At 33.1% G+C, this 72,089-nt stretch overlaps 3 protein-coding genes across 3 annotated transcripts; 2 read left to right on the forward strand and 1 right to left on the reverse strand.

The window, feature by feature from the left end:
- The first annotated feature begins 757 nt into the window (after positions 1 to 757).
- LOC123662735 (RNA polymerase II-associated factor 1 homolog) lies at positions 758 to 7,888 on the forward strand. The gene is made up of 10 exons (XM_045597535.1): positions 758 to 825; positions 904 to 1,279; positions 1,473 to 1,762; positions 2,356 to 2,554; positions 3,988 to 4,170; positions 4,942 to 5,012; positions 5,535 to 5,783; positions 6,390 to 6,537; positions 7,157 to 7,348; positions 7,774 to 7,888. Exons 1-10 carry the CDS (start codon positions 758 to 760, stop codon positions 7,828 to 7,830), a joined length of 1,833 nt encoding a protein of 610 aa, XP_045453491.1. The 3' UTR covers positions 7,831 to 7,888.
- Positions 7,889 to 12,438: 4,550 nt separating this feature from the next.
- Positions 12,439 to 19,595, reverse strand: LOC123662888 (T-complex protein 11-like protein 1). Its single transcript, XM_045597668.1, has 9 exons — positions 19,154 to 19,595; positions 18,580 to 18,774; positions 18,191 to 18,311; positions 17,549 to 17,755; positions 16,178 to 16,328; positions 15,141 to 15,304; positions 14,828 to 15,003; positions 13,745 to 13,911; positions 12,439 to 12,718 (listed from the first exon to the last, which is right to left on the reverse strand). The coding sequence occupies exons 1-9, from the start codon at positions 19,249 to 19,251 to the stop codon at positions 12,522 to 12,524; spliced, it is 1,476 nt and encodes a 491-aa protein (XP_045453624.1). The 5' UTR covers positions 19,252 to 19,595; the 3' UTR covers positions 12,439 to 12,521.
- Positions 19,596 to 24,296: 4,701 nt separating this feature from the next.
- LOC123662737 (alpha-(1,3)-fucosyltransferase C-like) lies at positions 24,297 to 31,698 on the forward strand. The gene is made up of 3 exons (XM_045597537.1): positions 24,297 to 24,724; positions 25,561 to 25,995; positions 31,402 to 31,698. The coding sequence occupies exons 1-3, from the start codon at positions 24,297 to 24,299 to the stop codon at positions 31,691 to 31,693; spliced, it is 1,155 nt and encodes a 384-aa protein (XP_045453493.1). The 3' UTR covers positions 31,694 to 31,698.
- Positions 31,699 to 72,089: the final 40,391 nt, after the last annotated feature.

Consider the following 72,089-nt stretch of genomic DNA (forward strand, 5'->3'; position numbering starts at 1 on the left):
AACATAGAAGCAGAAAATATTATACAATACTATGCCGCTTGAGATTTGGACATTGCAGATTTAATGCACATTTGAATCGTATGCGTATCATCTTCAGTCTTTAGATCACATATTTTTTGAATGCTCCGCTTTTAATTTGGAACGCCTTTTATTTATAGCCAACTTGTTATTAACTTCTGGATCAAAACATGTCCCGCGCAATACACAAGATTTATTGACTAATCTGGATAACTATACTAGTATATTTGAATTTATTTGCAATACTATCAATGATATTTGAAACAGGATCAGGACCTTCATTCATCGGATGTGAAATTTTATTTTGATATTTCAGGCTTCGACCTGACTATTATAGACTTGGTTTCGACCTCGCCTATCATTTATAGACAAAGAAGAGTAGACGAAAATATGAAATTATAGACTTGGCTTCGACATTCCTTTACCAGTCATCGAATTAGAAGAAAAATAAAGTTACTTCAGACTTGGCTCCGGCCTTTTGATATATCAGAACGAAACTTACAAATTCAAACTAGGCTGTATGGATTATAGTCCTTTGCCTTTCCCTATTGGGGATAAATTTTAAAACAACAAAATTTTTAACTGTCAAAACATTTTAACGTTGCTGTTTAGCACAGAGTACATTATATTACAGCTGTTTAGTTTTGAGCTTAATCTTATAGTATATTGGAAACTTAATTGTTGTGTAAATCTAGTAAGAAATGTGGTTCATATAAAGTGTAGCTATTTTAAATTCAAAATGCCACCAACTGTTCAAACTAATGAGCCGGAGCGCGAAAAGCGTCCTCAAAGAACTGGCGAGAGGAGGTTAGTTGTTTTTGTTATATTATTTTATTAATATTTAAGTAGAAATTAATTTTTTATTTAATATTTGGTTTATCTTAGGTCAGAGCTAGTGACGCGAGTGAAATATTGTAATACACTCCCAGATATACCCTTCGACCTTAAGTTTATTACATATCCTTTTTCATCGACGCGGTTCATTCAATACAATCCGACGTCGCTAGAGAAAAATTACAGATATGAAGTATTGACAGAACACGATCTTGGCGTTCATATTGACTTAATTAATCGAGACATCTACCAAGGTGATGGTAACACACAGTTGGATCCAGCAGATGAGAAATTGCTTGAAGATGATGTTCTTACGCCACAGGATTCGAAGCGATCTCGGCACCACGCTAAGAGCGTGTCTTGGTTGCGTAGGTCTGAATATATATCGACAGAACAAACTAGGTTCCAGCCGCAATCTATGGAGAAGGTATTATTTAATCACTAGCTATTGTATAGCAGATTTTCATTTTTGTATCACTAGTTAAAGTTTGGGGTTAATTTTCAAAAAAATTCAACTAGAAATTTAATTAAAAAAAAAAATCATCCCATGTATACAATAACTATTGAGTATTGGAAACTACGCAGTAAATCTAAATCTGATTGATATAATTAATTTCCAGGTTGAAGCTAAAGTCGGTTACAATGTCAAGAAAATATTTAGTGAAGAAACATTGTACATGGACAGAGACAGTCAAATTAAAGCCATTGAAAAGACATTTGAAGACAATAAGAAGCCTATTGAGAAACATTACAGTAAACCAGGAGTTACGCCGGTGGAGGTCATGCCTGTGTTCCCCGACTTTGAAATGTGGAAGTACCCATGTGCTCAGGTCATTTTTGACTCGGATCCAGCCCCAGCTGATAAGAATATTGCTGGACAGATTGAAGCCATGTCTCAAGCTATGATCAGGTGAGTTGTTCGTCTATACTAATATTACAAAGGAAGAAATACTTGTCTTGATAAATTTTGCTACTAACCAACTCAGATCTAAAACAATGTTTAAAGCGACATAATCTGAAAATAACATTTGAAAAGCTATAAAATTTGAGATTAAAACTGTAATTCTGGAAATATACTGATTTTAATACCACAAGTAGACAAAAATGAACTTAAAATTGTATTTACTTTCTCATATTTTACATAACTCCTTTATTTCAAGTTGAATCTTCTTTAATTCACATAACTTCTTCCTTCTATTATGTTTGTAAATGAGTAAAAAGCCCTTATTTAGTTAGTATATTTGTTGAAAAATTTTTTAAAGACCTGTGATTGCATTAAACTTTTAATAATTTAATCAAAAACACTTAAACAAATTGAGATTTTTTTTTTTAAGTAAGCATAAGTTAGGGCTTAAAGGAAATATGTATTCGTTTTTTTCTCTAAAATAAGTATCAGACATTTTACACAATTAGTAAAATTATTTCTTTTTGTGAAATGAATATTATATTTTATTTTTCATATCATTAGTTAAGTTCTAAAATATATTCTTTGTTTTTTTTCAGAGGTGTGATGGATGAAAGTGGTGAACAATTTGTTGCGTACTGTCTTCCCACGGAGGATACTATTCAAAAGAGAAGGCGCGACATTGCCGAGGGTATTCCATACATGGACGGTGATACATATGAATACAAAATGGCTCGAGAATACAACTGGAATGTTAAGAGTAAAGCCTCTAAAGGTTACGAAGAGAATTATTTCTTGGTAAGATCTTTGAATAGAAAGAAATTTCTTCTAATAATATGTAATTTAATGTGTCAAACATTTAAGTACTTCTATGTTACTATAATTAATCGCAGGCATCTGAATGCCTTGGTATTCGTTTGAAGTGCATTTACTACCACGAAGATATTGAGTCCTAAATTTTCTAGAACAGCTTATTATCTGTCAGTTATATACCTAGTTACTATATTCCTATACACCTGACAGTCTTACTCTATGACGCTAAGAATACCCCTAAATTTACGATTAATTTAATTCTACGTCTAAGATTTAAGTACGTAGATAGTTCAAAAAGAAATCATTTTGAAAAATGTCCAAGTCATTTCATTTGAAATAAATGATAGTTCAGAATTAAAATAACTAAAATTTAATAAATATCTACATATTGTAAGGTAATATTTATGAAAAATGAAAACATTATTTGAAATGGATACAAAATATAAATGTCTAGTTGAAATCTATCCATACATCTATACAAATAAATAAAATTGGAGTGTCTGTTTGTTGTAATATTATAATAACCGCTTTTTACTAAAGGCATATGGATGTATCACGGTACATATACCAAATAACATTTTTTACAATTTTTGTCTGTCTGTCGGTCTGTTTGTTTCTTCCGGCAAATCTCCGAAACGGCTGGACCGATTTTGACGGGACTTTCAATGGCAGATAGCTGATGTAGTAAGAAGTAACTTAGGCTACTTATAATTTAATTTTTTTTTTAATTGCGAACTAAACAATAACTATTTTGTTAAATTCCACACGGACGAAGTGGCGGGCACAGCTAGTAAAAAATAAAAATAAAGTGTTAGGAGTATGGAATCATATAAAATACAAGCATAAACGCGCAGAACACGGCAAACATCATTATGGCCAATACAAAATGGATGCCATGTGCGGTAGTCGAACCTAAACTGTGACCCTTGCGCTAACGCGTCGTCATTGACGTCGTATTTAATTTGTTTTTAAGAAATTAAGATTTATAACTTAGGTTATATTTAGAATCTATTATTTACTTTTACTTACAAATCTTCATACATGATTGATTGTGTTAAAGTAAGTACATTAGAATAGTTTGTATGTTACTCAAGTTAAAAAAAAAATGAAACTTTTGGAATCAGTTCTTATTTTGATAGTAATTATTTATCTTTAATTTATCCATAGACGTCTAATAGCAATTACTCATAATAGAGAATTTATCTAACAACCTATAATAGAGCAGTTTGGCAGATTATAAGCTTTGCCTTTTCATACATGAAGAAAGAGGCCTATGCAATGGGTTGTTACAAGCTGAATCGTAATCATAATCTTTAATTTTTACCTTAACAAGTACCAACACAGCTTGTAGCAGTGACTCAGTGTAATTAATATTTGTAATCAAGCTTTTATGAATAAAGATATTATTATAATTTCAGGTTGTACGTAATCACTGCATATATTACAACGAGTTGGAGACTCGAGTACGTTTGTCAAAGCGTCGTGCAAGGGCCGGTGTTGCCGCTCAAGCACTAACCAGACTTGTTGTGACTCACAGACCACTCAGTGCCCCCGAACATCGCATGTTACGTTTGAGAGAGAAACAACTTGAGCCACCACAGGTACGGATTTTATATTAATTTTCAGAGTTTACTCCTTCAGAATAAAGTGAAAAAAAAATGGGCAGTCAAATCTACAGAAATCTTAGTGCCCCTGAACATTACGTGTTCAACAGTTTGGGTCAAGTGAAAAGGCCAGTGAACATTTTTTAGCAGCATTGGGCACTTTTTGGTAGGGGAAGATGTCGTCCGTTCGCGTCACCGACATGCTTATAGCAGTATATCTGTAGCTATACAGCTGACATATTGTGCAACATTATACACATAATTTTAATTCAAACATTATGAAATTTCAAATTTTGATACTAAAAATTCTATTTTTATTTCTATCGACAGTCTCTATAACTGCGTCTCTATTTATTTATTAGGGTAATTGAAGGCTTAAAATGTCGTACTCCTAATATTTTGGGGAAGTACCTTATAGAAGATCACAGCTAAATGACACTGAGTAAGGTAGCCTAGCTTCGAGGGTAGTTTGGGGGTAGGGTTGGCAACGTACTTGCGATGCTTGTAGTATTGCAGGGAGTTCATAGGGTATGGTTACTGCTTTCCATCAGGTGTGCCTTAGGCTTGTTTGCCACCTTAGTCATATTAAAAAAAAACCAGCATAAACATTGTCAAATATGCTTCAATCCTTCTTCATAAATTGTTACAAAGCAATAATTTTATGTTATTACGAATACATATATATAGGTATTGTAAGACAAAAAACATTTATTGTATATATATATATCATATTTATAACATTTTTAACATAAACTGTTTTTAATTTAGGAAGAAGACGAAGAAGAGGAAGAAGAGGAGGAGGAGGAGGAGGAAGAAAAACAAGAACAGAATAAAGAGAGGTTTGTTGTTAATTTATATATATATAAAAAAAATTCTTTATGTGTGTATATTTGTTATGTTAAAGCAATTGCTTCTATTAAACGCATATAAATGTGTACATTTTTTGTACAAAATAAGTTTTTTTTTTAATTTTTCAATTTAAACAACTTCACGTAGTATAAGTAAAAATATATTTACCTATAGGTTACCTATGTACCTATTTTAACTAGGCACATTATTAAAAATGTCCACATTCATGACTGGAAATGTGGGAATACCAATATCTCAAAAACTACTGAACCGATGAATGAATCTTGGACTGTTCTGACTTGGACTGTTTAAAAATAAGCTTGCTATAAATTTTAGTTTCCGAGAAATAGCACACGTGCTCGGAAGCCTAAATATATATCATCATACTTAAATTTTTCGATAATATTGTAACATATCAATTTTTGAATTAGATTAGTGACTTGATGTTCTCACAAAAAACTAATACTTAGGTATTGTGATATGGAAATAAACGAATTAAATTATTTTTTTAGGTCTCGGTCACGTTCCAAGTCAGGATCAAAATCACCTCAAGGGTCTGAAAAGTCAAAGAGTTCCTCAAGACGTTCCAAGAGCAAGTCGAGGAGTCGGTCACAATCTCGATCTAAGTCTAGGTCCAGGTCTAAGTCTAGATCCAGGTCTAAGTCCAGATCTAGGTCTAAGTCGCGGTCACGGTCTCGGTCTCGGTCTGGGTCTAGGAAGTCTAGGTCGCGATCAGGTTCAGCTCAGTCTGGATCAGCAAGGTATGTATAAAGATTTTTTTCGAGATAAACAAACTTAACCTAAGTTACACCCACTATTTAAAGGTGTTGAGGTATTATTATATGAGATTTTTGCCTTTTCTAGGAAAACGTTAAATAAATAAAAATAATTTAACATCTTTTTTTAAACTTTGTTATGAATTCCTTACTAACCTGTGTATACTTTTTTAATTTTATCAAAGCTGGAAGTTGATTAAAGTTAATTAGAATTTTTACTTAACTGGTTTACGTACATAATAAGGATTCTTTTACCTTTGTTTAGTTTGTTGAATATGTCATATTTCTTTCGGGTTTTACTACAATTTAGTAAAGACCGAAACCGACATTTTTGATTCCAGAAACAAAATATTGACTAAGTCATTTGTCATAAAAATTAAAATAAATCAAAGATATAATATTTGAGAAGGGCTTGGTGGGGTCGTAGCTTTTGTGACGTAGTATTTGTTAGGAGGTCACTGAAAATTTGACTTAGTGTGTAAAAGGCGAAGTCCAAAATGGTAAAATTCGGCGTCCCGTATTTTATCGACGTCTACGAAATAAATGACTGGACTTTAAGGATGGTCATCTTTATTTTTTATCAATTATCAGATCCGGTTCTGGCCGGTCCCGGTCCCGGTCCCGGTCCCGATCTCGGTCTGGGTCCCGAGCTTCGTCCCGCGCCAGTTCCAAGAGTAAGGGGTCCCGCGCTAGCTCTGCTAGTGGAAGATCACGAGACAGTTCTAAGGGTTCCAATAAGGTAACGTATATTTCATATTTCATTGAGGTGGGGCACAGCAGGAATTTCCTGCTCAAAATATGGACCAGCCCGACTGGGGTAGTACCTCGACATTACAGAAGATCACAGCAAAATAATACTGTTTTCAAGCAGTATTGTGTTCCTGTTGGTGAGTAAGGTGACCAGAACTCCTGGGGGGATTGGGGATTGGGTCGGCAACGCGCTTGCGATGCTTTTGGTGTTGCAGACGTCTATAAGCTACGGTAATCGCTTACCATCAGGTGAGCCGTACGCTTGTTTGCCGACCTGGTGACATAAAATATATATATATATATATATATATATATATATATATATATATATATGCTCTGCTCAAAATCGTAGTAGCTTATCAGGGGAGGTATCTCAAACTTACAGAAGATCACACTTAAGCAACTGCTCTCAAGTAGTGCTCTTCCTGTGGTGAGTAAGGTCAGGGCTCCCGGGGAGGGCATAGCTTAGAGTCAGCAATGCCCTTGCAATGCTTCTGGTCTAGTCATAGTTCTAGTCTATAAAAGAAGATACTGATACTAAAATTAAGCGCGTGAAATTTTGTAGAACTAAATTAAATCAAATTTCTTATTTTGCGATTGTTTTATAGGGCTCCAAGCACTCATCAAAGGCCAGCTCCCGTGCTTCATCACGTAGCCGAAGGTCGTCTAGAGCATCTTCTAGAGCGTCATCTAAGGGCTCAGGGTCCAAGGCGTCTTCTAAGGCAAGTTCGAGAAGGAATTCTGCTTCTGGCAGTGGTTCGGAACGTTCTAGAAGTCGTTCGGCAAGCGGTTCCAAACAAGTGAGTAAACAATGCATATAGAGATCATAATCAGCAGAAATATGACAGTAAAAATGTATAATTTTTTAATTTTTCTCAAAACGACAACTGTTGCAAAATTGTCGAAATTTTTTTTAACTCTTAGATGTACGGTATTAAGTTTTATCGGACTGGAAACGCGTACGAATAAACAACTTGTATAAAATATTATATATGTTAATATATTTATAAATATGTTTTTCTACTTATATAATATTTTTTATGTATTAGATATGCTTTTAGTTCTCTTGGTATATTTAAAATTTTACTTTTTGATTATAAATCAAATGGTTGGTATTATTATATAATTCAATTATTACAAAACACTATAGTTTATAAAATATTAAATTAATATTTTCAGTTGTCTTATACCCAAGAAATTATAATAAAGCAATTAATGGTTTCAGGGATCCCGCAGTGGGTCTGCATCGAGCGCTTCTTCAAGACACAGCGGTTCCGATTAAATTGACTAAACAAATGTATGTACGCGTATTACTGACACTAATAAAATATTTGAATTAACTTCTTGTGTTATTTTGAAATTAAACTTGTGACCACATGCCTGTTTCACACATGAAATAGCGCCAATTAAATTTCTATTCCTACGAATGTTTAATAAATTAAAAATATGGCGAGTTATTTATTTTATCATTGACAAACGACGCTTATTCATATTATTCAACTTTTACTTTGATCTGATTGGTCAAGTACTGTGGACAAGCTGAGTGACAATGAGTCATTCTTTTTATAAAGCGAACACACTAGAAGTGTTCAAAGGCTAAATTAGCCACTATGTCGAGACGGTGTTCGAAGCTTGCTCAATTGGTCATGCGCGTGCTCATAGCAACCACTGCTATTGGATAGCGGAAACAGTAGGTAGTGATGAGGCAAACGATACGTGCTGTATTTGTCGATATAAGGCAAATCTGATATTTTTGTTTTATATATATTGGAACGAAGTTCCTTACGGCAGGCTTGACATTTGGCTGGGCGAGCGAACTGAAAAAAATGTGATACTAAAACCGTAAGAAAAATGTAGTATCAGTCACACGACTGTATAATATGACGTTTGTAAAACTAAAATATTACTAGTAAACTTTTTTTAAATTATTTATGTAATTTTATACTGTTGACAAAAATAAATAAAGCCATATATTTTTTGTTTTACTTAATAGTTTGAATTATTATTATTATTTTGTTTGATTTATTTTATTATACGGTATTTGTTATTTTCTATAATACTAAAACTTCTTTCCTAAATACTTTTATGTACATAATTAAAAACCAATCAACAAAATTAAAAAAAAATCAAGAACTAGAAAATGTATATAAAATTCAATATTTTTTTTTTCAAATTGTGTTGCTTCTATACTATCCGAAGGAACTTCGTTCCTACCTGCCGGCCTAGCATGCGCGCCACGACAAAATTTTGTCTACCCCTTTTCTCGTATTATCTCTCTATGTCTACAGTAGCTAACATGCGTGCACGCGATACTCTTCTCGTTACGTCAAGAAGAGATAATCATTAAATTTTAGTGATCTGTGATATTTATCTCTACGGAAGCTAACATGACATCGTAATTTTGTCGAATTTTGTCGTTTTAGGAAGAGAAACTTCTCGTCTTCAATATTATCGACGAGAAAGACGATAAATAAAAAATAAATAAAACCGGGTGCCTATTTTTTGTATACCATGGCGTTTCCCTATTATAATTATATAATTTCGGTATACGAAGAGCGGGAAATGCGAAAAGTCGAGTGAAGTGTGCCATATAATGACACAAAAAACGTATTTGCGCCCTGTTGCTTCTTATTCTAAATAATAATAATAATAATAATACTTTATTTCAGACCAAAGTATAAGTCCATATTGGGTTAGTACAACAAGATAAGACAACATTCAGAATAAAAAACAAAACAAAATTATATTAAAAAAATCAATAACTAAAAATAAAATTAAATAGAATAAAAGTAAAATCAATAATCAAAAAAAAATTCAAAAATTCAAAAAAATTTTAAAATTAAAAAAAAAAAAAAAAACAATGCGTGATAGAATTACAATTATCTAATGTGCGACAAGATATAAAGCACAACACGAGCATATTGTTTTACATATATAATTAAATTCATTTACTTACGCCGTTTTATTTTCCATATTAGATTTTTTAAATTAGATATACACTTTTTATCTTAGCCAAAAGGCCGAGAACATTGTTAAATAAAACATGTGTCACTCGTTTGAAATTGGTCAATAACCTTGTAAATTCAACTTTACGACATAAGATATAAGAATGATATTCAGTTGGGATTATGGTTGATAATGTTTCTCTACTCGACAAGGCGAAGTCTTCGGAAGAGAATTTTGTCTCTCGTAGTGCGCATGTTAGGGTAATCGAGAAAATACGCGATGTAGACATTAACTCTCTCTCTCGTCAAGAGATATCTCGTTGTATGCATGCTAGGCCGGCTGGTGTCCCATGACACCACATAATTTTATTTGTTTTGAATTACACACAATTATTTATTTATTTTTGAAATTAATGGATTCTTATGATTCTGAATTTTATTGTAAAATTTGTGAGTAATTTTGAGAATGAAGTTTAGGAGTAACCTGAATTAATATCAAAGAAAAAACTTGAATTAATATCAAAGAAAAAAAAATACTGCATAAAAAAAATATAATTGCATAAGTTGATAAAAAATGCTATGCAATAAGCTTTACCGCAGCAGTCCGAGTGCCACGCATTTTATATTTTTTAAGTATTTCTTGCAACAGCGAGCGCGTGTTTCTGTTCGTGCTGTTCGACGCCCAACAATTGAATTTTGCTAAGCGCAGGAGCTAAACTCGCAATTGCTAAACACCTGCACTCGCACTTATCAGTGTTAACTAGCCTTAAGTTTTCAGCTTCACTTTTTCAAGCTTTCTAAGGCGAAATATATAAATAAATCTGATTAATAAGTACCTAGTTAGCGTGAATTATATGTTATAAGATCTAATAGTAATTACTTATTCTTGTTGCAATCACTTTCGAATTACATCTTTAGCATAATAGGGTACAGAGGAATCAAATAAAAATAAAACTATTTTTTTAAATTGTTATAATTGCATATGAAATACAAAAAATTAAATCACATTATTATAAATGTTTGTTCCCTTCACAGTTTGGACATGTGTTAACATTAGCCGATATGAAAATGAGTTATCAATAACACAAATATGTAACGGAAAAAAAAATCACATATTTTTGCTAAAATGACCGTTTTTTAGTAATGTTTGTTATTAAATGCCTTGAATTTTGGAAGTTTATATTATAAATGTTAGAAATTACTATCCTAAGTTAAAAGAGTCTTGATGAAAGTTCACAGTCACGATAAAAAGTAAATGCATTGTAATTGCTGAAAAATACATTCCGTATACAAGTGGCATTTGGACAATTAAAAGGAATTTTTTACTTTTAACAATCACAGGCTGTAAAATGCCTTTTTTACATTGCATTTCGACTAGGCCGTTGGCGCAGTTTTTATTTTTATCGGTGAGACAAATCTATGGATATACTTTTGCAATGCCACAGACGGGCATCTGGAATTTGCTCTTTATTCGTGTTGGTCAAGGAAGTGGTGGCGACTGCTCTGTGTCGCTCATTGAAAACAGGCCTTGCTCGTATTGATGATGATTTAACCCCCGCTTTTAGAAAGCTAAAGTCTTCCTTCCTGTCTTCATATACTGTGACCTCATGCCTTTCCGAGGCCATTTGGCATTCGTAGTAATTTGTCCGCTTTTACCTGTGCCCTCTTTCTCCCAGATGGCGTGAAGAAAGCTGGTCTAGTTTTAGCTGTAGTGGGGTTTCCATCTCCAGCTTTCTTCGGCCAAACCGTGAGCATTCCAAAAGAATATGGATACCGTTTCCTTGCACTCTGGGTGGCAGACACATGAGGAGGTATGCCGCGATGGGATACGCGTATGCGGATATAAAATTGGGTTATTAGGTCTATACTTTTACATATACCAATTAGGTTAAAATTTATTATTCGTCATAGATATTGTCATAACTATACTTTTTAGAACTTCGTTAATATTATTATTGTTTGTTGAGTTTTATTGCAGTGGTTATTCTTTTTTTTTTTTTTTTTTTTTTTTTTGTCATTAGGTCGGCAAACAAGCGTACGGCTCACCTGATGGTAAGCGATTACCGTAGCTTATAGACGCCTGCAACACCAGAAGCATCGCAAGCGCGTTGCCGACCCAATCCCCAATCCCCCCAGGAGCTCTGGTCACCTTACTCACCAACAGGAACACAATACTGCTTGAAAACAGTATTATTTTGCTGTGATCTTCTGTAAGGTCGAGGTACTACCCCAGTCGGGCTGCTCCATATTTTGAGCAGGAAATTCCTGCTGTGCCCTACCTCAGTTAAACTGTGCCCTACCTCAGTTACTGTGCCCTACCTCAGTTGCTGTGCCCTACCTCATTTATAGTATTCTGTTCAATAAAAATAAATTGGACCGTTTCTTACAGAATATTCTATTATTTTTTTACATTTTTTATACTTTTTAACTTATTATGATACAATTTAATATATAATATATTGCTGTTTCACTAGAATAATAATAATAATATTGCAATTTGGATTATAATTTCATTATATTTTTCAAGTTTATGTTTTAAAAATATTCAGAAATATTAAATTTAAAATTTTAATGTCAATAATAATATTTCATATATATTTTTAAATCCATAATAATTTTATAAATAATACATTATTAATATATTATAAGAAGTGTAAAAAGATATTTTTACGAGACGATGTTTCGGACATTTCGAATAGATTTTTCTAATAAAAGATGTTTTGCAATTGTAAAATACGTGTTGTCTTTTTTATCACTTGGTTTTTAATTACAGGCTTGTAAAGATTGGTACTTATTTAAGTATTAAATTCTTCATATATTAGTGCATTTTATACAAAAAGTTAAAATTTTGGTTTTGTTATGTATATATTACTTTAATATAAATTGAAAAAGAGGAAATCGACTAGCATGTCGATACTATGTATATTATATTAAAAGTCAATAAATTCATTGCTGGTTATTTTTTTAAATAGGTTGTTTTAATTTGACATTGAAAGTGACATTTTGTGACATAGATTAAATAAAAAGCCTAACTTTTACTCAGTTCCTCTTCAATAATATCGAGGTAATGTTTAGTGAATACTGCCTTATTGTGCATTACGTAACGGAGCAAAGTACCGGAAACGGATGTCAGTTCTTTCGTAAATACAGAAAGACCAACTGGTATTTGACGAGATCCACCCGCGCATACTAGTATAATTTTCAGAAATTCCAGAATTCTTTGACCTGTAAATAGAAATTTTTTATTTAAATGGTGTGTAAGTATATTCGTGAAGATAAAAATTAAAATGATATCATTATAAGGGGCCATCTATAAATTTTGAGGATGATATTAACTATAAGTTATGAGGAGTGTAGAGGGTCGACGAAGTACGACACTGTGTACCAAGGGGTGAGGAGGGGTCCAAAGTTTTGTAACATCACATTCCAAAATACTATATATCTGATTCTTAGTTAAATGGAAATAAAAATAATATCGAAATTGATGTTCTAGTTCAATAAATAAAAATTTGTAGGATAGATAGGTGAAAACTGTAAAATATGTTACGTCATACAAGGTAGGGGTCTCAAGGAGTGGGTGAGGGTCTCATAAACGTGACCATCTGCGACAGGGACGGGGTAGGGGTCCGAAAATCGTGAAATTCGTGTGACGTAATTTTTGGATGACCCGTAATTAATATTAATTTTATTTTTAACTATTTTTAATTTTATTTTTGTCTGTTTGTAATATTGAAATAACCGCTTTTACTAAATGCGTATAGATGTATACACGGTTCCTATATCAAAATACCATTTTTTACAATTTTTGTCTGTCTGTCTGTTTGTTTGTTCCAGCTAATCTCTGGAATGGCTAGACCGTTTTTGACGGAACTTTGGCAGATAGCTGATGTAGTAAGGAGTAACTTCGGCTACTTTTATTTTAGAAATTTATTTATTTCTTAATTCTGCGAACTGAACACTTGTTAAATTCCACGCGGACGAAGTCGCGGCCACAGCTAGTATATATATTAATCGAATTAATCACTCACTGCGTTACTACTCGAAAATGATTGGTATGATTCTAGACGATTTTTTTTTTAATTTTCATAATTTGTAGAAGCTTATTATGAAATTAAAATTTAAAAATTGCGCAGAAAATTATAAAATTCTATAAAATGTAATAATTATTATTTACATTAAATATAACGTTCTAGCCAACTGCAAAAAAGGAACGTCTGTCGGGTGAGCTACTTATTTAATAAATATACTCACGGACAATTTGTCTGACTCTGTGGTCTGGATCTCTGAGTGATAGTATCTGTGTTCTGATGAGTTCTTTTGTATCACTTGTTAGTGGATCTTGACCAAGACTCTCTAGGAGTTGTTCTGTGACTAGAATAACTTCTTCGGCAATGGATGGCAGAATGGCTTTAAGTTCACTGTGAATTATTGTTAAATTTATTAATATTTTACTGTATTAATTATTGTTTTGATGCAGATATTTTTATTGATACATGAATTTTTTTCGTGTGTGTGTAATGATCTTCTATACGTAAATATGTAAAGCTATTTGGTTTCATTGTTATCATAGACACTTGATAGTACTTTTGATGATGATATCTTAACTATCAGTCAAAGGGCAGTGGTGCAATGTGGGACATTAAGGTTCTGCCTTTTTCTATATGAAGGAGAGTCTAGTAGTGGGATGTATAGTCTATAGTAGGCTGATTCATTTCAATTCCAAATAATTTTTGTAGTTATCGTTTTTTTTTTGTTATATGAAAGCACTACAAAACATCAAAGTACTTATAAAAATCGTAGTATTTAATATACTAGCAACACTCAAATATCTGCAACCCAACTTCTAAATATATGGAAAAGACATTTACCCAGCTGTGGTACGTTTACAGACTGTTTCATTTTAATATTTAGTATGACATTAAATAACACAATTAACTGACAGAGGTAGGGCAAAGCAGGAAAATCCTGCTCAAAATATGGAGCAGCCTGACTGGGGGCTGTAATCTTGTGTAAGGCACCTCGACCTTACAGAAGATCACAGCTAAATGCTTTCAAGCAGTCATGTGGTCCTGTCGGTAAATAAGGTGACCAGAGCTCCTGGGGAGACTAGGGGTCGGCAGCGCCGCTTTTTTTTTTAAATTTATAGACTAGCGCTTGACTGCGATCTCACCTGATGGTAAGTGAAGATGCAGCCTAAGATGGTGCGTGCTTGCGATGCTTCTGGTTTTGCAGGCGTCTATAAGCTACGGTAATCACTTACCACCAGGTGAGCTGTAAGCTTGTTGCCGACCTATTTATATATAAAAAAAAATGAACTGTCAGTCAGACACTCACATGTCATTGGTGGCTGTGTCGAGAATAATAAAAAGTTTTTCCTTTAGTTTTTGTTTGTGTTGCGCTTGCGAGTCTCCTCCACACGAAGGACTGATAAGTAGGAGCGATGCAACACAGATGAGTCGGTATACTTGTGTACCCAACTCGGTGAACCGAGGCTTGTCTAAAGATACGGTCTGAAAAGTATAAATCACAATTTACGTTACAATAATTTGACGGTATTCCATTAAAAAAATTAAGGACTAAATATAGTCAACGGATGTTAGTATCGTTTTTAAATAGGTACTTTCCGTTTTATTTAAAAATAACTTACCTCAGGATAGTTCTTAGATTCATCCCATTCTAATAATTCTAGATAGGCTTTAGCTAATGTTTGTGCAGTGACATTCCTTATTATATTTTGATCTGTAACTGGCAAACTGAGGTCTGTCTTGTCCAAGTTTCTAAGCAGCCATTCCCTAGTATATTGTAAGCCATCTAAAATTAAAAATATTATAATCGATTAGGTTTTTTAAAAAGCACTGCTTTCTTCTAAAGTTGGAAACTCCAACCAAGTTAATCACGCAAATGTCAGGCGACCGTCATGGCGGATGATTTTTTTTCTCTTTATAGTGTATTTTGTAACAAAACTTTCATGTTGTAAATATCACCATTAGGTTCCCCTATTGTGAGTAGCGCCCTGGGCACAATGCCCTTGCCTACCCCCCACTACGCCACTGTTCCTTTTAATGGGTTATATTCAATAAAAATCCTATTATTCACCAAAGTAGAAATAAAGTATCAACAACAAATGTGTATTATAAACAAAAATGTCAGCCAGTTGGTTCTCAAAAGTGATAGTTTGTAATATAAAAAATTCTTACAATCCAATGTAATCAAATAAGGGTTCGTCCATTAATCAAGAGAGGCGCGAAAAGCCCCCCCCCTGGTTGAGGGGTTCGGAAAAAGATCTAGTAATATTACAAAACTCCTTGGCTATAACGAGATATTACGTGTATTTTTTTTTCATAAAACATACAATTTCTAAGCCAAAAAACAAGTAACAAACATCCTGATACTTTAGTGTTCACCTGGAAATTTTTATCACAATTCTTAATTTTCGAAAATGAAATCAGATTATACATGTGATTATTAAAGATAGTATATTGAAAATTTCGATTCACTTTTCACAAAAAATACACGTGATTTTTGGGATCTAAAACCATACCACAGATCACAAAATGGGGTAGGGGGTTAAAATGTTGCTAAAAACATCATGTGATAGACGACCTTTAAATTAAAAATAAAAGAACAATATATAAATAAATATATTAAAATAAAAAGAATGATAAGTATATCAGAATAACTTACCCTCCGCCAGTTTCAACATTTCATCAAACTTTGCCCTCTCATATTGCACACTTTCTTGCTGCACGTGTGGTCTTATCATCGCTATCAAAGTATTGGCCAAGTCTAGCTTCAGTACTTCCAGAGTTTCGAGAATAGAACGAAATATGTCCACCTGAAATGTATAAGATTCTATATTTATACACATTATAAGTACAATTTCTTTTTATAGAAATAATATTAAATTATGTAAGATCTCATTCTTTTCAAAATTTCAAACTTTCCTAACCACTCATCTTTGTTTTATTTTGATAGAATTAATGAATAAACCTAATATTTTTGACAACATAGAATTCCATTATTCACAGAAATTTCCTTTTCCATTTCATTTATTGTAATCAACTGTTTTCGTTGTAACAATATTTAAGTAAATTTTTATATGTAATGCTTGTCCTAAATTACATAAAAAACCTATTATATACAAATTTATATAAATTTTAAACAGAATTCAAAAATGCTTCAGTCTTTTTTTGTTTTCGAGAGTAATGCTCCAAATTTTCTTATTAAGGTATTGAAAGAATTACCTTATGATTCATGCAATGAAACAATCCTTTGTTTGTAAAATGATGATTCAACCCAAAATGATTCTTAATAATATGTCAGAGACGTGAGATGAGGTAATTAATATAAAAGAACTTTGTTCTTTAAAAATTATGACTTACTTTATGTAATTATTCATTCAGAAAAGAAAAGGAACTTTATGAAAGAAAAAAAATAAAATAAACAAAGTTAAATGAAACAGAAAACATATTTTCATCTATAAAAATGAAAAAGTACATACATAACATTTTAACATTTTTGAAAACAAGCATTACATGTGATGTATACAGGTGGACAAGAGACGTTAAATTAACTACATAATTATCATCATCATTACAGCCTATACAGTCCACTGCTGGACATAGGCCTCCACAAGTTTACGTCAAAAATAACGTGAACTCATGTGTTTTGCCCATAGTCACCACGCTGGGCAGGCGGTCGCACCAAAGACGCTGCTGCCCGTCTTCGGCCTGTGTATTTCAAAGCCAGCAGTTGGATGGCTATCCCGCCATCGGTCGGCTTCTTAAGTTCCAAGATGGTTGTGGAACCTTGTTATCCCTTAGTCGCCTCTTACGACACCCACGGGAAGAGAGGGGGTGGCTAAATTCTTTAGTGCCGTAGCCACACAGCACACACATAATTATACTACATACTATTTCTAACCCATATATAAAGATCTGTCATAGTTATATGTTTATAATTTTGGAGTATGGCTTAAGATTTCTATCACATATTTTATTATATCAAGCATTCAAATGCAAAACAGAAGCATAAATCATAAACATAAACACTTACAGTATCAGTTAGTTTAGTTATATTCTGTATCATTTCATCTCTGGCAGGAGCGGCAAGCTTGGCCATTAAGTCTATAACAAAAGTAGCGTACTTCTGAAAGTCGAGACTATTGTTCTCCGCTTGTTGCTTTATGAATTCTGTATCCAATACTTCTTCTATCATATCCTTTATACGGGTGTGACGGGGAAGCAAAATAGAAAACAGGCCCTGAAAAAAATTATATGTTAGAGAAATGTGTTTATAAAGTATTTATTTACTTAAAAATAATAGTATTTGTCTTAAACAAAAAAAGCCATAATTTAGATCATCAATGGATAAAATAAGAAAGCCATCGTCACAGTTTTATTTATTTATTTATATTATGTTTATTTATAGTCACTTCAAATGAATACACATTATCCCACTTAAACCAGACTTAGGATATATGACAAGTACAAGCTTTTAAAAGTAAAAAAAAGAATCATAAGAATCGGTAAAAAGTTATGAAGTAAACAACAAAAAAAAGTTTAAATTGAGAACAGAAAAAGATTTTGTTGATAATATATATTAACCGATAAGAAATAACCCTTATGCCTATTGTGTGATGTATTTGTATACAAATAATATAAATACATATGCTGTAAAAATTCTATAAAAAATTACCTGTTTTACATCTTCTAGTAACACAAGAGCCTGCTTGTATTCTGGAGGGTCTGAGTTTAATTGTTCTCTCAAAATGTCAAAATATGCCCTGTGCATTGTTTCCTTTACTAACTTTTGATAGCTGTAAAAATAGTATGTACATTTAATATCATTTTCAGTGTGCGGTAGCATTTAAATTATTTATCTTTCTCTGTTTAATATTTCATATGACTTTAATTTTAATTATTTAAAAGAAATTATTTTCTGTTGATGACTATACGTTGGTATAAGACTGTAAATTAATATCAACAAGTTTTATTTTTATTTAAAATTAATTTTGTGCAAAACAGAATAAAGAAATTCATTATCTTTCAATGTATATGTGTACCATAAGAGCAAGATAAAACTACCTATTGTCTGGAGGTTCAAACGGTTCCAGTTTGAAGTCTTGGTCAACAGCAATTTCATGAGCCAAAGCCATGTTATGCATTCCATGCGCTGCTTTCATAATCTCCTCCAGAGTGACAAAGTTAGGTGGTGAAGCACCTGTTATAGTTGACCCTCTCACTCTGAACTGGAGTGGTTCATTTGAAAAATAGCTGCGACTAATGAGACAAAAATAATATAAATTATTATATCAGATATAATTTAATAATAATAAATAAGCACCTCACACTTAACGGCAACCACTAGGATGTATCAAGGGTCCGGAAATACACACAATACACAAGCACAAACGCCCAAAAGACTCCTAATATCTGTCTGGCCAGTACATTGTATGCCATGTGCGGGGATTGAACCCGTAACTGCCAACGCAAAAGCAAAATCCAGCATTGTGACCGTTGCGCTAATGCGTCGTCAATTTAAAACCACTGAAAATTCTTATAAGATAATCTTTACTATTACATTTCTTTGTTTTATTCCTTGTAAACAGTAAAAATATAGTTAAAATATATAGAACGAATAAATAAAGAATCTAATAACCCTGATCCAGCTGATATAGGTTGTGATGGTATTCTAATGCTTTTCTTTTCTTTGTCCTCCTGCGACTCAGACCCAGTTGGCTTCTCGCGGTCGCTCATGATGAAATCTTAATTCAGACTAAGCCAGGAACTTAAGATTAACCTTTTCAACCCATAAAAGGCGTAGTACTTCAAGACAACACGTCAAAATTTTTAGGAATGCTAGGATGACCTTGCTTCACAACATAACCTTAATTTTGAAACAAAGCATTGAGATGTATATCTTTTACGGATGATATTATTATTGTTGAATGTTTTAGACTTCATTAAACCTATATAACACAAATGTAACGGTTGTTTATTTTAGTGTTTACAGTATTTTTCGTTTAAGTTTCGCTTGAATAATTCACTTGTCAATTTTTAACTGTCAATTGTCATTCTAATTCGTGGTTGGAGAAATTAAATAGGTACGTAATGAAAACCAGTATTTTTAGCAAAATTTATTTTAATTTATTTTTAAAGTACAAGACTGAAATTAAATTAATAGACTATGCAATTTGTTTAAAAACGCCTAATAATATTTTACTATTTGTACTAAAATATCTAATTTATAATATTTTAGTATTTCTACTAAAATATCTAATTAGACAAATGAAGTGCTTTGTAATAAGAACTTTAAAAACTTTTTAGAGCGTAAAAATCCAAGTGAAATTTACTTTTATTTAGTTTGCGCTACATGTATTTTAGTTTTGTTTTTGACGTGACAATGTCTAATAAATCGATGAACGCCGGCTTCGTGCACGAAAACGGATGACTCATTGTCCCGTTACGCCCATTGTACGCTTGCGCCACATCTATATCTCTTTCACTCGATTGGCCTATGCGTCCGAGGAGATATTTCGGTTGTCACGTTAAACTATCGTCCGTAAAACAACTTTACAGACAACCAATTTTTTTAAAATTGATCTGAGTTATTAATTAACAGAATTTAATTTCTATTTCCGTAGATAAACTGAAGATTTTAAAGTCAATCAATTTGATTGTTTCTTTTTTATTCAAAAGCACCTATTCCAGAATATTAGTACTACGTAATTCAATTTGTAAAATTGTTTTTTTTTTTCATTTCATATGAAGTGATTTACAAATTCGCTTAAGAGAACTTTGGAGTGAAAAATTATATTATACTATTAAACGAGCAATTCTTGTATATATATATATTAGTACTACGTAATTCAATTTGTAAAATTGTTTTTTTCATTTCATATGAAGTGATTTACAAATTCGCTTAAGATAACTTTGGAGTGAAAAATTATCTTATCTTATACTATTAAACGAGAAATTCTTGTATATATGTATATATATAATCTGAATCTCAGAAACGGCTCCAACGATTTTCATAAAATTTAGTATATAGGAGGTTTCGGGGAAGATAAATCCATCTAGCTAGGATTCATTTTTAGAAAATGTCATTTTATCCCTGTTTTTAGGGAGTGAAAAAATATCGTTAGAATACGAAGGTAAATTTCGCATTTGTCAATTTAGTTGCAATAGCTCGGTGGGAAACCGGCCAGTCGTGATCAACCGAGAAGATCATGGTTCAAATCCCCATGTACCTGATTAATTATTTTTTCTTTTTTTTTCTAATTGCACTTGTTATTTTCTATTTAAATAGGCATTTCTTATTTCTTATTATTATGTCGGTAAAATCGAAAAATATTATTCATATTTTAACATTATTGTTTTTTAATTATTTTTGATTTTTGATTTTTTATATTTATTTATATTTTTTATTATTGTCGGTAAAAAAATATTCATATTTTATAAATATGTAATTCTTATTTAAATATGGTTTCCAAAAAACACGCTTTATTGGAGCGCCTATCAGTTTTTGAGAAGCAATTACTCTCAATCTTGTAATTATGTCGCTTCAGCCTGTAATATCCCACTACAGGGCATATGCCTCTTTCCCCATGTAGGAGAAGGATCAGAGCTTAATCCACCACGCTGTTCCAATGCGGGTTGGCGGATATATTCCCTACAATGAGTAACGATCGCTATCAGGTGTACATGATAACAACCAGAACCGACTTACAATAAATATAAAATTTAATAATTATTTACAGCACATTAACAGATAACTAAATTTTCTAGTAGAGTTCAGGTCTAACAATTCAGGTAAATATCTTTAAGTAACTTTTTAAAAGTAGTAAAAGTTTTAGCCTCCCTAATATTATTTGGCAAGGCATTCCACAGAATTATTGACTGCACTGTAAAGGAACAACTGTAGAATGCAGTATGATGAATAGGTATTTGCAGTGTAGTTACTTCATTCGAACGCAGTGCCTTGTCAGATTTACGCACTATGAAATTGTCTCTTAGATACTCTGGGGCCCGGGGATTTTTAAGTGCGTAATAAAGCAGCGACAGCATTCTAGTATTCCAGCGAAAACGGATTGGCAACCACTTGAGCTTTTTACGAAATTAGGATATGTGATCGTATTTTCTCCAATTTCCCAACTTTTATCGACCGTAGTTACGATCTAGCCAGAAGGAATATGTGGCGAACTCCTGATGATAATTAACGCCACAATATTATTTTGTCAACTTGGACCAGCTCCTTACAAATTTTACACATTGGACCACACGGTAAAATCAATGTGCCGAAAGAAATATGACAACATCAAGAAGTGAAGTGTTCAGCTGAACGGCGCTCACACACCACACTTGCTTAAGAATCTTTAAACTAACCCCGCATCTAAATTTAATTATAATTATTTCATTCTCACATTAATTGTAATTTCGCTTATTTCCTAAATTAGATTCATCTTCACATTAAATCTTGTTATTAATAATTATCTCCTACATATAGTGATCATATAAAACTAAGTACATGTTTTACGAGTACGTAAATTATATTAGAGAGTAACAGTCAAGTAAATGTGAGGTTATTAGGATAGACCGAATAATAGACATTCTAGTGACCCCATAAAAATACGAATCTGATAGCTAAATTTTGGAGCCTCTCAAGTTTTGTTCGTTGTTGTTCAGTAAGGTCAGGATAGCATGCGTCTGTATAGTTGAGGTAAGAAAGGAAAAGAGTTTCCGCGAGTGCAATTTTGGTAGAAATAGGTAGCATGATGATGTAGTAGCAGCAAGATCTTTATTGTAAGCGTCTTAACGAATGCCAAGTTGAAAATATTTTTCTACTCACTTCTTTAATTTGCGTTGTCCAGTTCATATTCTCGTCCATGTAAACGCCAAGATTTTTAACGCATTGACTATATGGTATAGTAGTGTTATTGATGAGCACCGAAGGTAAAGAAGCCCAGTCAATTCTCGAAATAAGAGCCCGACTGCCCAATACTATAACTTGTGATTTCACTGAATTTAATTTAAGACCATAACAGCGACTCCATTCAGATACAGCAGCAAGATCTTTATTAATTATAGCAATAGCCCCAGGCAAGTTTTCGAGTTCAGACTGAGTATAGATCTGCAAATCATCTGCATACAAATGGTAGAGAGAAGAAATGTTATTTGTGATATTTTTTAAAAAAGAAGGGGTGTAAGACGCCACCTTGAGGTACACCGACAGGCAAATTAGACCAAGAGGAAAGATCCATTTCCATCTTTATTCTCTGCCGGCGCTTCTGTAGATAACTACGAAACCCAATCACTGCTGGAGATATGTTAAGTGAACACATAGTACTAAGAAGTACGTCATGATCTACCGTATTAAAAGCATTACTGAAGTCAAAAAAAAAAAAAAAAAAAAAAATAAATAAAAAATAAAAAGTCTAATATTTGATGTGCTGTGTGGCTACGGCACTAAAGAATTTAGTCACCCGCTCTCTTCCCATGGGTGTCGTAAGAGGCGACTAAGGGGTAACAAGGTTCCACAACCACCTTGGAACTTAAGAAGCCGACCGATGGTGGGATAACCATCCAACTGCTGGCTTTGAAATACACAGGCCGAAGACGGGCAGCAGCGTCCTCGGCGATTAGAGAATCTCAAAATATTGATCACTGTAATTTTCGTAAAATGAAAGTATTTATGATTTTTAACCGACTTCGAAGGATATTTTCCTTCTTCGGAAGATCTCAATTCGACTTTATTTTCTATGCTAATATAGCATAGCTTTTTACTGGATGAACCAATTTTGATGATTCTTTTTTAAATCGAAAACAGGTACTTGTCATGTGGTCCTATTTAATTTTGATTGAAATCTAAATAAATAAATGTAAGAATAAAATATATATTTACAAACCGTCAACAACCGTTTTACCATTTCTCGCAATCAAATTTGCAACGAAATAAAAAAAAATACTTTTCAACATCTATCAAAAAGAGGCCCTTGTAAACGAGGGTGTCCTTTTATGAAACGACCCGAACGGACAAGTCCCTCACCCACATCATGGACACAATAGTGTTGCATGTTGGGAAAAAAAATCATGTCAAATCGTCGTGACAAATGAAATTGGATTTTTCTTTTTGAATTAAATTGATTATATACAAATGACAGATGGTATATGAATATAAATTTTTAATGTTACCATTGAATGTTAAACCTTCATCAAAGTTTGTTTTGTTATTTTTTTCTTTTTTTGGGTTTTTTTTATTGATATAGCCCACGTACAAAATACTACCTAGCTTGTATTTATAGTAGTTACTTATAAACAAATTGTACATGGTATAATTCGGTTTACAGGTATACAGCATTTGCCAGTGTTAGTATTGAGGTAGTCTCTATGAATGCATATTCTACATATAGGCAAACATCATACACATCTACAATAAATTTATGTAATGTCAATAATGTGAAAATTAATATTTTTTACACAGTTAACTTAATGCGTTAAAAAAATTAACGAGAAAAGGCTAATAAAAAGTAAAACAGAAACTTATCATACAATCTTGTTCCAAGAATGAGAGAATGTTTGAATGCAGAGTATTACTGTGAAGATGGTGTTACTGAGAAATATGAAGGAAATAAATATGAAAGTAACACAAACGATGTTTGAATACAGGGAATGTAAAAATGCTTGCTACACAAGTTTTAAATCAGTAACGTTTTGAATTTTCAGTACGTTAACGGGGAATAGATTGAAAATTCGATTTTTAAATCCATTAAAGATTCAATTTATTAATAATATTATTTATTAAAATGGTTAAATTACTAAAATTAGACAAATGCCACGTTATATTATTCGTATTGGTAACTTATTTGGCTATTTTAAAGTCCTATAACAAAGTTATAGTTATTAAAATAGATCGATTCATTCCTGACATTAAAAACATTTTGTTTTGGACGAAAATACAGGGTCTTGAGGGTGAAGGTCAAAAGTACTTTATAGAAAATAAGTGTGAATTTATTAATTGTTATTTTACTAAGAATAAAAGTTTATTTGAAGATTTGAGATACTTTGATGTGATTTTATTTAATTTACAAGATGTTAGTAGTAATATTCATGCTTTACCAGTGTTACGTAGTTCAACTCAAAAGTATATTTTTGTTGCTAATGATTCTTCTGATAACTATCCAGTATGTAATGAAATGTATGACAATTTTTTTAATTGGACATGGACGTATAGGTAAGTCATTTGCAATTTCCTACACGTTTCATTGAAAAATATAAAATCTCTATAACATCTAAAAGATGAATCGAAATCTTGCTGACGAAGTTGTTCAAGTACATGTATGAATGTAGTTGATCACAGTAATTGCTAAATAAAAAGATAGCAACTTACAACATTTAAAAGAATACTTTAAAATTGTAATAAAAAACTTTCAACTGAAGTTCGATGAGACAAGAAAACAACGCGACCTCAACACGTCTATATTTGAATTGATAAAACCGTGAAGTGATGAGTGAATGGGTGTGCATCGGTGCATCTTTTAGATTTTATAGTTGAATTTTGAATTTCGGTGCAATATTTATTAAAAGGATGTAAGAAAAAGTTATAAAATACGTACGTAATACGTCCCGTATGAAATAATTTACACTTTAAAAACTTATTTTAGAAACTGATTTAAACCTTTTTATTAAATGTATCTAATATACTTACACTTAAAAAATGTAAAACCTAAAACACATAAAAATAAGAGAAGACATAAAAATTGATAAAAAAATAAACAACAGCACGACTGATAATAACTAACTATCTAAAGTCACTTTCATGTGTAATTTTAAAACATAAACTCACACACTAATTATTAAATAAAAATTGATGATAAGTTTACAGTAATGAATAAGTCCTGGTATAAATTCAATAAGTGTCCTGACATTTTCTATTATTTAATGACGCAATATAATCTTAAGCAAGCAAGTCGAGAAAAAATAATTTTAAATAGACATATCTACTAAAAAAGAAACAATAACCACTTTTTTCCAAAAAAAAAAAATATTTTTCTTCGTATATTTTCACAGATTCGACTCCACAATTTCGTATCGTTTCATCACTGTTTACAACACAGAGTACGAAGAACTAGGCAGTCATTTCCAATGGAATAACAACATGAAACCGATTGACGCATCACTAAAATCACAATTCGTAACAAAGTCGAGAGCTGCTGTAATTTTCTTAGACAAATGCGAGAGTAGGAGCAAGAGGGAAGTTTTATTACACGAACTTCAAATGAACTTAGCTAAATATAATCTAGCTGTTGATATATTTGGTGCGTGTGGACCGAAGCAGTGCAAGAGAAAAACAATGAACCCTTGTTTCTGGAGATTAAGAAAGAATTATTACTTCTATCTCGCTTTTGAAGATTCATTTTCTTACGATTATATAACGGAAATTGTTCTGTATGGTTATAACAATAATGCAGTACCGGTTGTGTACGGTGGGGCCATGTATGATAAGTTAGTTTACATATTTATCGTTACTAATATAAGTACAGTAAATTATTCGAAAACGGGATATTTACCACGTTTATTATTTCGACATTGACTTGATCACGAGATTTTCGAATAATTTTCGTAATAGAAGTAACCATGCTAATTTAAAATTTTAGTATAGTAAATGTTACTTATTTATATAACAGAGTTATAAGACTATCGGCTACTTTTCATACTTATTTTTACAATATTGGAAGTTCTTCTGTGCTGTGTGGCTACGGCACTAAAGAATTTAGCCACCCCCTCTCTTCCCGTGGGTGTTGTAAGAGGCGACTAAGGGATAACAAGGTTCCACAACCACCTTGGAACTTAAGAAGCCGACCGGTGGCGGGATAACCATCCAACTGCTGGCTTTGAAATACACAGGCCGAAGACGGGCAGCAGCGTCTTCGGTGCGACAAAGCCAGTACTGCGGTCACCAAACCGCCTGCCCAGCGTGGTGACTATGGGCAAAACACATGAGTTCACGTTATTTTTGGCGTAAACTTGTGGAGGCCTATGTCCAGCAGTGGACTGTTTAGGCTGTAATGATGATGATGATGGAAGTTCTAATTTCGTAGTGGATAGCTCGTCTATTGAGAGTAGCAATATACTTAACGCAAAGACGAGTGAAGCCACGTAAATCGTCTTGTTTAAATAGGTTTCTTTTTTATTATTTAGACAACAGTTGAATTGAACAACAGAATAGTATTTATTACTTTCTTTTTCTTTTGTTTTATTTGTATTACGATATTAATCGACTTATCTATATAGATTTTGGCTCCTTATAACTTAATTACTATTTGTACATATTCTCGTAAATAGCGGAGAAATGCTGCCAGCATTCTTGGCACCATTCTACTCGGACATAACAGTCATTTATACAACTATCTATAAATATTTAGTTCTTAAGTTGTTAATCGCAAATATAGAAGGTTTAAAGAATTTATTTCTCATAAAAACATAACGTTCACTTATAATGAGATACAATCAATATAAATAGTAGTATGTAACAATTTTTACCTCTGGAGCGCTTAATCGAAATATTTATAATTACAATGTATAAACGTGTTCTTTTAATTTTGATTTAAAAATATTTATGTTGTCCGAACCTTTAATATGATTTGGTAAATTATTATATAGCTGCACTCCCTCAAACAATATTGTTTTCTGACCATACTTTGTACGTACACTAGGCAGCATTAATTTATCCTTGTTTCTTAAGTTGTGTTTAGTTATTTTTTTATCAATTTTGATGTTTGAGTGTATTGAATTGTTGATAATATTCTTAATTAGTATGCAGGTGTAATAGGTGTATAATTGGTTGATATTTAACAATTTTGTTTCTTGATACAATTTGTTGGTTGATGTAAAATAGGGATAGCGAAATAGCACTTTGATAACTTTATTTTGAATTCTTTGTAATGGCATTAAATTTGTCTTAGCGGCACTTCCCCACACTTCTATTAAATATTCAATGTTAGATTTAACTAAGGTATTATAAATTATCATTCGTACTTTATTAGGAATGCAGTTTGATACATTTCTCAATGCGCCCAGTATAGGTAGCAGTTTGGCTCTAACGTGTTCTATGTGTCCTTTCCAAGTCAACTTATCATCTATCCATAATCCCAGATATTTTTCTTTTGCTGAGGATTGTATGATCTTATTGTTAATTGTAAGGGGTGTGAAATTAGGTATATGTTTATTTTTTGCACAGAAAATCATATAGGACGTTTTATTTATATTTATTGTAAGCAAATTGTACTGTAACCACTCACTTAGCCTGTCAAGATCATTTTGAGCTTTACTTATTAAGTCCTGAATAGAGCTACCGTAATAAAAAAGGCATGTATCATCCGCGTACAGTGTCAGTTTTCCAATTAGATTAATGTTAATAATATTGTTAACGTAAATTAAAAACATTAATGGACCAACTATGGAGCCTTGTGGAATTCCGCACGTAACATTTTTAACAGAACTGGTAAAGCTATCTATTTTTACAACTTGCGTCCTGTTTTGTAAGTATGATTCAAAGATTTTGAAAGCCCTGCCCCTGATACCGATATTCCCTAATTTCAACAATAGTTTACCATGGCTTACCGTATCGAAAGCCTTCTTCAAGTCAATGAAGATTCCCAAAGCAAAATTTTTTTTATCGATTTGGGACCTTATTTCTGTAACTAAGTCTATGGCGGCGGTAAGAGTGCTCGATTTTGAACGAAAACCATATTGTTGACTAATGAGAAATTGTTTTTCAGACAAGTAAGTATTTAAGCGTTTGTACAGTATTCGCTCGAATATTTTGGATATCACTGGTAACACGGAAACGGGTCTATAGTTATTTGGATCACTTTTACTACCACATTTGTGAATGGGACTAATTTTTGCAATCTTTAGCGAATCGGGAAAGGTGCCGTCAGACAAACACTTGTTTATACAATCAGCTAATCTTTGAGATATTATATTTTTTATACATTTAATAGCTTTGGTACTAATTCCGTCTATCCCAGTACTTGTGTTGCTATCTAGATTATCAATTATGTTTGATACTTCCTCACTACTACACGGTGCTAACTCATTTAATGTTATATTATGCTTATACCTACGGTCATACATTAATATGTCATCACTATTAGTGTGATATTTGTTAGGTATTGCACTTGCCAATTCTACGCCGATTAAAGAAAAGAAATCATTAAAGCAATTACAAACCGCATTGCCTTCCGTAACAGGTCCAGAATCCAATACGAGTCTGAGGGGAGCACAGCTTTCTTTACTCTTATTTAATGCTAAACTATTGATGGTTTTCCACATTTTCTTCGGATTATGACTGCTGGTACTAAACAAAGAATAATAGTAATCTTTCTTGCGGGTCCTTATCAGGTTTTTCACTTTTATACGCTCGTCATCATACTGCCTTTGAAGGTTTTCATCAGTTGGATTCACTTTAGTTTCTTGCCATAATCTGTTTCGCATATCAATCGAGTCAATTATTTCTTTATTTATCCAATCTTTTTTAGGTACATTTAAAAATTTTGTCTTTTTAACTTTATTATTATGTATATGTTCTAAAATAAACTTTTCTAAGTTCTGATATTCTTTGTTTTCATTGCAATACTCTGCCTTTAAAGCATTTGCGTAGAGATTTTCGTAATTTAGGGCTTCATAGTGTATTTTCCTGGTTATTTCCGGTGCTAGGGTGCCAATTTCTAGAAAAATCTGTTTATGGTCGGACAAAGATGAATCTATTATCGACATGTTGAATGAATGATTATTAACATTTGTATAAACATGATCTAATATTGTGTTTGTTGTGCTTGTTTCGCGAGTACTGAACTTACTATCTATTTTGTTTATTATCTTAAATCCGCTTTCCTCTAATCCGTTCATGTATTCAATGACATGGTTATCTGTACTGAGTAGGTCAATGTTAAAGTCTCCAAATATTACTGCTCTTTCTCTGCGTTCTAATTGAGTCGAAAACAAATCCATAAAGTTTTTGATATTGGTGTCACCAGGTCTATAAATAATACCAACGTCTAAGGTTAATTTATTCATATGTATCCACAAGTAATGATTCCCATTTTCACATAATTCCTCTGTTGTCTCAAATGAAATGCTGTTGTGTATGTAAAGGGAAACACCACCTCCCTTACTTTTATTTCTATAGTTATATATATGTTGATAGTTTGATATGTTGTACAAGTTCGCCTCATGTTCCGAATTAATCCATGTCTCAGTAAACAACATTAAGTGAATAGTCTTAGGTATTGTTTTTATTATGCATAGTAATTCATCAAACTTTCCCGGCGTACGGATACTACGTAGGTTAGCATAAAAACATCGTAGTGAATTAGAATGACACTGTATATCTTCGTACTTTTTAAAAATGTAATGTTCTAATCTACTATATTTATTTATACATGTATTCTGTAATGGTATTTTCTCTAGTTTTTTTGGTTATTTTTATTTGCAATTATTGTGGGTATTCCTTTTTTATATTTAATTATAAGATCTTTCTCGCCACTTTGTTCACGTTGTTTTATTTCCTTTTTTAATGAATCTAAATACTGTTTCTGCATTGGGGTTTGATCGGAGTAGAAATGGGTATTACCAGACAATTTTGTTTTGTTGCGTAGTAAATATCTCACAGTATTAACATCACTAAAATACGCCTTAATGGGACGATTCTTATTAGGCTCATATTTACCAAGTCGTACTATTTTTATTGGTTTGGGACAGGATTCATATACCGATGTTAACAATTTCATAACCTCCGCATCATCATAACACTGTCTGGTCTTATAGTTTGAATCATTTTTTTCCAAAATACCCACAATTACAATATTTTTCTCGCGCTCACATCTGTCTTTTATTTCTAGGTATAGGTTTTCTTGCATAAGCGGAAGCGGTTTCAATGTTGAGCATTCAGTGTTTTGTGCCTTTTTGATTTCTATTATTTCGCTCTCGATACACTTGATTTTTTCTTGATTTTTACTATTGGTAGTTTTAATATTTTCTATTTCAGTATCTATTTGATCAAACTTATTGTTTAATTTCTCAAATGCCGATTTAATTATTTTTACCTCGTTTCTAATGCCAGATATTTCTTCTTTAATGCTGTTCATATTTTCGTTTTGTTTTTTTGTGAACTCTTCTAAGAGCTTCAGTATGTCTGAACGGAAGTCCTCGAACTCCATCTTATAGTCTTGCTCTTCAGTGCAATTATTTCGTTTTCTAATAGTTATGTTGGAGTAGTCCTCATTGCCATAGTTCGACGGGTTAGGTGTTGAACCGCTAACACTCCCGCTTCCGCTCACTAATGCAGTTCCGGGCGGTGTCCGTTGCAAACTCATCGTAAGAATTTACGTACGAGTGCAATAGAAACAAAAAATGCAATGCTTCTCTTTACTCGAGGGGGTGAGGGGAGCTGCAATCCTGCTGCTTTCGTGTGTCGTGCGCTTGCTTGAGAATCAGAAGGTTATTAGCGTAAACACTGTTTAATGTGAATTGAACACAACTACTTTGGTTTAAAGAACACTTTGAAACTATGAATTTTTGAGAAAAAAAAAAAAAAAATAAATAGATATAATTTTTGCTGCAACTTCCATACGCGTCCACTTACAACGAGCACCAGAGGCAAGTATAGCATGCATATCTAATATTGTAAAATTTCGAAATAAATCGTAATTATATTGTTATTAACGCGTTGTTTGTTGTAAGGATCTCTAAAGATTACCTTTTATGGCTTGTTATATAATTTACAATTACTACAACTATATAATTTAAAAACTTAGTAAGAATTCAATATTATTAAACCTAATGTATATATTTAAATTGGATTAGTACACACTTTTATATAAAAACTAAAATTGTTATTATTTTCAGACACCTCCCACCCGGTTCATACATCAATGCTCTGAACACAACTTCAAAAGCTCTAGCAGCAACTATGAATGATATAATTGAGGACAAGGACAAGTATTACGAGTTCTTTCGTTGGAGGAATCACTATGTCATCACCAAGGCTCCACATCTGAACGCCTGCGCATTGTGTGAAATGTTGAACAGTCCCGCTCGCCTTGTTCAGAAAGTTGTTTACACAAAGTTCAGAATGTGGTGGAATCATTTATACAAAACGCGTTGTGGAAATGATTTGAATAAATATTCGATTTTATGATCATTGGTTATGTTTTTTTTATTGTTTTATATGTACATAAATATTGTGCAGAGGACGCTACAAATTTTTTTAAAAGTTAATAAGATGGATTAATATTTAGATACGTAAGACAGACCTAGCATAAATATAAAACTATTATAATCATATATAATCTTATTAAGGTAGGAATAACAGGAAAAATCCTGCTTAAAATCTGGAGCAGTCCGTAAGGTGTGAAAGTGTGTTAACTTTACACAAGTTCACAGCTAAATAATATTTGTTTCAAGCAGTGTTGTGTTCCTGTGGTAATTAAGGTGGCCAAAGCTCCTGGGGAGGGTCGGGAGTAGGGTTAGCAACGCGGTCATTGAACTGAGGTAGCACAGTAGGAAATTTCCTACTATAAACATGGAGCTGCCCAACTGGGGTATATATACTGTTTTCAAGCAGTGTTCTGTTCCTGTTGGTGAGTAAGGTAACCAGAGCTTGGATGGAATTGGGCATAGTGTCGGCAACGCACTTGCCAATTTTCATATGTGAGCCATACGCTTGTTTGCCGACCTATTATTATAAAAAAAACATAACTTTCAATTAAATATATCCACTTAAAGGCATACCTACTCGTATACAGAATACAAAATAGAAAAATAAACATACATATTTCTTCTGTAAAACTACGCATCTGATTTCCTTCTATTGGAGACCCAATATATAAACATTTAACGAGTCTCAAATATCCGTTATCAAAATCCCGTCCAATCCACAAACAAGGATTAAAAGTTAAAATTATTTTATCAGATTAAACGTATGGTGTAACAACGCGCTCATCGGGCGCTGCGGACAATTTTGGTCCTTTGTAATTAAACTTTAAAACCTTGTTTGCTGTTAAATATTTACGGGACGGATTATCTTGTATGTTTTTCGTACTATATCGGTTTTGTATATCTTTTGATTTTTGTAGTGTTAACTATATAGAAAAATACCAGTTAGCACCAATAATATAATCAATATATTTCTGAACAGATTAGCGACACAATTCTTAAAAAGACATGTAAGATATATATTTTAAAATTCTATCTCTAGTAAGCAAAATCTGAGATAAATAAATTATTGAAACAGGCTTAAAGTGTTTTAGCAATAGCACCTCGGTAACGACTTCTTATGGACTATAATAAATATAATCTGGTAATTTGTATTACGTACTAATATATATATATATATATATATATATATATATATATATATATATATATATATATATATATATATATGTCGGAGAAACACTAGTCTTGTCGACATCGTCATTAGTGGTAGCAGGTCTAGTGGGCGTCATCATCGGGTTAAATGCCAGCACAAAACAAAGTATTCACTGTACTAAAAGTTTATTGAATATTTTTACACAACGAATAACTTATAACACTAATTAAACGATTAATTCGAGCAGCGGGTTCAAGGTACCGATCTGACTTCACTAAAGTATTAACCAACCACACCGTAACAACAACGATTTTATAATAATGATCCACCGCGATCAATCACCGTATATTTATCTACCCTCACCACTGAACGTCAAGATGGCGCCTCGACCCCGCTCGAGGCCTACCCTCTGCTCTGACATAATGTGCAATAATAAAGTCTTTATAAAAATTACTTTTAAACTAAATTAAATTTAAACAATACAAAAATCTAAGAAATTAAACAAATTATAATTATGATTTAACAAAGTATTTTCTAAGTTTATTGATATAGTCTTCATGTAACCAGCAATCAACTCCATTCTCACTACTTCCTCCGACACGGCCGTCCTGACGTTTCACACGTCCTCGTGTGATGTTGAAGGGCGAACAACATCATTATCTGTAAAGAGAGAAACAAATTTGGGTAACATGGTTCGGCCACTCCTGACCGAATAGAATATGGTCATTATCATCTTCTACTCCAATATAGACTGATAAACGTTAAATTCTCAATCTCAACGAACGTCGAAATTTGTGTAATAAATTGCCTCCACGCTGTTTACTAAACTGACTCAATATTAATGAAATAGCCACCTCGCCCCTATATAGGCCACCTCGCCTTTTATTGTCTACTTGGCCACCTCGCCACTTATAATTCATAAGGCCACCTCGCCTTTTATCGTCTGTTCGGCCACCTCGCCTTACAGACAGTTCTTTAAGTATCTAAATGGCCACCTCGCCACTATACAGGCCACCTCGCCTTTTATTGTCTGTTCGGCCACCTCGCCTTACAAACAGTTCTTTAAGTATCTAAATGGCCACCTCGCCACTATACAGGCCACCTCGCCTTTTATTGTCAGTTCGGCCACCTCGCCCTACAGACAGTTCTTTTAGTATCTAAATGGCCACCTCGCCACTATACAGGCCACCTCGCCTTTTATTGTCTGTTCGGCCACCTCGCTCTACAGACAGTCCCTCTTTAACTATCTAAATGGCCACCTCGCCACTTAGACACCTTCATCGCAGCACTGTTATAATGTTTTTCATATGGCTCACACAGCTACCACGCTGTTGAACCATTATACTTGAACGAACTATAGTTAGTTCTTCATTAGCAACTTTAGTTAGTTCTTAAGTAATATGTGGTACCATTCGTAACTTTTACTACGTCACAAACATTTACAAGAGAAAACCTTTTGAATATACTAAGTTTGTCACTCGATATAGGCACAGAAAATTCCAAAGCTAATAAATTACGTCCAATCAAATTAAATATCACTACTTAGGAAATCATCGGGTAGCTTCAGCTTGTATCATCCCACTGCTGGGCATACGGCTCAGAGCTTAATTCACCACGCTGCTCAAACGTAGGTTGGCGGATATATTCCCTACTGTCAGTAACGATCGCTACCAGGCGTACATGATAACAACCGGGACCGACGGCTTAACGTGCTCTCCGAGGCACAGTGGTGAAATCCACTAGGATTGCACAAACACCCAGACCACGGCAAACATCTGTATGGCCAATACAAATGTTTCTCATCCATGGGGATCGAACCGGCAACCGCAAGCGTGACCATTCGTAATATGACCTATGACCACTTCACTAATGCGTCGTCAGGTAATGCGGGTAGAATGTAAAATAAAATTTTGTACTTCATGGCCGCAAAGTGTAACCTGGGAGAGAACTTGCAAATCACACAACACGCTAGCTTTTCCTATATCTACCAGAGTTACAACTGAATGTTGCAATATACTAACTATTTTATGTGAAATACTCTCTTTCACAAGGGAACAAACAGCACCAGAATCAAAACAAAATGGAAACTGCTCACCAAATTGAGTGATTATGCCAGTGCCAGGGCTCACGTCGCATATATTCACTTGTTTCACCACGCTTGTTGAGGCGGCGGGTATTGCGCTGCTGCTGACCGCCGGCACCGTTTTTGAACACCGTGATGCTACGTGACCCTCAATGCCGCACTTGTAGCACGTTACTGAGGGCTTTGTTATGGCCATGGCTGTGTTAGACCGATCGAAAGTTGTTTGCTGCTTCTCATGCGTATGACTGAAACATTCGTAAGATCTGTGACCAAGTTTTCCACATTCATAACATTTTATAGAAGTAACATTTAATCTAGGACGTTTGCTGCCCTGCGCAGTAGTTGTAGAACTATTTGCAATTTCGTTATAACTGCGCTTGCGATATGAAAATGCCATAAGTTCACGTTGCATTTTAGTGCGGGTAGTTATTTCTTCGGAAAAAATATTTCGTTGCAAGCGTGGTTCAATCTGTCCCATGTGTGCAAGTATCACGGATACTACTATTTCTTCCTTGTCTAAATTACCCCATCGCGACATAATTGAAGTGAACAAACGACTTGCATATGCAGCGAGACATTCGCCGTCTAACGGTTTACCACTAAACATTTTTAAAACTGTAGCTGAGCGTGTTTCTAATATACCAAAACGAGAAAGGAATACATCTTTAAATTCTACCCACTTCATATTGACAAAAGCTATCTGAGAGAACCATGTCGCTGCTGTACCTTTCATAGCCTTACTAAGTATAATGGTTAATTTACTTCCCTGTATGTCGCGCCCTGATAAGCAGATGTCTGCAGTCGCCAGCCAAGCCTGGGCATCCGTGTCTGCGTTCTCCGGTTGGAACTCAGGCAGCGTAATTTTCTCGTCTTCAGTAGCTAATGGATTACGAAGCGCTTCCACAAGTAGTTGCATGCTATTTTGTTGTGCCTCAAATAACGCGCGCCAACCATCGCTCGCGTCAGCTGATCTGTTCACGTTTTGTGCCTGCACCGATCCCACTTCTGATGTCGGAGAAACACTAGTCTTGTCGACATCGTCATTAGTGGTAGCAGGTCTAGTGGGCGTCATCATCGGGTTAAATGCCAGCACAAAACAAAGTATTCACTGTACTAAAAGTTTATTGAATATTTTTACACAACGAATAACTTATAACACTAATTAAATGATTAATTCGAGCAGCGGGTTCAAGGTACCGATCTGACTTCACTAAAGTATTAACCAACCACACCGTAACAACAACGATTTTATAATAATGATCCACCGCGATCAATCACCGTATATTTATCTACCCTCACCACTGAACGTCAAGAAGGCGCCTCGACCCCGCTCGAGGCCTACCCTCTGCTCTGACATAATGTGCAATAATAAAGTCTTTATAAAAATTACTCTTAAACTAAATTAAATTTAAACAATACAAAAATCTAAGAAATTAAACAAATTATAATTATGATTTAACAAAGTATTTTCTAAGTTTATTGATATAGTCTTCATGTAACCAGCAATCAACTCCATTCTCACTACTTCCTCCGACATATATATATATATATTTTTTTTTTTTTTTTCTAAAATAAACCATTGACAGATTAATTCATAGAGATCAATCTGTAGTTTAAAAACGTCTGTAATTTTTTGTTTATCATTATTGAAGGACGCTTAAAGGACCGTTTGGTAACGAGCTAGGCTCTAATTAAAAGGTGAATTAACCTGCTTGGTTAAAACTTATATAAATAAGACTATTCTTTTACTAATGATACCATAAATCCCCGTAATTTATTGATTATACAGTACAAAAAAAATTGTTTCGGTAATATTGCATAGCACTAATGTTAAATGCATTTATTGCTTTTTAAAGAGCGATAGAGACAACAATAAATTTAAATAAAAATATTGGGTTAACTTTTTAAATTATAACAGAAATCTCTCACATCTACTTAATGTAGATAGCAAATATGACATCACACTTAAAAATCAACAAGTTTTATTTGAATAAAACACGACTATTCGTTCTATATTAGGAAACTTAATAAAAGCTTTATTCGTGAATGAAGAGCTTAATTACTATGCTAAGTGTGCTTTGTCCCATAAGTCTAGTTTTTGTCGGATTTCGGAGATAATCTAAATTTCTAATCACCCACGCCTTTATCGTGTAAATGCTCTGATTGTAGTTTTTGTCACCATATTATCCATTCGTAAATCAACATCTATTTTGATATTTTTACTAATTAATCTGAAATTAAATACAATTAATTTTTTAATTTATATTTTAGATTATAATACGGTAAATATAATTGAACTGATTCAGAGATAATAGTATATTTAAACCTGTAAATATAAATTAACATATATTTTTTTTAATAATAAATTGTTTTAATTAAGTACAAATCATACACTAATCATTTTATTTCTTTTGTTTTTACTCACAAAAATTAAATTTGTAAGCAGTGTAGTATCGAGTTGAGATCTAGATATAATGTAGTGTTGTAATTTAGATTATTTAAAAATGTTACTAAATTGTTACTATTTAAATATATAAGTTTAGTATATGTATTATAAAAGTACCGAAAAAAAAACCAAGCTGATACGATAAACGTTATCTTGTGTTGAGAACTATCAAACGCATCGCGTAGAAATCTTTATACTTTCTTAAATTTTTCAATTTTTTGAGCATTTTTTTTAATTTTTCATTGAATACAATCTTCTACAAAGTATCAGAAAACTTCGAAGAAAACTCTCTTGAGTTTCCACTTAGCAACACATTCAGCGATTTATTTACTTATAATGGATATTCATAATATGTACATTTCTTTTCAGCCCGTAATATCCCACTACTGGGCATAGGCCTCTCCCAATGTAAGGGAAGGATCAGAGCTTAATCCACTACGCTGCTCCAATGGGAGTTATATATACATATATCCAAGAGGGATATATTCCCTACTATGAGTAACGATCGCTATCTGGTTTACATGATAACAACCGGGACCGAAGGCTTAACGTGCTCTCCGAGGCACGGTGACAAGGACTGCACAAACACCCAGACCACGGCAAAAATCTGTATAGCCAATACATTACGTTTGTCATCGCACCCGCAACCGCCAGCACAAAAGCCACAAACCAGTGCTGTGACAGTAGCGCCAACGCGTCGTCAAAATTTACATATAATTAATTTGAAATCCCGTAGAAATAAAGTACATAAAAACATGTCTTTTCATAAAGTATGTTTTCGTATTAAAAACAAAAATAAAAAGGCGGATTTTAAATTAAAATGTACTTTTAATATTTCTCGTCAAAGAGAAAGTATCAAACTATGTAGAGGCGAGTCATCTTGTGAAAATGTTTAATGGCACCGGCTGTTTACCTTCGAATACAGTTTCGTGAAAGTTCAGTTGGAAAATTAGTTTCCTTGAGTCTTAGATAACTGTGGCTAGATAAGACATTATGCGCTGTTTATTATTTATAGTCATTTATCGTACATTTCTTGTTTTCTGCCTTTCTAAATCTTGGTCTATATAGTTTTTAACGCTGCATAAAGTGATAAATTAAAACTAGACAAGCACATATGAGTTTAAAGTTTATTTCTTTACAAATTTCTTTTGTGCTCAGCTTTTGAGGAAAACCCTATGACAAAATCTGCTTGTATTGATAAAATTTTAGGTAGAATTGATGCGATCAAGGAGTGTGGCGTTATTTACCTATAGGTATATAGGTAAAAATATTTCGTCTAAGTAATAGTATTAGTGTAGAGGTAATTACAGAGCACTGGTAAATTTATAATCTTTACAGTAACATGTCGTATCTCTCTCTATTTATTAGATGGTAACTATTTAGTTATAATGGTTATCTTCTAAAAATGGCAGTCTCATAAAAAAATCTAGGTTTAATTCACCTCAGTGAAATAAAATATAGATCTACCTACATATGTATACTTCTGTCCATGTCCCAAGTTCATAGCTTCGGTGACTTAACTCTCGCGAGAATCCTAGGCTTATGATAATCAAGTAATTTCAAGTCCAACTTTTCCTGTTAATATTAGGATACCAAGAATGTGTTGTTGTAGTTCAAACTATAGGTTATATGAAGTGGAAGAAGCATATACTAGAGTATGGGTCTCACAGTAAAAAAACCAGTGATGGAATATGTAAATGCTTATATTAGGAAACCATGTTACATGGTTTGTCTTAGTGTATTATTAACTAAAAAATAAATAAATAAATATCTTATAACATACACACACGGTCAACTGTTCCTATGATAAGCAACTTAATGCTTGTGTTACAGGTAATAGCCGACTGTTATAACTATTTTGTTGGATAAATATACATAGAAATAATACATATATAAATACAAATATTACACTCAGGCGGGAATCGAACCCGCAACCCACAGAACAGAAAGCAGGGCCACTACAAACTGCGCCAACGGGCTAGTATAAAAAAAAACATTGAAATTTGATTTTAGTATCTACAATAAGATTTGAAACGTTCGTGTAGTTAACAATCGTACCAAATCACCCAATATAAAGTACAAACAGTGAAAAATCAAATCAAATGTACTCACAAACTGAAGATGGCAGGGAAGTGAGGTAAATTTTCTCAGTTTAAAATGGAATAGTCTGGAAAAAGTAATCCACTTTGCCAACGGCAAGTACGTTTGCGTAGGTAAATTAGTTGCTAGTTCTGCCCGTGAAGTTAGATTGCCTCGACTCCCTTTAATTTTTGTCTAGGTTACAGCCTTTTATATTTTATTTATTCTATGTGAATGTTTACTAAGACATTTTTTAATACTCCTTATACGTCTACTTCTATTTCTTTTAAAATTATTTTTGCTAGTACACAGTCAGAAAGATTAAATTAGCGTAAATGTCAATTTTCGGATTTTGAACAAAGGATCTGCTCTATTTTTATTTGTATGTCTCACTATATTAAACTTTTTCTGCCTTGTTGATTACGAGAAACGATGTCCTGATAATGTAAACAACTGGTTTACAAATGGGTTATTTGAAATCATTAATTATTATGTATCGAAAAAAAAATCTATATCCACCTTAAAATGTTGTATATCCTCGGTTCTACTTCAAAATAATATATATATTCCATAGTCACCACGCTGGGCAGGGGGGTTGGTGAACACAGGGCTGGCTTTGTCGCACCGAAGACGCTACTGCTCGTCTTCGGCCTGTGCATTTCAAAGTTAGCAGTTGGATGGTTATCTCGCCATTAGCTGGCTTTTTAAGTTCCAAGGTGGTAGTGAAACTGTGTCATCCCTTAGTCGCCTCTTCGACTCCCACGGGAAGAGAGGGGGTGGCTATATTCTTTACTGCCGTAACCACACAGCATAAATAAAGATTCAAACAATCCACATTGAAATATTTAACAACCGTCAATTTTCTCAAAGACATCGAAAGATCGACTTATATAATATTCCATCTAAAGATCCTTTTACTTTACATTTCTATCTTTTATTGTATTTATATTTCAAAATGATTTTGTCTCGGATTTAATACTTTGCTGATCAGTATTCAGTGGACGACGGTGATTTTCCAATGAACAGGCGCGTGCGAATGCAAAGACGCGATGTCTTCATTGTGGCGGTGTTATTCTGATTAGGTACTGTCGTTTAGCGAAATAATTAAATAAACTTCGTAAGCTGTAACAAACTTTGATAATACTGCAAAATGCGAATCTAAATTGAATAAAATTTAATATCACTAGTTATGTTCTAGTACTCAATGTACCTTTTTAGAAACAGATAAATTTGAGGGCCCTTTATATTTTTGATTTTTGTTTGTTATAATTGATTGTTACAATTATCATACAATGTGTATACTGTAATTATGAAATCCTACAAAGTAAGAAAAAAAACATGTTTACAATTTAATCAAGAGATCCTGAAATGATTATGTCTTTAATGTTTTTCCATATATTACAGTAATATTGATTTTTAGTCTAATGTATCCTGTGTATATAAAAATAAATGTCTTGTTTCTAAGACTTCAATAAAATTTAACAAGTCATCAGGATAGTCAGTTACATCAAATAACAAAGCAAAAATGGGAGAAATTACTTTTAACAAAATCCTTAGGAAGGTGAGTCGTTTTAATTTAAATCCTTACTTAATTTAAGCATACCTTGAGTAAATAAGTACAGAAACTGCGACTTCCGTTGTAAGTTGGAAGACAATTTTAGCATTACAATTTTTATTTTCAGCCCTAACAGAATAATCCTCCCAGTATGGAGGGAAATTCTCGCTAATGAGATTCTTTGGCTCGCGGTTTGCATTTCAGATCAGATTTGCGCTCGGAACACTGTACTACTGAACTCATTCCTTAATAATGAGATTTCAGTTGGGTGCTCACCTTTGAGGAACTTCTACACAATTCTACATGATTTCTTTGTAGTTATCGCTTAACATTAACTTTGTAAGTTTTTATGTAATGGTCTCGTAATGCATGTTGCAATAGTGTTCTAATAAATGTAAAGTTTGAAGACGTGTTGACGCTGTGGTTATTTCTACTGTTTTAGGCACTAGCCATCGTGATTTCGATCTCCACATATGTTACATGTGTGTACAAGATGTTGCTTGTTGCTTGTAGTTTGGGCATTTTTAATTAATTGTATTGTACCTATGTAGTCTGGATTTCCGACACAGGATTTAAATCAAATATGGGGGTCGCCAAGTGCGAAGTATTTATTTATTTTATTAAAATTGTCGACAGCTTTAGACTTCCTTGATGCAGTCTACTAACTATGTATTAGCTATCTATCTGTTAAATTTCAAGTTCATAGCACAAAAAATGAAGCAAAACAAATTAAATACAAAATTGAATATTTATTGTGTTCTAATATTTACGCGAATTTCACTCATTATAATGTAACAATTTTTTTGGATTTTATTGCGGTTTATTAGGACTGATTATCCTCCCGTGACCATGGTTGCTGTAAGGTATCCGAAACGTCGGGCATCTAAAAATACTTAATAAACCGCGATAAACTCCGAAAAAGTTGTTTCATTATATTGAATATTTATTTATTTTATTCCTTATTATTCTGAGATAGAAATTAAAATTCCGCTAGAGACTAATAGAAAGAATTTTGTATATAACAATTATGTCTTACAAGTCAACTATCACGTCGCAACATGATGACAAAAAGGTGGCATCTCATATCGAATGAGCAAATGTATTCAAGGGGCCCATTTGAGATTCAGTCCCACGCATGTGTCATAGACAGTGGCCCTCCTGGGACGAGGTAGACGGGCAAAAACTGAATATTGGAGATATGCTCACATTATTGCTGCGCGGGCCCAAAATTTGAGACGACACGATCGTAATAACCATTATTAAGAGAACTCGTTTCATTTCTACCAAAAACGTTACAAGATGATTAAAATTGCTCCGTGCAGAGCTAATCCACTCTTCAGTAATGACTAAGATGGCGCACAGTCAAACTCCCCTTCTTTATAATTCTTTTAAAATAATTATACTGGTTTAGTTAACCTTAACGTTGGTACCTTTTGCTTACTTATGCTTAAGAATACGCGAAGGTAACTAAAAAGTTTAAATTAAGTCATTTGGCTCAATAAAATGTATCAAATACCATATTAATTAGAAATATTACAACATACTTCACTGAAAACAATATTTTGCAGACGTGACGTACGAAAGCGAACAGTAATTTATAACAATGGATACTTAGTCCCAAGAGCCTAATACATAATGGATAACAGCCGGGCTAGTTTCAATAAAGGATTTTTTGCATACTCCTTACATTCTCCTATACTGTAAGATCGTTTTCCTTTAAATTTATTCCCTTTTTATATGAGTTTTTAACTAAATTCATATCATGTTATATAAAAGTCTGAGCATAGTTTTTATTTGTAACGAAATCGAATCAATTTGTTTTGTAACTTTTATAGTGGTGTAGCAGAATTCTTCTAACTTATATTGTTTTTTATTTTTGTTTCTCATAATTTAGTTACTTATATTATTCGCATAAAATTTACGATTTTTAACAGGAAGGTTGTAAGGTATTTTATTGTAATTTAACAAAAAAATTCAGTAAATAAGAAAAAGATTAAAATATAATATCAAAACGGTAAATAAACTAGTGCCATCTATCGCTATTAGAAAACAATTTATTAGTCTTTCGACGCAACATATTATTTATTTAAGTGCTATAAAATTTGTTCTTTAAAGTATGTTATTTGGTTAATATAATAATAATTAACGCCCAACGAAGTGGGCACGGGTCGGCTAGTAACTTATAAAGCTTATCATAATCCAGATTTCATTCCTATAAAAGAAAATCCAAATACAGCGAAAATCAAATACTTTTCAAGTATATTAACAACCCAAGCTGAGGCTTTTTAATAATTATCAACACATTGATATCTCTTTTCACATTGTACGAATTAAAACAAATGATATATTTATGAAAAACTAGGAGCATTTATCACGGGGTCGCGTTAACCAGCGCGGATGGGTGACCACGCGAGTATCCACCATCTATCTTCATCTCGTCTCGATTCCAAGAGACGTGTCTCCATTGTCAGCGTGATGTATTGCCTGTTCTCTGCGTTTGAAATAATCATTTGTTTTTATTTTCTTTTTTTTTATCTATCACGAATGCCGTTGTTTTGAAGGATGGGTTGGATGGGAAATATTGCTTTTATGTCATACTAGCTGACTCGGTGTACATCGTACTGCAATATTTCTCTTGATTCTATAGTTTTTTTTTCTCTATTCAACAAACTTGGACCTGACAGTAACGAAAAAAAAAAGAATTATCTAATCTGGTGCAGTAGTTTGGAAGTTATTTATTTATTTATTTATTTAGGATCAGCAGTGTTAACACTAATTACACAATAACGTGAACCTTATCTTAATGAATACTTTACAGCTAAGTGTTACAATTTGTTAAGGTGAACACCACATGCAAAAAGAAGCGTTACATTCCAATATATATTTACGGTGTAAAATTTTTCTCTGATAGTGTACAATAAAGAGTATTTGTATTGTATTGTATTATATATAAAAAAAAATGTTAAAAGTTATGCGTGTACATACGTCGGTTCGATTCCCACCTGAGTCTGGGTGTAATATTTGTATTTATTTATCTATGTATTATTTATATGTATATTTATAAATAAAAACTATTTAGCTATAACAGTTGGCTGTTACCTATAACACAAGCATTAATTTGCGTTACATAGGAGCAGACGACCGTGTGTGTATGTTGTACTATATTTATTCATCATTCATCATCATCATTACAGCCTATACAGTCCACTGCTGGACATAGGCCTCCACAAGTTGACGCCAAAAATAACGTGAACTCATGTGTTTTGCCCATAGTCACCACGCTGGGCAGGCGGGTTGGTGACCGCAGTACTGGCTTTGTCGCACCGAAGACGCTGCTGCCCGTTTTCGGCCTGTGTATTTCAAAGCCAGCAGTTGGATGGTTATCCCGCCATCGGTCGGCTTCTTAAGTTCCAAGGTGGTTGTGGAACCTTGTTATCCCTTAGTCGCCTCTTACGACACCCACGGGAAGAGAGGGGGTGGCTAAATTCTTTAGTGCCGTAGCCACACAGCACCCGTAGCCACACAGCACCACACAGCGTATTTATTATTTTGGTGTTATTTTTAAATAAATATCGGTCATTTATTTTTATTTATATACATCTTTAATCAAACCAAAATATATAAAGTTGAACGTTGTGTTTTGATAGTTATTATAATATTTATAGCTTTGTTTTTAAACAGGTTTTAACTTTTTAATTTTTCTAGTCAGTCCCACTAATGTTTGCAAAAGACTGAAATATCACTTTATATCATTGTAAGTCTTATATCTAGAGTAATGCATCGTGGTTCATAATGTATGTGATATAAATTAAAAGTCTCTGTAAAATCTATTGTATGCAAATAAAAAAGTTATAAGTCCGCTTTTAAAAGTTGTAGAGTGATGTTTTAGGGTCTAAAATTAATACAACCTTTTTAAGTTATTTGGATTTGGACTTTTAGTGCAGATTATGTCACCCTAACATTGAAACGAATGCTGGAAAAATCAAGATTTTTTTTTCTTTACTTAAGGAGTTTTAGTCCATAAAAACTACGCCACACCATAGGAACATCACACATTTACATACAAGAAATTAATGAGATCGTCGTCGGAAAAGTCAAGATAAATCTGCTATGTTGATGGATACCGAGCTTGTACCCACTATTTTTTATTTCTTTTTTCTCTCGGATAGCACTTTTAAAAAAGTCAATAAAGTTTTTGAATTTTTAATAATTTAAATGTATGTAATACATTACATTTTCATTTGATGAACACGATTACTACATTACTGTTCCTACAGTTTAATAATAATAATAAAAATCTAATAAATACTTATATTTTAAGTCTGACTGACTGATAATGCAGCGACTTGACTTTGCTGGCATATATTGATTTAAATAGATTTTAAAACCATTCACTTTATTTACATCAGTTGCTGGCACTGAATATGTATATGTATATAAAATTCTCGTGTCACCATGTTAGTTACCATATCCTCCGAAACAGCTCGATTGATTTTTATGAAATTTTGTGTGCATATCGGGTAGGTCTGAGAATCGGCCAACATATATTTTTCATGCCTCTAAGTTACAAGGGGGGATTAAGGGGGGTTAATAATATATGTGGCAAAACAACGTTTGCTGGGTCAGCTTGTATATATATATATATATATATATATATATATATATATATATATATATATATATATATATATATATATATATATATATATATATATCTATTGTATTCGATTTTTTTTTTGCAAATTTAGTAAGTAAGCTTAGATTATTACTCATACCGATAGATTCAGTCTGTAATATCCCACTGCTGGGCATCGGCCTCTTTCTCCATGTAGGAGAAGGATTGGAGCTTAATCCACCACGCTGATCCACTGCGAGTAGGCGGATATTTTCCCAACTATGACTAACGATCGCTATCTGGTATTTATGATAACAACCGGGACCGACGGCTTAACGTGTTCTCCGAGCTACAAAAATTTTAAATTCTTTCCACTCCACCATACCAATCTTGCAAGCTTATAACAAAGAATCTTCTAATAGTATAATTCTTTCGAGCATATGTACGTAAATACTGAAGTTAGGCACAACTAGTTAATATACGTTTACAATACAACGTGTTACCGTATCGTGTCGTCTGAAACAACGCTAAAAGTATACAGATTGACGGATAGTCTCCGTGTAATGGGGGGATTGAGTGATCACTCTCCAATCTGACAAGTTAGTTCATGTGATCGATGGTGAACGTCGCTACTCGCCGAGCGGTTATATGCGGTCGCTTCATTATTGATTGACTTTTTGCATCAAACTATATTCATGTTGTGTCCTTTATGGTAAAAGGGAGTAATGATATGTGTTTTTATCTTATTTAATCATTGATTATTTAACAAAGACTTCAAAAAGAATACTTATATTTTATCCAACTTCATAAAAGAGAAGGGTTTGTATTTCTTACGTGTGTTACCTCATAACATTTGTTAACATTGAATTTATTATGTGATTTAAATTATTTCTTATTTTTTTTTAATTTTGTAAATCGCAAATTGTAAAGAGATGAATCATAGTTGTGTAATGCTGTTCTTCTTATGTTATATTTTTATATCAATTTTTATGTGCACTTATATCCTATAATTATGGACTTATAGAGTTAATAATGATGAATTGATTTGATTTAATTCTTAATTTTTTTATGATTTAAATTTAAAATTTTTTTAAAATAAAAACATCTTTTTTTTGTTATTAAATAAGTAGCAACTTAATTGAAAAACTTGTTTGTTATGATATCATGATTTGATTTAATATGATAAGATTTAATGGTTGAATTTCATGTGATTGATTATATATTAGTAATTTGTTGTTATTACTTAGTGCAACCGTGATTTATGTATGATGTATTAGTAAACGATTTTTTTTTCTCAATATAAAATGTTTATGATTTGATTTAAACAACCAAATAAACAATTTTTTTAAAACGTATTAAATTTTTTCTGGATGTATCAATTTTGATGTTTCTTTTTTTAATCGAAATCATTAAGAAAAAAATCATCAAAGACATTAAAATATACAATGTTTGTAAATAAAGATTATAATTGCCAGTGAAATGTGAAAGAATATTGTAAATTTTATATTCCTATTTTATGTAGGTGGATATTGTGTATAAATTTAGATTATTGGTTTTATCCGATGTTTTGATTAAATTGATCTTAGACAAAGGGAGGGAAAGTGAAGAAAACTTTAGCAATCGCCGTTAGTGGTCGCGTGGTATTCCAGCTAGACCGTAAACCACATCACACAGATACAACTTTGTTGAAATATTGCTCTAAATTAAGAATTAATACAACAATCACTAGTATAGCCTATATATATTTATTATTCAATTTGTTACATATTAGTCTATAATAACGATATAAATAGGAAAGATTTTTGTTTGTTTACGCTTCAGCCTGTAATATCCCATTACTGGGCATAGGCCTCTTTCCCCATGTAGGAGAAAGATCAGAGCTTAATCCACCACGCTGCTCCAATGCGGGTTGGCGGATATATTCCCTATTATGAGTAACGATCGCTATCAGGTGTACATGACAACAATCGGGACCGACAGCCTAACGTGCTCTCCGAGGCACGGTGGGGAGACCCACACAAGGACTGCACAAACACCCAGACCACGGCAAACACCTGTATGTCCAATACAAATGTCTTGTTTGTTTGTAATGGACTATTTCAAAAAGTATAGGGTCGGTTTAAAAAAAAATTACTAATGGTTTATGAGTGACATAGGCGATATTTTGGCGGGCAAAAACGAAAATCAAATCATATTGTTTTCTAATGTTTAGGCGAATTTCGCTCATTATAATGAAACAACTATTTCCGGTTTTATCGCGGTTTACAACTTTACAGCAACCACGGTGTTGGGAGTCCAACCGTAATAAAATCCGAAAAAGTTCATCATCATCATTTCAGCCTATCGCAGTCCACTGCTGGACATAGACCTCCACAGGTTCGCCCCAAAAATGGCGTGAACTCATGTGTTTTGCCCATAGCATAACCATTTAGTAATCTGTGCCCATAGTCACCACGATGGACAGGCGGCTTGGTGACTGCAGGGCTGGCCTTATCGCACCGAAGACGCTGCTGCCCATCTTCGGCCTGTGTATTTCAAATCCAGCAGTTGGATGGTTATCCCGCCATCGGTTGGCTTTGTAAGTTCCAAGGTGGTAGTGGAACTGTGTTATCCCTTAGTCGCCTCTTACGACACCCACTGGAAGAGAGGGGGTGGCTATATTCTTTACTGCCATAACCACACAGCAGTACTGAAAAAGTTGCACATACCTCAGCACCGGAAAAGTTGCTTCATTATAAAGAAAGTCAAATCAATTAAAACCGTGTACTAAATGCAGGCGAAGTCACAAGCGAAAAGTTAGTGAATAACAAAAATTTATTTTTTCCATTAGCATTTGGTATATAAGACCTAATATTAATAAACTCTTTTCGAGAAAAATTAAAACTTACTCAAGAACGGTAAAAAATATAACATAGATCGCAGCAAATCTATATAGGTACTTACTCGTATCTGTCAAATACCTTTAAAATTGAAGTTTTGAAACGGAATTATCAATTAATGCATATTTGAATTTTTACAACGCAATATTGAATATCTGCAAAAAAAGTAATCCACTATAAAAGCTTGTGAACTTAAATTGCCACGACGGAACTATTTTATAAAATTGTTCCTGTGATATAATAGATTAATTAAATAGCATAATTTTGATATACAATATAGCAAAAAGCTTCTTCACTATATTCTTAGGTAAGACATTTTATACTAACAAAATTAATACTTACGTTCAGATTTATTTTTTGAGACAGTGTGTGCGAATTTATATCAAACATTAAGTTACAAAAAATGTTCGTTACATTATTTTGTAAAGGTATAAATTGTTTAATATCTTGATTTAGAATCCGAAAATAAAAATATTCTATGTACTTGGTATGTTTTAAAATCAGAACAACTTAATAATTTAGATAACTAATAATATTAAAAATTACAAAATTTACTAACTTTATCCTAAGTACAGTACGATTTTTTTTCTGTTACAAATGATATTACGTTATTTTTACCTTTTAACATAAACAGTAATATTTGTTTTAAATTAATTATTAGTTTTCTTTGTACCGAATAATAACTTAATTTGATATTTATTAACTGACTTAAAAAAGGAGAACGTTGTCAATTCGACTGTATTTATTTCATAACCTTTTATTAGATGTACCGATTTCGATGATTCTTTTTAAATTTGATCAAGATATGACGAATGCTTTTTGAGTTATCTCTAGTACTGCGTGTTTGATTGACTGTTTTACCGACTACTTACGTCGTAAGATTTGTCGACGTTATTGAAGGTGTTTTTTTTGTCGATTGGGGGCAAACACAATTATCAATTCTTTACGATCTGTATTTACATTTAGACCATTAAAGCTAGTCACGTAACGGAATAATTTGTATGTATTGATGTAAGATAAAAAAAAACAAAATTCGCATATTAATATGCGACTTCTATTACACAGACAATAAAACAAAAACCAACGATTACAAAACAAAACCAAAAAACACGGAAAATAGTTTCGTATTCTACGTAAAGAATCCCGAGTCAATTTTTACCTGTTTGACATACAATAGGAGAAAATTCCTTACGTAAATGGAGCTCAATTTGTTCATATCCTTGGTCGAAGCATGCAATATCACGAGTATCGTTATGCAAGCTACGAGGATATTGCTATACCATGTTATAATTTTCTCACATAGTTGCTCTGAGTTATTGGAAACTATTTAAACGTTTTCGTTATTGATTTACGTTACTTGGATGGTTTGAAGATTTAATGGCTGAAATATATATATATATATATATATATATATATATATATATATATATATATATATATATATATATATAGATGTGTGTGTGTAAGTTTATCTTTGTATGAATGTTTGTTGTATGGATGATGTTGTTAACGCGCCTGTAGTTAACGCATGACTTGTATGTGTCAATAGGCTACCTACGGTAACCGTTTACCATAAGGCGCAATCAGGCGGACCGTGCGTTTGCTTGTCAACTCTGTAGTATTCTCACATTCAGTCTGAATTAAAATAATTAAATTTTTTAAAATGGCTAACATTCTTTGTACAGGTATACGAAATATTATTTATATTTTTATTATTATAGCCTTTGCATATATGTAAGTACGTACATAAATTTATATATTCATAATGATACCGTTATGAAGGGAGCTTAAGTACGGCCGGCAACATTAAGTATGCCAACGTTAAGGTTAGCAGTTTTTCCTCATAAAACATAAATTCTTCGTATAAGTTTGAGTGATCTTACTGTACTTTGATCTAATTTTATCGTCGAACTTTCTCAATGGTCGTATCTTAATTTAAGTAGAAATTTTTAGTTATAAAAAAAATATAAATAAAGTTTGATTTCTTGAAATGATTTTTAAAAATTTAATTTAATTTAATTTAAATTTAATCTTTTTAATTTAATTTTAATCTTTGTAAATTTTTTTGTTCAAGTAGGCTTCTAAAGTACTTTCTCATTAGTTAATTACTATAATTATTGTGAGTCAACCATAATTTCGGGAATTGGAAAGTAATTGGTTATAATTGAATTGAATACATACCTTTATCTTATAGTAGTTTATTTTCCTCTACTAAATCTTTTACTAATTATTTGTTTACTTCTTAAAGTACTACAGTAATAAATAATGTGATACTTATCATTTGGCATTATTCCAAAAAGTAATTCGCATTGTAATTCGTATTTGCCAGTTAGTTGCAATCAATCTTATGAAAAAAAAAAAGCTTTGTAGCAGTTGTGTATTCTACTTCATTTATAACATGCGGTTAAAAGTATTATTGCGTAAGCAATCAATCGTGTTTAAGTTTGTATTTACGAGTCCAAAATATTCTTACATATTTACAGCTCAACTATTTATAATATAATTTATAACTTTTTTAACCGACTTCAAAAAAGGAGAAGGTTACTTAATTCGACCGTATATATATATATATATATATATATATATATATATATATATATATATATATATATATATATATATATATATATATATATATATACGGTAATTTTTTTTGTCTACTTACGTTGTATTACTTGTCGATGAAATAAAAGTCGGTTTTTTTCGTTTACAAGCAAACACAATTATTATTATTGTGAGCAGGTACCAAATGAATTCTAAAACCATATTATACAAAACTTTAATCAAAAGACCGATTCATAAACAACACGAAGTTATATCTATAATATCTAATATCTAGTAGTACGGGTAGCATCAAATTACTCACACTCAAATACAAGCAATTTTAATAAATATCCTGTAACATTAAAGTTCATAACAGCCTGCGAGATTTACGAACGTCCTCAAAGTAATTCCATCAAGGATCAAACGGTCAGTTAAGGTTAGTATCGCATCGAACAAAAGCCATTAACAGACTAAATAAGGAGTTATGAAGTGGCTATTCGTGTTTTAATGAACTCGACTTGTAGACGTCTTCCCTGTCTCTATTTGGAGACTATTTGAACGAGAATAGGTAAAGAATGTTTGTATACATGAACATATATGAACGTATGTACGTATTTATGTTTATATATTTAGGTCCTTTAGTTTGTGTATATCTTTAAATGCACTTTTTAACCTTATAATATTATGTAGTTTATTCATTATTTATTTGCAGTTCTTCCCTATTTGGTTTCTTTCCATTAGCGATATCTTTATCATTAGCTGTTTGGAAGAGAAAGCTGCTACGTGTATTTGTATTTTAATTATATTTGCGTTTTTTAAAATATAGAGGTAAATAATGTATGTGGTGTAGAAAGGAATAATGTGTTTAGCGTAATTGAGAGTAAAGCGTTTATTTACATATAATGTAGTTGAATAAAATATAAAACAGTAAGAGTCAAACTAAGATTTTGATTTGAGTTATTATGTATGGAATCAGAATGGTTCTTTAATTGTCACTCAAACACATATTTACGGTAATATTTTAATATTAGTATTTGTTTAAATAGTCTGCTAAGAATGTAAATAATTTTATGTATACAGTAATGTTTATAAAAGAAATGGAACAGAAATATAAGTACATTAACGAAACAATGCTTTTCATCGTTTCTCATTAAAAGAAATCTCAAGCGTCAACAAGCAAGTACTCCTCTATAATTTATACGAGCGATACGAAAACTCAAAACAGATGCTGTCGCTATGTACTTGTAAACAGTTCGCAAAGTTTAGAGGTTTTGACATGGAAATAGAGTCGTCCGTCCCGATGCAAATTACTGAATAATCTGCTTATTGAAATGCCATGACAATGAGCGTCTGTCGTTGATATCTGCGCTTACATCTGTATCGGCTTGGATTTTTTTATCTTTAACTTGAAGAAATTTAAGAAAAATGTTTTGTTAGAATCTGGAATGTAGATTTTAATATTTTATTCCATTTAAGTAAAAACAATATTATTCGGTTCTTTAATGTTATTTATTTTTTGTATTGGGTTTTGTTTTATGGAGACATCATCTAAAATTCTCTTATGAGATGTACTGCGTAATGTTAAAGTGTCTAATTGTCTATGGTATTCTTATTTATAAAACAAAGCATTTATATACCTTTAAAATCTTTCTTTATAAAATGAACAGTTACTTAAAAATAACCGAACTAAAGTTCCGATAGGATTTTAATATGAGATGAAACACTTTGTCTTAATAGTAGAGCTCTAAAGTCAGCCAAATCCTATCGAGTTAAGTTTTCAGAGCGATTTTAAAAAATAAAAGCCGGGAGATTCCCAAACTTTTGCGGGGGATTTCCAGTCGGTGCCCAACTTCCATCCTGGGAGAGGCTTAGCGGGAAACTTGAAGAACGTTTTGAAAACTGAACTTTATTCAATACGTAGACCGTTTTCAGCTAGACTGTTAGACGCTCGAATGTCTAATACGAGTGCGAAAAGTTTTTAAATATTCGACTTGTTCCAGTTTTAGAAACTATTGAACGATGTTTGTTCTATTTTGGGTGGAATAAATAATTAGTTATATCAAAAAATATACAAATCATCAAAACTAATTTAATATTCTTTAAACATTTTTAATATCACATCAAAAATCGACGGTTCCAGCGGGGATCGAACCTGCATCTCCGACTGCCATCGCTTTAGCCAATTAAGCTACGGAACGATGTACCCGTTAGATCGAAGTTTTGATATGATGATTTTATATTCGGTTCTAAGTGACCCTTTTAGAATTCCCTAATGTGTAAGTAACACAAAAATAAATAATTTAATACTCTGTTCTGCTTGTATTAAGGCATGTGATAGGTACGTCAACTGTGGTTTGTGTTGGCACCACATCTTGAAAGTAGTCATAGTAACTATCTGTTGTAAAAGAGGACCTCGCACATAGACGTTTACAGATGTTTGTCATGATCTAGGTGACTTTCTAGGTGAATCCGCTAACCCGCATAGGATCAGCGTAGTGGATTAAGCTCTGATACTTCTCCTTCATGGGGAAAGAAGCCCAGCAGTAGGATATTACAGGCTGAAGCCTAGGTGACTTTGTTTTTTACTGTATGTGTATTTGTATTTTCAGTCACTCGAGACTGGAATCTCGTCCTTTTATTGGTGGTTAAGTGTGAGGTGTCATCTATTAAAGTAATTTTGCAGTTCATTTTTTTATTTAACATACACATTTACAGATCAGGTAACAACGATAAAGAACCTTAATAATTACTATTCTTTTTTCGAATATAAGAAATTTTTACATATTTATATTTCTATTTAGATCCAATATAAATTTAAATTTCTTTCAAAATACAGGCTTTGAAACTTTTGTAGTTCAGAGTCACAATGAAAATATTGAACAAAGATTACTCCCATTCGAAATATTTTTCTTTTTTTCCCTTTACATCGCCGTGACAGACGTTATCTGTCCCGTTCCGATTTATTGACGAACGGGACCCGTCCTACTGAATTGAGGCTTCTGTAAGCCGAATATTAGGGAAAGTATGTAGTCACTAACATCGTAAGCATTCGGTGCTAATTTTGTTGTCACAAATAAAACTGACGTAAGAATCGCATCATTCAAAAGTGTTATTTTTAAACAAATTTTTACACACGACTTCATACGAATTTTCATTTGTGAAATTAGGATTTACTACGCTTCAGCTTAGGCCTCTTTCCCCATGTAGGAGAAGGATCAGAGCTTAATCCACCACGCTGCTCCAATGCGGGTTGGCGGATATATTCCCTACTATGAGTAACGATCGCTATCAGGTGTACATGATAACAACCGGGACCGACGGCTTAACGTGCTCTCCGAGGCACGGTAGGATTTACTATTTCACTATAATTACAGTCTTAATGAAAGAAAAGTTAGATTTCTAGTCTAGTTAGTTGACTAACTTTAAATTATTCTAGAGTAATGATTGTGAAAATCGCATTCAAACCCATGCAAAAGTTTTTAGCTGATGTCGGAATAAACATACATATCGGACATCGGCTGGTAATAATTTTATTAGTATGTGTATATAATCGGAAAGCTACCACTTATTGAAATCTTATCATTGAAACGTTTTATTCAGAAGACAAAATAGCATTTAGAAAAATGAAATAAAATTTATTCAGTTATTCGTATAATACGAATAACAATAAGAAAATCTACTTTGTTCTTAAATAGAATAGCGTTATTTCGGAGTCAGTACACGTCTGCGTTATGGCTTTTAAAGAGCATCTGTACATCTATACATATAAATAAAAATAAGTCTGTCTATGATTTCAAGATAACTGTGTTTTTTCAAGTGCATAATATAGTTATTTACACAATACTAAAACACAAGCAAACGATTTTGAATTTTTTGTCTATCTGTCTGTCTGTCCGGGCTAATTTGCGGAACGGCTGAACTGATTTTTATAGAACTGTCACTGGAAGATAGACGAAGTCCTGAAACAATATATAGGCTACTTTTTATCCTGAAATTCCTCCGAAATCGACAGTTACGCGGGAAAACAACTAAAATATCGTTTTTTTTATAAAAATATTTTTAAGCGTTTGTCTATAAATCTGTTCCAGAGATAGATGTACAGACTACACCTGTCTCTGTAACGCCTAAAATAAGATAAAGGAGGCACATGGCAACATATACTTTTTCTGCCATAACTCACATGCGTTCAGGATAACGCCGTTAAAAAAATAATGAGTGGCCAGATAGAATGTCCAAATTTTAGACAATATACTAGCTGACCCATCAAACGTTGTTTTGCCATTTATATTATTAACCCCTTAATTCCCTCCCCCGTCCTTTCTAACTTAGGGTTATGAAAAATAGATGTTGTTCGATTCTCAGACCTACTCAATATGCACACAAAATTTCATGAGAATCGGTCAAGCCGTTTCGAAGGAGTTTAACTACAAACACCGCGACACGAGAATTTTACATATTTGATTATATATTTACATAAATATTACTTAACCTAAATAATGGATACCATTAATTATATCAATCATGAACTAAGTAGTGGCAAAAATTCTGACATTATTCTTCCGATTCCTATTTTCTTATCAAAAACTAGACAAGTTCTCCTCCAATAGGTAGAGATCGTAGAGTATAAATCTATTTCCTCTATTACAACGATACAACAATTAAGGTGCAACCAACTAATGACAAATGTTAAAAATATATCGCTTGGAATATATTGCAATTATCATCACTGTATCGCGGATTCAGCTTTTCCAGCAGCAACTTCAGCTTTTTAAGTTATATTTCTGACAGAAGACAAAGCTCGTGTTGACGAAAGTTTTGTTAGAATTAGCTCGTCCCTTCTCTTTGGTAACTAGCAGGAATTTACCAGTTTTCTTCGATTAATGACATCAGAAACGGCGATGACAAGATTTCTTAACGGGCTCATTAAGGTTTTTTGTTAAGTAAAAACAAAATTCAAATTTTTAAAACTCGTGTTAGTATTTTATTTTTACTTCGTTACAGCCTGTAATATCCTACTGATGGGCATAGACCTCTTTCCCCATGTAGGAGAAGAATCAGGAATTAATCCACCTTGCTGTTCTGATATATACTCACGCCTCTTTCCCGTAGGGGTAGGCAGAGACCACTTCTTTCCACTTGCTACGATCCTTACATACTTGTTTCGCTTCATCCACTTTCATTATTCCCTTCATACATGCTCGTCGGTTTAGGGTACTCTTGACCTGGCCTTTTTTCAAGACGTCCCCGATTTGGTCTTGAAATGTCCGCCTAGGTCTACCCCTTCCAACATTTCCACTCACACTCGCCTTATACACTTTTTTCGTCAGTCGTTCTTCATTCATTCTCTCGACATGACCAAACCATCTCAGCATACCTTTCTCAATTTTTGTCACTACATCTTCTTTCAGACCACACCGTTTCTTTATCTCACTATTTCTCATCCTATCACTCAGTTTAACTCCTATCATACTTCTTAACGCTCTCATCTCAACTGCATTTATTCTGCTTTCATGTCTCTTCTGCCATACCCAACTTTCACTTCCGTACATGAGTGTCGGAAGCAACACCCCCTCATGCACAGCCAAACGAGCCTTTTTAGACACCTTCCGACTGCTCATAAAGGAGTTCAAAGCTCCGTTCACCATGTTTCCTGCATTCACTCTTCTTTCAATATCACTCTCACACTTTCCATCTCTTGTAAACTTCGAACCCAGATACACAAACTCATTCACCTGTTCAATTTGTTCATCTCCAATCAAGATATTACAGTCTGTCGCTACCTCATCTCTTTCAAACACCATCACTTTCGTCTTCTTTACATTCATCTTCATTCCCTTTCTAACAAAAGCTCCACTCATAGCAGTTACCATCTCCTGCAACTCCTCGGCCGAGGGCGCAAGTAATACTTGGTCATCAGCATAGAGAAGACATTTGACGAGTAACTCACCCATTCTCAACCCACTTTCATTCTCTTTTAACTCTGTCAAGCAATTGTCCATGAACAAGTTAAACAGCCACGGTGACGCTACACATCCCTGTCTAACACCTTTTTCGATATTAAACCATTCAGTGTATGCCCCGTTTATCCTCTGATCCTTCTGATATATTCCCTACTATAAGATCAGGTGTACATGATAACAACCGGGACCGACGGCTTTAGCGTGCTCTCCGAGGCACGGTGGAGAGACCCACACATTATTTTACTTACGGTTAGGTTATTTTCGATAATTTTTTGGAAAATAGTAGCTCTTTCAGGGATATGTATTACAATAGGCATAATTTATTTTATTCAAAGTGCGTAGTTATATTTTAAATCAGTTCTAATTACTAATCAGATGCTGATCTTAACTAGTAATCATCATCCATAGATGTAGTAATATCGAAAAATAGATGTCACAAATGGATTGTTTGGTCAAGAAAGAGAAAGAAGTTTAGGAGAAGAAATTTTGACGCTTAATCTCGAAGTTCGGCTAGATAGATAGTAGTTTCATTAGGTAAACTTTGTCTGAGAGTGTTATACTACTCTCGTCGAGACCGTTACCGAAGTGTACAATTTGAATTATTTTTCGAATGTATTTCGTTCGTAAAGTTATAAGTATACGAGATGGGCCCCGCGGTTTCACCCGCGTTGATTTGAGGAAAAAATAGCCTGAAATTGAACAAAAACTTTACCGACCGTCAATCATGTTAACGTTGTTTCAAAATTAAAGCCGTCATATATATACAAAATTTTAATATAAAGTTATTTACAAAAACAAAAGCAATAATAAACTAATTAATTATTTGTGGATGCCGGTAGAGCAATTATCTATAAAACTATATGCAATTTATGTGTAGTAATTGTGAGGTTTTTTTTTTCCTAAAAAGAGAGGCAAACATCTTAACCTTAGCGTATCAATATACATCTTAACCTTAGCGTATCAATATACATACATATACAACCTATATGATGATGATAAAAAAATGATCGAATACGTATGTACATGCATCATTTCAGAAATCAAGACAAGGATCAGCTGGTTTCTAAGAGATATGGATTAAAATGCGACTTTGTTTAAACAAAGTAATCACATTATAGTGTTTTGAGAAGTTTTTTTTGAGTATTAACTACTTATCTACTACTATTAGGTACAACTTTGGATACGTTGAAAATTCAAGCTAAAATGTAAAAGGAGTATATATATGTATATTTTTCTCTGTTCTGTGAATGTGCTCGGTACGTTTCGTTTGACACTATCTAGTCGTTCCGCTTTATTGGCGATGGAAAAGCGAAACTTGTCATTTTCTTTTAAATTGAAGCCGTGTTCGAAGGGAGCGAAAGGAAATGATTTTGTATGCTTGTATATTTTCTTTAACAGTTTAACGTCTCGTATTATTACGCTGTGTATAATGTAATGTTATGAAATAAAAATTAACCTACTCGATACACAAACACCCCGACCACGGCAAACATCTGTATGTCCAATACAAATGTTTGTCAACTTCTTCTTCGTTGACTAGCTAACTTCAGGGTGTCGGTTTTTTTCGTGACGGAGTACGCACGCATTGTAAAAATTATTCTCATAATTTTTCCCTATCGCGCCAAAAGAAATATAACTTCAAAATACATTACTTGTCGAATGTCTTCCTTTAATAGTTTAAATAGTATGGATACATGGTGATGGTTACCTCAGAAACCCGTCTCTCCTATTAGATTAAACCAGTTGATTACCTGTTAAATTAGTAAAGAGTTTAATCAAGCAGATTACGAATTTTTGAAAATAAGTCGAAATGTTATAAATACACAATTTTTTAAGAAGCGTTTTAGAGGGCTATAGAGATATTCGGACAGACGATTTGTCTCTTTCGCTGCACAAAATAAAGCCATCAAATATAGACGGTAACATGGGCTGGATTGACACATACTAATTTTTTCATAAAGCAGTAGGATCGGGATTTAAGAATGCGGAACTAAACACGCATTATTAAATGTACATTTTATTTATCATTATATATTATAATAATCTATTTGTAAGACAGCATGTCTTCACACTCAACAAAAGCGAGCGCTCATAATATAAGATATAGATAAGCGATCATGTTTGCTAGTACCGATAGGCAATTACAATAATTCAAGGGACAACGCCTGACCTATCTCTCTGAATCCATTAGCTATTACTCTTGTAGGGTTGTCAGTAAAAACTTTGTAATAAGTAAGCTGTTATTATCAAAGTATGTTGTAATTCTCTACAAATGTTATTTGAATTTTAAATTTATTTTTCATTTTAAATGAAAACCGATCAATGACTTTTATTTGACAAATTATAAGTATGTCATTTGACGTCACAAAGGAGTGTCCAAAGTTTAGGAGATCATTTAGCAACATTCGTGAGTAAAAATGTCCAAGTAATCACCATTAGAAGCAAATATCAATCAGTTAAATTTATAATATTTTAAATAGTATAAATAAAATAAAGCAATATATCGTTACACCAAAGAAGGTATTATTTTTCTATGTGTCAAATGAAATCTGTATTAACGTTATAATAATAATTGGTCTGTTATGAAAACAAAATTGTTTCAGTAGCATCGGGTAATACAATAGTTTTAAGGGTTATCGAATATCATCATATATATAGGTATTGATTTGGATAGCAATACTTTAAAGTGGGTAAAAAACCAACATTACGTGTTATTTTATTTTACAATTATTGCCCGTAAAAAACAATTTAAGGATTTTTAATAATTTAGTAACAACCCTATTCAATGGTGATTCAAACGTCCTTTATGGTGACGAATGTGTGTCGTGGCGTAGTCCTCTATTGATTGTTTGTACGAACATATCACATCGGACATTTATCACCGTGAAAAGTACAACAAAATACCACCGCACGTCCACATGATAACGTGTATACTACGTTTGTACAGTGAGAATGCAGGTCATAGACTAATAATAATAACAATTGTGTATTTATGTGAATAAGCCTTGTAGATTTTAAAGATCAAAGCCCTATAAAACTGAACTATGTGTAATTATTTACCTTAGAGTTAGAAATAATACGTAAGGTAACCAGAATAAAGTAGGCCAGACAGTAGTGGGGAACCCACCCCGAGTAAGAGAGTGATGTATGAAAGAAAGAACAAGTATGCGGCATGAAAGTACGAGAGGCATGAAAGCGAGAACTGGAATGAAAGAGTAATTGCAGAAAACGTGCTCCGACCCCCATGTTGGAGGTATAGAAAAAAAAAAAAAAAAAAAAAAAAAAAAAAAAAAAAAAAAGAGATCAAAGCCCACTTATACTGCTTTCAAATAGTGTCGTATGCCTTTGGTTAGTACGGTAAAGCCAGAACTCGAGAGGATAGGGTTTAAGGTCGGCAACGGGCTTGTAGCTGGCGCTAGTGTTGTAGGCGTCATAAGATATGGTAACCGCTTACCATGAGACATATATGCTTGTTTGTCACCCTAGTAATATAAAAATGTATAATTTTGTGACATTATACAAGCTACTACGATTTAAAAAGTAAGCTTTCAAATTGATACCTTGTATCAAATGGTAACTAGACTAGTCTGTTTGCAGTGACCTGTCTGCAGTTTGTAGTAATTCGGATTTCTACTCAGGGGGTTGTAGGTTCGACTCACGTCACGAGTCTGGGTGTAATATATATTTATTTATATATGTATTGTTTAAAAAAATATGTGACTATATTAGTCAGCTGTTACCTATAACACAAGGTTTAAGTTGCTTACCTTAGGACCTTAGACCACTGTGTGTAGTGCGTATGATAATAAATAAAAAAAAAAACAAACAAATTCCATCGCTCTAGCCCAATAATATAAATATAAATTCTTATATACCATAAATTACGGACACGCATAAGTAGTTAAGTGAACTAAGTGTGACGGTGATTCAACAAATACGATGCGAACTACCACGGAAATCACTTAGCATATGACAAATAGTTCTAGAGTGACATGCTTTTAAGAGACATAATATTCATACTCTTTGAAATATGAACGGTGTGATAAATTCGAAAATAGAACATTTTCAATATTTTTCGACTTATTTTGAATTTTTTTTCTGATAAAAAATGAATAAATGGACTGTATACTAGCCATATACGGTCATCTCATTACCACTTTTATCAGAATTGCCTAGAGCGCTTACAATTTTTTTTATTAACTATTTAAACTTTCGCTGTCATAAATTGTGTGAAAATTATGAAGATGGTTGCGCGGAACTTAGGAACGTCTGCAACACCAGAAGCATCGCAAGCGCGTTGCCGACCCTATCCTCAATTACCCAATGGAGCTTTTGTCACCTTACTCATCAACAGGAACACCAAACTGCTTGAAAACTGTATTATTTAGCTTGATCTTCTGTAAGGTCGAGGTACTAGCCCAGTCGAGCTGCTAAATGTTGAAGTATAAATTTAAATTGTTCGCCTTCTTGTGTAATTTCTTAGTTTATTAGTCTGTCTTTGATTACTCTATACTTTGTTTTATCTATGCCCTTCTCTCTTCTCTCTGTGACACTACGAGTAATATGTTGTAATTCTATTTCTGTTTAAAATAAAAGTATATAATTCTAAAGTAAACCGACTTCCATTGTTAAAACTATTCAACAGGTTATGGGCCCAGATGCCCTGGATAAGTAAACGAATTAAATCGAATAATAGTGCATGAAATTGTCAAAAACTGTTCAACGTAAAATTAACGCCACGTGCGCAACTAACAAAGAAAAGTTTTACGAGCGTTGAAAATGTCTTCAAATAACCCGCTGACTTTGATAGAAAAACTAACTGGCCGCGATAACTACTCCACATGGAGATTTGCCGTGAAAACATACCTTGAACACGAGGAGTTATGGGATTGTATAGAAAATCTATCAGGCGATGTGGTAAACCAAAAACGTGATCTCAAAGCGAAATCTAAGATAATCTTGTTAGTGGACTCGGTTAATTATGTTCATATACAAGAAGCGAAGACAGCAAAGGAAGTTTGGGACAATCTGACACGTGCTTTCGATGACTCAGGGCTAACACGCCGAGTAGGTTTACTTCGTGAATTATGTACTACAACCCTCGCAGAGTGTCAAAATGTTGAAGAATACGTTAGTAAAGTAGTCACAACAGCTCATAAGCTGCGTAATATCGGATTTAAAGTAGACGACGAGTGGTTAGGAACCCTGCTTCTCTCCGGTCTACCTGAGATGTACAAACCGATGATCATGGCGATCGAGAGTTCTGGTATGAAAATAAGTGCCGATTCAGTTAAAGCTAAAATCCTACAGGATGTGAAAATGAGCAATAGTGATACAAATGCCTTTGCAACAAATTTAAAGAAAAAGGTAATTAAAAAGTCTTTTCAAAAAGGTTCACGTTGTTTTAAATGCAACAGATATGGCCATATAAGCACAGAGTGCAAGTCTAAGCAAAAACAGAAACATGAAAGCTCTAGCTATGCCGCTGCATTCATAGCTTCTTTCAGTAACAGCGACGCCTGGTATATAGACTCCGGTGCCTCAATGCATATGACCAGACATAAACAATTATTGCATAATGAAACAGTGCCACTAGTGAAAACAATTCAAGTTGCGAATAACAAATCCTTACCAGTAGAAAGCTCTGGTTGGCTGAGTCTGGATATCTGCGATGACAGAGGTCAAAGTAACAAAGTTGTATTCCAAAATGTTTTATATGTGCCTGGGTTAGCAACAAATTTACTGTCAGTGAGCCAGATTGTAAATCACGGTGGTACAGTGAAATTTAATAATGAAGGCTGTGTAATTTTTAACAATCACAACAAAATAGTTGCAACAGCTACCTTAATCAATAATATGTACCGGCTTAATCTGTACAATGTTCAAGCATACATATCTGATGTTGATAAACAAGATATTTATCTCTGGCACCAGCGCATGGGACATCTCAATTTCAGTGATTTAAAGAAAATTGAAGAAAATACAAATGGTGTGCAATTATCTAAGAAAGAAGATAATCTGACCTGTGTGACTTGCTTAGAAGGAAAACAAACACGCCTGCCATTTAAGTCAAGCCATTCAAGAGCTACACATTTACTTGAAACCGTACATTCAGATATATGTGGACCAATGGAAACCACGTCCATTGGTGGTGCAAAATACTTCATCACATTTATAGATGACTTTTCAAGAAAAGTGTTTATTTATTTCTTAAAGAAAAAATCAGAAGCTCTAGAAAAATTCAAAGAATTTAAATGTCAAGTAGAAAATCAATTGGAGTGCAGTATAAAATGTTTGCGTACAGACAATGGACTTGAATATATAAACAATGCTTTTTCTGAGTTCCTAGCAACAGCTGGTATAGTCCATCAAACCACAGTGCCTTATACGCCTGAACAAAATGGTGTCTCCGAACGCATGAATCGTACACTTGTTGAAAAAGCAAAGTGTCTGTTGATTAATGCAAAACTTCCTAAACTGTACTGGGCAGAAGCAATACACACAGCTGCTTACCTCATTAATAGATCTCCAACACGTTCACTGGCTTTTAAAACTCCAGAAGAAATATGGTCTAAGAAGAAACCTAATATAAGTCATTTAAAAATATTTGGCTGTGAAGCAATGGTACATCTCCCAAGAGAAAAACGTAAGAAGTGGGACAGTAAATCACAGAAAGCTATATTCATTGGATACTGTGATAATACAAAAGGGTATAGGTTTATAATACCTGCCTCTAAAACTGTGATTAAAAGCCGAGATGCCGTTTTCTTAGAGACAACAGTAAAAAGAAACTATCTTCCTATAAATCTGACGGAGAAAGAAACAATGTGTGATACATCATTGGAACAAAATGATAATTCTACATTTCTGAATTCCAGTGACACATCAGATACTTCAAACACCACAAGTGAATATATGTCAGATCAAGAAGATAAACTAGATCCCGACTATAAACCAAATATAAATGTTCAACTATCGTCAACACCTTCTAAAATAACATTGAGACCTAGAAACAGAGAATTATCAAAATTAAATGAAAATAAAGATAAAACTTACCTGTGCTACAGTGAAGAAAATATAAATTCTATTCCTCAGAATTACAAAGAAGCTTTAACCTCAATTGAATCTGAAAAGTGGAAAACCTCAATAAAGGAAGAATTAGAATCACATTCTAAAAATGTTACATGGACATTGGTAGAAAAACCCCCAAACATGAAGCCTATCGGATGTAAGTGGGTATTTCGCATCAAAAACGAACCAACAGGTCCTCGCTATAAATCAAGACTCTGTGCAAAAGGATATGCACAAACAGAAGGCATAGATTTTGATGAAACTTTTGCGCCTACAGTGAGGTATGACTCTATTCGATTATTATTATCACTTGCAGCTCAGAAAAATTTAGAGATAATCCAATTCGACATCACCACTGCTTTCCTGTATGGTGACCTGGAAGAAACAATTTATATGACTCCACCAGAGGGATTAGACTGCAACCCAAACATGACCCAATATATTGAACAATTATTAAAGAAGTTCAATATGACTGAAGCAAACTCTAACAGTGTACCGGCTGATCCACATGTCAAACTCATGAAGACTGACGAGCTACCTGAAAGAAATTATCCCTACAGAGAAGCCGTAGGATCTCTCATACATGCAGCAACAGTAAGCCGTCCAGACATTTTGTTTGCAGTCAGCCAGGTGAGTAGATTCTTAAACTATCATAATGAATCTCACTGGAATGCTGTCAAAAGAATACTCAAGTATTTAAAAGATACCAAAAATTATGGATTGTGTTACATGTCAAAACCAGACAGCACTGATGTAGTAGGATACAGTGATGCTGACTTCGCCAACGATGTTGAAACAAGACGTTCAACAACTGGTTATGTTTTTCTTAAAAATGGAGCCGCCATTACCTGGTCCTTACAAAGGCAACAAACAGTGGCCTTGTCTACAACTGAGACAGAGTTCATGGCTGCATGTGCTGCCACTAAAGAGGCCATGTGGCTTCGACAACTATTACAAGAAATAAATGAATATAAACAAGAGTCTGTGATTATAAACATTGACAATCAAAGTGCAATTAGTGTTATCAAAAATAGTGAATTTCACAAGCGTTGCAAACATATAGACATTAAATATAGCTTTATTAAAGAAAAATATTTTGAAAATGTTATCAGTCTTAACTATGTAAACACAAATAATCAATATGCTGATATGTTTACCAAAGCATTACCTAAGGATAAATTCATATTTATGAGAGGTGGCATAGGCATGTGTAAACTTAAGTGTTGATATGAGTAAGTTTATTTTTTTTGTATAACAAAATTGATATTGTATATTTTAAGGCTTTATACTTTATTATAAAATTAAAAGAAGGCTCTAATTTAGGGAGAGTGTTGAAGTATAAATTTAAATTGTTCGCCTTCTTGTGTAATTTCTTAGTTTATTAGTCTGTCTTTGATTACTCTATACTTTGTTTTATCTATGCCCTTCTCTCTTCTCTCTGTGACACTACGAGTAATATGTTGTAATTCTATTTCTGTTTAAAATAAAAGTATATAATTCTAAAGTAAACCGACTTCCATTGTTAAAACTATTCAACACTAAATATTTTGAGTAGGATATTTCCTACCTTAGTTATATACGAGTATGTAAGATATTGGTATATGCCTATTTTACATATATAATTTATGTATGTGTATTACTAAGTGTTAGTCAACTGTGTCTCAACATCAATATTCTATTATTATAAGAATTTTTTTGTGTATCGAAATGTACTGATTGTGACATGTGTACATAATATCAATTTGTTAACCTTAATCAAACTTGTTTTTGGTTATATTATTTGTTGTATACTATATGATTAAAATTGTATGTATAAGCTGTTGGTTTTCTAAATAAATGAATAAGCAAAGTTTCATTTATACATTAGTACGCCAACATTAGTTTAATATTGTAAAAATGTTACAACACCTACCGAAGTTACACAAAGTTACATGTAACATTTTTATAATTAGGAAGCATTTTAAGGAGGTTTACGATTAATTATTAAGATTTAGATTAAGATTTTGAGTACAGTGGCAGTTATATAAAATCATAAATAATTATTACAACAAAACAAATAAACGATTTCTCATTAGCGATCCTCAGTACAATGAAATGCTAAGTCAGGTGTTATGAAAACGAATCACATATGTATTTCTGAACATATACAAAGGCAGATATGATAACTTCTAATCATCATACATACATCAGCATTATACATTATATAAGCGTATCATCCAAATACTGATCACTGTGCTAACACTAGTTAGCTAGGTAATTATGAACGAAAAAATATGAATCAAAAGAGAGTTTACTATAAATTTAATTTCTTAAAAAAGAAAATAAATTTGATTTTCCTTAAATTCAAAGGTTTTCCCACTGGCCGAGCTGTATGCATTAAGAAATGGTATCAAATCCTTATCGCTTTGCTCCCGTACCGCTTTCAAATGGATTAAGCGCAACCGAACACCAATACATTAATAGATCAGCAAGTCGAATAGAGTTTTGCTATATACTTTGGTTTAAATATATTTTTAGATTAGAACGCCATTTTATTTAACGATAGTGATTATATATTTGATGTGTATTATACATTAAATACATTAAATGGTCAAATTTTAACTGAGGTAGGGCATAGCAGGAATTTCCTGCTCAAAATATGGAGCAGCCCGACTGGGGTAGTACCTCGACCTTACAGAAGACCACAGCTAAATAATACTGTTTTCAAGCAGTATTGTGTTCCTGTTGGTGAGTAAGGTGACCAGAGCTCCTGGGGGGATTGGGGATTGGGTCGGCAACGCGCTTGCAATGCTTCTGGTGTTGCAGGTGTCTATAAGCTACGGTAATCGCTTACCATCAGGTGAGCCGTACGCTTGTTTGCGGACCTAGTGACATAAAAAAAATATATGAGAATATGATTCATTGATTCAAAATCAAATTTATATATATTTTTATATTATAAATATTTATATTGTATGTTTTTTACAATTTCAATAACTTTTTTATGATATATACGTTTTAATACACGTCAGGAAATTCAGAGGAAATTTCACGAACATTGTAAAACCGGACTCATCCTCGAAATTAGATAAATAATGAGTTACGAACTGTGTTGTATTAGTTCGGGCCCCTATCGGGTGACCGGCTAACTACTGACTTCCAAATAAAACGTGTTTGTTTATTTTCTTTTGTGTTAAACTTTCTCTGTTGCTTTAGGCTCGCCATACATGAGGGTCGATCAACTTTTGCGTGTGTGGGTTTTTGTTGATGTCCATGTCAATTTCGTTCGTTTTTTTTAGCATGATGTTCTCAAATTTCATGGTATATATTAAGGAGTTAAAACAATCGTAGATTGCTTTGCATAAATCAGATAGTATATGCTGCTAATTAGGATCATTCTACTAAACCTGAGATTAATAAGTAGGCCTAGTTTTACTTGAAAATATCGAAATGAGTAACAAAAAAATCTACGCAAGGAACCGTTATCAACCAGTAGTAATTATGCAAAATTATTTTGATTTTGAGGGTCGATCAACTTTTGCGTGTGTGGGTTTTTGTTGATGTCAATGTCAATTTCGTTCGTTTTTGTAGTACGATGTTCTCAAATTACACGGTATACATTAAGAAGTTAAAAAAATCGTAGATTGCTTTACAAAAATCAGATAGTATGTGCTGCCGATTAGGATCATTCTACTAAACCTGAGATTAATAAGTAGGCCTAGTATTACTTGAAAATGTTGAAATGAGTAACAAAAAAATCTACGCAAGGAACCGCTGACAACCGGTAGTAATTATGCAAAATTATTTTGATTCAAAATTTCATTCAACTCTGTAATATCGGCTGTACATTTCTAAGATTTTTTTCCAATAGTTAAGGAGCTGGAACCGAGCCAGACGCCGATTGCTGCGTTTTCAAATATCTTTGAAACGATAAATGTCATATTATGAAGTAAACTTGTTTTACTCCTTGCCGATAATAACTACATTTGAATAAGAAAAAACAAAGGAATTCGGTTATAGCAATACAATTGTTTTTACCATGTATTTAGAATTTTATTATGATCCGCTGTATAAAAACTTTACCATGTGACATGGTATAAAGATAATTTATAGTAATAATGGCTGAAACAATATGAAAGTAATTACATCCGTTTATAATCGAAGTTCGAAAAACAAATATATTTAACACAGACATTTTACAATAAAAAAAGCTTAATAATAATAAGTTCATTACTTATTACATGAGTGTAACATAATAAATATTTTATTAATAGCTGCCTAGCAGACTTCGTTTGTCAAAAGTTAATAGTAAAAATTCACTAAAAAAACTAACTAAATAATAATTATTATTATTGTTTTTTAATTTTTTTTATTTTTTTTAGCATTAAAAGCTTCCGTGGGCGTGGCTTCCGTCTTAAGGAATATATATTAAAAAAAAATAAGCCGAATTGGTCGAGCCATTCTCGAGTTATGCGCTTAGCAAAGTTCATTTATATTTATTTAGATATGAGTGTTATATACTCGTATAATAGATTTTATCTAAGCCTACGCGATAACGAGTAAACAAACGATATAACAGCCGACTATAATATCCAACTAAGCTCATATCTAATTATAATATTCTCCGTATAAATCCAGCGTAATAGATTCGCGTTGCAATTAGAAGTGTGAAGCCGGGCTTGGCAAAGCTAAGTTTTTGACTTGATTATGCGAGAACGAACCAAACTTTCTTACGGTATTACCTTTATATAATCGTCGAGGAAAATCAATTAAGATTTGAATATAATTAAGAGGATTATCTTCATAATTTGTGTTACATTGTGCATAACTTCTTATTACCGATTTTTTTTTTTAAATTTTCATATCTATAAATTATTGAATGTTGTTTTGAATTGTTAGTAATGTTTTCTATTGTATTTGGCTAATTTTAACACACTATTAAAGTTGAAAAAACTTAAAAAAGTCTATGGCATGATAAAATGTTATTCTTTTTTCTGTTGTCATTAAGCTTCACACAGATAAAATACGCCTAAAACTTTAGCAAAACCTTGTGTTGATATCTAAGTTTTTTGTCACAATTTGGTAAGCAGAATTGTATAAATTTTTAATGCTGATTTCCGAACGTACTTAATAAACACTCCCGTCTTTACTGTTATCTATCGTAGTAAGTCCTAATAAATAATTTCAAAAAAAAGTTTAAAATTAGAAGTAATTTTTTTACAAAGTGCATCATTTTAATTTTAAGCGTAAGCCGATAAAAATCGTACCGCAATTTTAGACACGAACAGATCCCTCATATAATCAAATTCTGAGTTTATTTTAAATTGAAAATTACACAATTTATTTTTCAGTAATATAATACCACATTAATATCGAGGCCCGCAAAATATTTATCTTAATAACCGAAACTCCCTCCGGGTTAATTATCATTGAACAAAATAACACGATCAGTGTAGATTATTGTACGTTGAATATCTTAATTACACGCAGTATTTTAATTACAAAAGGTCGAGAGTGTTTGAATTTGTTTTCATAATTATGAACAATAATAAGAGAATTACGGTTTATTAAAATTTAAACACAGGTTTTATTTTGTTAACAAAATAATAGAAGCGTTTAAATTTTGATTACAATAATACATTTAATGTACAACCTTTTTGGTTAAGTTGTTTTATTTCTTGTTGTAGAGTTTATATTACATTTGGTTAATGCCGTATAAGTATTTTGTGTATAAGTATAGTAACGATTACATACATTTAAAAATAACCCCCTTCCATTTCTTACTCATATTTCCTATTTCTACCATTCCACCTCCATTTATTGAGCCAGTACCACTTTCTAGTTTCTACGGGAGTGGCGTATCTTATGTTGAGTGATATTGCAGATAACCGGAGCAGACCTGTCAAATGTGTGCAGAGCTGGACCGACGAATTATGATCGCTGGCAGAGGATGAATGAGGAATGAGTAGGTAAAAGCGGAATAAGATAAGAATTTTTATACTAGATTTATTAAAACTTATGCTTAAAAACCCAAAAGTTTCATTCATTCATTCAGTCATCCTGTATCATCCCACTACTGGGCATAAGCCTCTTTCTTCAGGTAGGAGAAGGATTGGAGCCACCACGCTGCTTCACTGCGGGTTGGAAGATGTATTCCCTACTGCAGATAACGATAGCTATCAGGTATTTATTGATAATAACCGGGACCAATGGCTTAGCATGCTCTCCGAGGCACAGTGACGTGACCCACAAGTTGAAGGGAGGAACCCGCAAACCATTGGTGTTTTAGGTGACTACTCGCATTATTACACCAGAGCGGTCGTTAAAAGTTAAATAGTCTCATCTGTTAAATATTCAAACTTTTTTCTTATTCTCTTAAATATCACATATAATTTAAAAAAATACATAAAATAATTTTTGTTTCTCCTTGAACGAATTATATAAAATCATCCACTGCATCCAGTAAATTACGGAAGCTGCGTTAATGAGCTCCAGCGTAAAATATAATAGGTTTTCTGAACAATATTACGCGCTCCCGTCTTGCATGTGAACGTTTGTCGTACTTCATTGCATTACATAAAATTATGCTTTGCGAGCTTGTTCGCGTTTTGTGATATATTAAAACGATTATTAATATTAGAGCTGCATTTTATATATGTATGTGTGCGTATTTGTAGATTGTTAGCAATGTTTTGTAACAAAAAAATTACCTCATAATCGGATAAGAACATCAATTGACATTGACATTTTTCATGACAAGGGCTTAGGTTTCAATAAGAAATGGAATGTATACTTGCTTCCTATATAGATTATTTCCTTTTTTAATTTAATTTTACTATCAATTGTTTTTATGTTTTTATTAGGTGCATAACATTAGTTTTGTTACTTTTGCAGACAGCAATAACATGTCATTTTTTTATTTTATTAAAAATACTTACGAAGCAGCCTGTAACATCCCACTGTTGGGCATAGGCCTCATTCTCCATGTAGGAGAAGGATTTGGTAAATACTTGCTTGACCACAATGGGGTAGCGTGGTAAGTTTTAACTCGTGTTCACAGGAAGCCATTGGCTAGCAATGTGACATTTTCAGACTCTTAGGAACAGTCCCAGTATATATTCGAGTGGAGCGCTTTGCAACAGGAATCGTTTGAAAACTTAATGCGAAAAGTTAGTCCCCGGAAAACATTCCGGGCCATTTGGCATTACGACATGATCAGATATTCGTTGATGCTTTATTGTATTTTAATATTTTTGCTACTTTAAATAATAACAATTGTATTTTTAGTATTATTTTATTATTAAAATACTATTACGCACGACCACTATATGGAACCAGCTGCCACCTACGGTATTTCCGAACCGATACGACTTAGGGATCTTCAAAAAAAAAATAATAGCATAGTCTAATTCGAAAGGCCAATAAAGCGCTCGCTAATCTTCTGATGTAGCGGTTGTCTATGGATGTTGTTTTCACTTACCACCAGGTGAGTCAACTGTCCATTTACCCCTCTTCTATAAAAAAATAAATAAAAATATTCTTAAAGTTTTACCTTGATAGGTTGGAACAGGTTATCTCTAAGTTGGGGGAGTCCCCAAGTGTTTGATAAGTACGTCCTCGTCGTCTCCCCTGGACCCCGTCCTGACCCCGGTAACGCAGGTGGCAGGCGGGTGACTGAACCTTGCAAACTATACTTGGTGATCGATTGTTGTGTGCGCTTCACGAATATTTTGACGCGATGCTGTTGCGATCCCGTACCAAAGGCCCTTCTCAGGGCCAAGCCGACGGCCCTTCTCAGGGCCAACCCAACGGCCCTTCTCAGGGCCAACCCAACGGCCCTTCTCAGGGCCAACCCAACGGCCCTTCTCAGGGCCAAACCCAAGGCCCTTCTCAGGGCCAACCCCAAGGCCCTTCTCAGGGCCAACCCCAAGGCCCTTCTCAGGGCCAAGCTGAGGCCGACCGTCGTTTGGACGAGTCTAACGTCGAGTCTGACCTCGAAATGGACGTATCTA

This window comes from Melitaea cinxia, chromosome 19 (genome assembly GCF_905220565.1).
Source record: "Melitaea cinxia chromosome 19, ilMelCinx1.1, whole genome shotgun sequence".
Classification (NCBI taxonomy): Eukaryota; Metazoa; Arthropoda; class Insecta; order Lepidoptera; family Nymphalidae; genus Melitaea; species Melitaea cinxia.

What these genes read in the sequence shown, in the direction of transcription:
- LOC123662735 (XM_045597535.1), top strand. Translation starts at nt 758, where the DNA reads ATGCCACCAACTGTTCAAACTAATGAGCCGGAGCGCGAAAAGCGTCCT. An exon ending in AGCCGCAATCTATGGAGAAG is followed by an intron (nt 1,280 to 1,472) that starts GTATTATTTAAT and finishes ATTAATTTCCAG; the next exon opens with GTTGAAGCTAAAGTCGGTTA. An exon ending in GTTCTAAGGGTTCCAATAAG is followed by an intron (nt 6,538 to 7,156) that starts GTAACGTATATT and finishes ATTGTTTTATAG; the next exon opens with GGCTCCAAGCACTCATCAAA.
- LOC123662888 (XM_045597668.1), bottom strand. Translation starts at nt 19,251, where the DNA reads ATGAGCGACCGCGAGAAGCCAACTGGGTCTGAGTCGCAGGAGGACAAA. An exon ending in CCTATATCAGCTGGATCAGG is followed by an intron (nt 18,775 to 19,153) that starts GTTATTAGATTC and finishes TTGTCTCATTAG; the next exon opens with TCGCAGCTATTTTTCAAATG. An exon ending in TTTGAACCTCCAGACAATAG is followed by an intron (nt 18,312 to 18,579) that starts GTAGTTTTATCT and finishes CTATTTTTACAG; the next exon opens with CTATCAAAAGTTAGTAAAGG.
- LOC123662737 (XM_045597537.1), top strand. Translation starts at nt 24,297, where the DNA reads ATGGTTAAATTACTAAAATTAGACAAATGCCACGTTATATTATTCGTA. An exon ending in AATTGGACATGGACGTATAG is followed by an intron (nt 24,725 to 25,560) that starts GTAAGTCATTTG and finishes ATATTTTCACAG; the next exon opens with ATTCGACTCCACAATTTCGT. An exon ending in GGTGGGGCCATGTATGATAA is followed by an intron (nt 25,996 to 31,401) that starts GTTAGTTTACAT and finishes TATTATTTTCAG; the next exon opens with ACACCTCCCACCCGGTTCAT.